We start from the raw sequence: 72,089 nt of genomic DNA on the forward strand, positions 1-72,089 counted from the left end.
GTGTTGGGTCAAGAAGTAAATTCTGAATGGATTCTCTGTCCAGTGGACAAGTGACAAAATACCTCATCTCAAATATATGACTGCCAACAGCTATCTGTTTAGAACTGGTGCCTAAGTTCAATCCACAGAACAAGGAACGGCATTTTAGCCCATGAATTATTTACTGCTCATAGCATTACAACCATAAAGCTATGGAAGCAGATAAAATCTTTAAATATGTACCAGGAGACAGCAGCAAAAAGCTTTTATCCCCAAACCACCTGGCCTTCAAAATGGCAAGAAGACATCATCACACTAAGGATAAAATAAGTTTTTATTTATAGTCTTATAGTAAAGGGGGAAGCCTTAACTTGCAAGACAATTCTTAGGCAGTATGTACAACATACTTTTTATTTCCATGGAATGGAATTAAACATGGACAGAGACTACATAGTACACACTAGAGATCAGCAAACGCCAGAACAGGGTAGGGTAGAGACCACCCTCCCCCCAAAAAAGAAAAGAAAAAAAAAAAAAAAAAGGCTTAACACACAAACCCTTCACAGGAACCTGTTGACCATAGCCAGAACCAGGGCCAGGTCATATATGGGAGAGAGGTCCCAAAACAGAAGGGAAAAAGAGAAACAGAAAGGGCCTGAACTAGTCTGTGGTTTTTAGTACCAGGTAAGATGCTCTTGGTATATTTATATACAAAATCAGTTGGCTCTATTTCTTAGAAACACACACAAAGGAAAATTTGATCATTACTTTATGAATCTGTCGCTTTGCAATACCGACATCATCAGAATAAGAGAGTCCACTTGGATTCAAATTTCAGTAGCAGGAAATAAATATCAAAACATCATCACTGGCCCTTAATACAAAAAAATGCACTCCTTCCCCAACCCTAACCCTCCCTTTCTCTACTCCCTCTGTCCCTGCCTCCCCCCCAAAAAAAATCAATCCCCTGGTGGCTGAAACTTCCCTACTGCAGTCTCCAAATACATACCACATGGTGTCATATGACCCTCCTGAATGCCGGCAACTTGGACAAAAAAAAAAAAAAAATTAAAAAGTTGGCTGAATTTCCCAACTCCATGTAGAGAGAACTGAGAGGAGCAGGAATGAAATACACCCAAGACACCAGACTGCATAGATATCCCCACTTACTTTCACCACCACAAACTCTCCACCAACCTAACCCTTCAGCAGGAGTGATAAATTTTTTTTTTTAGAAAAAAAATTTTTTCTTAAAAAAAAAAAAAAAAAATTTCTGGGTAATTCTGATTATTCCAAACAGGTCATCTTCTAAAAGTTGAGCAGTTCACAGATTCACAAAGTGTATCAAATGAGGGGGGGGACAAAGAAGACGTAGGGAAGAGGAAAGGGAGACCTGTGAGCAGAGAAATCACCTGGGCAATGATGCCCACAAGGTGGGAGGAGCTGGCTGGGGAGGTCAGGGGCAGCATGTGCTCGAGGTGTGTCCGTCTGTCCTCCACAGAAAAAGCTGCCAAGTTGGGATATTTTGGTTTAAAAATTCATGGTAAGGGAAGAAGGTTGCTGAAGGGAAAAGGCAGAAGATGAAAGCTGCAGTCCAAGAGCTTCTACTTTTTTAAAAAAGAAAAGAAAATAAAGAGTCTTTAAAACAGCTTGAAGGGGTCTAACGATGAACTGGGAGAGGAGACGATGGAGGAGACAGACAGTTCTTATTGCTGGCCTGCTCTGTTTAGCTGGCCTCCATCCGGAGTTTCTTTCTGCTTTGGGGCTCTTCAGGCTCTGACTCGGAGCTGGAATCAGAGCCCCCATCGAAGGCAGAGATGGTGCTGCCCTTGGCATTGGTATAGAGGCTGCTGTCTGAAGAAGAATAGTTGGTCTGCAGTTGGGCACTTGACCTCGCTTTCTCCAGTGCACGGACTGAAAGACAAGACAAGGACTGTGTTAAGGCACTCTGCACAGGCTAACCACAAGTGATGGCTCAGATTCAAGGTCCTTTGTGGTCTTCCTAAGGGTCTGCTAATCCCCGGTTCTATGGGTGGTTCAGAAGCAGTATTCCCTTCCAGAAGATGTCCCTCCCCTCCCAAACAATTCTAGAGAGAAGGCTTGCAATGTTATCAGCCCTGTCACAGAAGCACACTGCAAAGACAGGAGTATGGAGCTCCTTGTGGAAACCAGCAATGGAAAGACAAAAGCAGCTGGGATCTCCACTAATGGCAGTCTTGCCAGGGATGAGAAAGATTGTATCAGTTCTGATTATATCATCCACAACAGCAGCAAAGGATGACATGAGAGCCAAAATTTTTTTGGCTAAGCTCCCTACCAGAAAAGACTCTTGTTATGAAAATCTGAGCCCTCAGAAGCATCTCACCACACATGGTGCCTGAGCCCTTTGACAGACCCCTCACATGCAGGCTGTCCAGCTTGGTGCCTCCCCACCAATACCTCCCACTTCCCAGGCCCCAGCTCAGCTTGTCTGAGTCTGGAATGCTAAGAACCCATTTTTTTTGATGTTGCATTTTTCTAACCCAAGTGGTTACTTGCATTTCCTTTTACTTGCATCTTCCATGAGGGAGGAAGAGAAGTGAATTCCCCAGGAACAAAGAACTTGATCAGCTCTCGCTTTCCCCTGTGGTTATAGGAAAAGGCGGTTGTGAGCATTTGACAACAGCAGGGACCTGGCCCATTTGCTGCCCTGATTGGACAATTATTTACACTGGAGTGGGCTCACTTGTTAACGAACACTTGTGAGGCTTTGGTACTTACAACATATATTTAAATCCAAGGACCTCAAAGTTGTTAACAGACAGCTGGTGCCTCTGACTGCTGACAGGGCAAATAAGGCACAGATTTGGGAAACGATTGGCTCCAGTTCAGAAAAGACAAAAACTTCTAATCCAGGGTTGAATTCCCTAGTCACCCTTGCCTCCTCACAGTCTTATAGATTTGGATAGGTAACACAAGTTCCTTTCTCAGGCTCTATATCCCAAATATATAGTTCTTTAGATCCAGGTCTGAGGCTTATTAAGTTTTCCACAACTGGTTTTGATCCCGGCGCAGATGAGATGGCCCTCAGCTAGCCATGGCAAAGGAGGGCCAGCTGCCCCAGTGCCTGAGATGCTCACCTTGCTGCTCCAGTAGAGCATTCTGCCGCTTGAGGTCATCAATATCCTGCTGGTGTGTGTGGTTTTTCCTTCTCATATACTGGATGTACTCTGTGGCTTTATCTAAGATTTGGGCCCGGGATGCCTGTTGCAATAGTGAGAAAAGTACAGGGGACAAAATAAAGACCTAGTCCATGGTAGTGATCAAACAGAATGTTTTTATGTAGCAGAAGCAGTGGATGCAGAGTCACGGAGAGGCTAAGAGTGAAGTTAAATAAAATGAATACAACAATCTGTAGTTCACTTAAGGGTGTCTCTATGTAATGGAGAAGCAATTCCCAAGGTCAGTTATATCCAGGGCACTTAATGAATAATCATTTAGGATATTTGCTGTTGGAGCCTGGTCACTCTATAATAAAACTGTGGCTCTCCCATAAAAAGGAAGCCAGACCCAGTCTAGAGCTATTTGGGCTGAGAAACCACATAAAATTGTCCTAATAAATTCTCAGGGCTCAGTCAAATTTTTCAAAGAAAAATATAATTATTTGTATCCAAAATATATAAAATAAGCAATGTTCTTTTTCTTTTGCATTTTAGTTTTTAATCAACATCATACCTAACCTCCCAGCTCCTCCCCACCCCCCCCAAAAAAAATCAATTCTGTGAAAACATGAAATACCTGAAGAGATGGTGACGATAATGGTGTGGGTAATGTAAGAAATTACAGGACCAAGGTTTTTGGGTGATCTGAACACTGTCTTGCCAGAAGAATTAATTACTAGGCTAATGAAAATGATGTTAGGTATAGTGCTCCTGGTGTCCAACCTGGCTGGGAGGTTTCTTTTAGCAAAAATGCTAAATGCTTTTTGGCAAACATGCAGGAATTCTTCAAAGCTATCTTCTCCCAGGTTGTTTCACAGAATCTAATTTTAAACTGGTAGCACAGCACAGAGGCAAAGAGAATCACTGCCCAATGGAGTGCTTACTTTTAACAGTGGGAAACAGGAATACTTCTTAGGACAATGAAGTCCTCTGAAAATCTAGAAGCATAACTCTAGTTATTAAACATGTCTCGGGTTTTCAAAAATTTTCTTATGAAATGTTGACAGGGTCAGTTTATATAAGTCTTCAGGCTGGGTAACAAAACGAAGTACATGATATGGTGGCTTATAAGGTCCTGCAGTTAGATCTGGCTTTCCTGCTCTATACCTCCAAAGCCATTCATTACTGAGTATCAAAAATTTAGAGTGTAATTTAAAGTGCACTTTAAGGAATATAAAAAATATTAAAATCTTGTTCATTACTTCCTTGAACTTTAAAATTTATTTGGGAGAACCATGTATTTGTGCAAATAAAATAGTCTTCCTAAATTCCATTCCTGTATCACAAACTATCTCCAAATGGAGGTCCCATAGGCATCTCAAAAACTCAACATTTTCAAAGCAGAATGGATTGTTCCCTCCTACCCCAACCCTTCTCTTTCCCCTAATTTCTCTCTTTCTTGCTGTGGGCACTCTTATCACCCAAATTTTCAAACTCCAAACTGACTTACCTCCTTCCCTCTCCCACCTCAAATCTATTCTGCTGCTAAGTCTACTTCCACAACATTTTTCTGATTTTACCCTCTCGTCCCCATGATCATGATCCCTTACCCCCAGGCTTCATTCACTCTTGCTTAGATTAAAGCAGTAAGTCTTCTTGCCTTAATTTCATCTAAATCTATTTTCTTCAAAGCAGCTAAACTGACATTATTAAAGCAGAGATTTGACCATGTCACCATTTCCTTCCTTAATTAAAAAGCTTTAGTAGCTCCTCTTGTCACTCGGATTAAACAAAATCTTTTCTTTGGCATTTAAAACTCTTTATATTCTGGCTTCAGCCCATCTTTCAAGTTTATTATGTATTACTCTGCTTGTATTTTTTATCTACTTTTCTGTATACATCTTGTTTCCTTTGAATAGAATTTAATAGAATGTGCCTGGAAATTCATAGACATTTTAAATAAATGCTTGCTGAGTGAATGAATCATCATACAATATAAGAATAATGATCACATAACTAATGTACTCCAAGTATCATGCTAAAATTATACAGATGTTCCACTACCATAATGAATGCCCAGCAGACTTTAAATGAAGGAGGAATCCCTTATATATGGTGAAATCCTTTAGATGTTCCTCTTTTTTGCTAACATTGTGCTGGTTGCATCAAGCCCTGCAGAGTCTCCAAAATGAGATACATAATCAAGTAATCAGTTATCTAATTTTTTTACCTTCTGTAACTGCCTCTTATCTCTTGTTGGGTTAAGAAAAAAATTTCCAATACATAATAATTCAAAAAAGTTTTTGACCTATCCACATAAGAAAAATCAAGTGGATAAAGAATGTTTAATGTCCAGATTATCACAGTTAGATAAAGCCCAAAGAGCTGATATATTATAGTTATGCTTGACAGCAACATTCATGGACTAAAACTAAACAGAAGAGTTGGTTGTATTGAGAAAAGACACAAGTTTCTCCCTGAAGAGCAGTTTTCTTCTCATGATGTACAATGTCAATTCATGAAATGCTACTATTGAGAAAACTAGACAGGAAACTGAAAAAGTCCCGAGTCAGGAGCCAAGAAAATCCAAATTTTCCAATATGGTTCCAAACACCTTCAGCTGTGTGATCCTGTGTGACAGGCTCTGTAAGCCTGTTTCCTCCTTTATAAAACGGAGATGATGATAATAAGAGCACCTAAGTTTTTTGGGAGGATCAAAAGCGGTAATATTTGCAAAACACTTCATACAGTTCCTGCCACAAAGTAGTGGCTTAATTCCTTTTCTCATTTCCAAAGGATCATGGTAAACTTGGATAGGCTACAATATACTACCAACCAAGAACTGCATAAAATAAAGTACATAAAGGATGCCATGAGAAAAAAAAATGTATGACTGTAAAGGAAGGTGGGCTATCAAAACATCTTTGGACCTTAAGTCTCCTCACCCATAAAATGAGAGGAATAGAAATTGGGAGGTTTCTTTTTTCTATAAATATATGATCCCATGATCTACTAATACTTACTTAACATTAAAAGAACTAGAGGAAAGCCTCCAGGACACGAAGTAGACAGATATATTGTGAAAAATTTATGGAAAGACAGGAATAAGAGTCACACACAGGATGAAAAGAAATGGCCCAACTATTATTATCTACAATAGTGGCAGAAGTACTCATAACAATGAGATAATCAGTCCATTGATGGCAGAAACAAACTACAGAAATTCAGATTACTTCTTATTGAGTTAATGAGAGAAGGCTTCACTGTAGGTGACAGGAATTGGATCAATAAAGGCACTCAGGATACAACAACAGATAACTGGGAAGTGAGACAAAGAGATAATTCAGGATCCAGCAAAGGAAATCTCGGAAACTGCCAGTAACTGACCAATCTGGCTAGAGCAGAGAGAAGGTTCATAGTGGGAGGGGAAATAGGGTGAAATAAAAAAGATTTGCTTTGGTCCTGTGCGTATAGCTTTTCAGATGCGGCTTTCCAATGTTAAAAGATTTTAAATTAATAAATAATAAAATGAATCAGGGCAGCCAAATGGATACAGGACTGGATTTGAAGTCAGCAGAGCTCATCTATCCAAATTCAAGTCAGATCTCAGATAGCTAGTGACCCTGGGCAATTTATTTAACCCTACTGTCAAATGAGCTCTCAAGTCTGAGAAGAAAATGGCAAACTACTCCAGGATCTATCCAAATAGAGTCATGAAGAATCAGATATGACTGAAAAGACTCGACAGCAACAAAAAAAATTAAACTAGGTGAATACAGAATTACACAGAAACGGAGAGGAAAGGACCTCAGAACTCATCCATTCTCTACTAAACTTTAGATATAGTGCTTACCACTTCCTGAAGCAGATCATTCCACTTCTGGAAAGCTCTGATTTGTAAATTTTTTTTCCTTAATATTAAGTTGAAATTTGCCTCTCTAGCTTGTATTCACTAACCCTATTTCTATATTTGAGGTCTAGTCTAGTCCTTTTTGCACATGACATCCACTGAGATATTGGAAGATAGTTATCTTTTTGAATCCTTGTCTCCAAGGCCTCATGCAAAATCTTTGTATAGTAGAGATTAACCTCCTTATTATCTCTAATGTGCTTTGCTTGATATGCTTCTCTATCTTGTTAATGTTCTTTCTAAAATGTGGTGCCCCAAACTATACAAACTTCAGATATATTCTTACCAAGTAGTTGGTCTGGCCATCAGTACTTGTCTGTAGCCCAAGTTCTAAATAGAAACCCGACTGCATGTTAACCTGGCTTACTCTTTCTTCACAGACAGCATGTATTACGAATCTGCATAATCTTGGGACAGTATTAAGTCAGAAATTTAGGTTGTGAATTAATGCAACTTCTATTATTTTGTCAATGGTCCAGACTTGTCTTCCCTGAGTCATGCAGCCCCTTATCCACATGCCCCATGAGCTCTTATAGTTATCTAGATAATGGCCATCTGTGTGATGTGATGGACCTCTGGGCCTTGGAAATTCAGATAAAATTCTGCAACACTCCAAAACAAAGCCAAGTCCACTAGAACAGACTCAATAAATTTATAAGCAGCTAGGTGGCACAGCAGTTGGAGTACAGGTCTTGAAACTCATCTCCCTGGGTTCAAGTCTGCCTCAGACACTTATTAGATGTGTGACCCCTGGGCAAGTCACTGAACCCTGTTTGCCTTCATTTTCTCATCTGTCATATGAGCTGGAGAAAGAAATGACAACATTCTACTATCTCTGTTTTGTGACTCTCAAATGGGTTACAAAGAGTTAGACACAAGTTAAACAAACAACAAAACTTTCCCTACCCTTCAGTCAATTATAATGTTATCCCAAAGCATAGAAATAGGAGTGGAAATAACAGGTAATACTTTCTGTCTTCATTAATCATTGCCCCAGAACTTCTGGAAAGTGAGGGAAACTATTTTGGCCAAGATAACAGCTTGAATGGAGCCCCTAAATACCTACAGATACCTAAAAAAACTTAAAAATAGCAACAGATGAATCCTACAATAATTCACTTTTTCTACCCCGGACTGTACAGTCAGTTGGAAGTCCATAAACAATTTAAAAAGCCTGCTAGAAAGGACAGAGGCAGTAAATAAGATGTAAGCTTCCAAGCACGGCCAGAGACAGCAAAGACTTTCATTTCCAAGGTAGCAAGAGCGGAAATTTCCTACAGGAATGTCCCAAGATGGTGAGGACATATTGGATCCTTGGAAGTATGAACAGCCGTACTCAGAACAGGACATCCCAAGTTCTAGAGTTGTTTATCCTGAGTGTCTTGCAGTACCTGAGGGCCCTGAAGATCCAGCACTTCATTTTTTTTTAAATTACTTTTTAAAAATTTGCTTTATGAATTATGTTGGGAGAGAAAAATCAGAACCAAAGGGAAAAATTATGGAAGAGAAAAAAAAAAAAAGAAGTGAACATAGCATTTACATTTGGCCTTCTTATTTCTTTTTCTGGAAGTAGGTGGTTTCTATCTAAAATTTATTGGGATTGTCTTGGATCACTGAACCACTGAGAACCCAAGTCTTTCAGAGTTGATTATCATATGTTCTTGCTGTTATTGTGTACAATGTATTTTCAGTTCTGCTTGTTTCACTCAGCCTCAGTTTGTGGAAATTGTTCCTGGCCTTTCTAAAACCAGATTTTTCATCATTTTTTTATACAATAGCAATAATCCGTTACCCTTCATATACCACAACTTATTCAGCCACTCCTCAATTGATGGGCATCTACTCATTCTCAATTCTTTGCCACCACAAAAAGCTGTTACACACATTTTCTGTGCGTGTGGATCTTTTCCCCTCCTTTATGATTTCCTTAGTGGCAATGTTGGGCCAAAGGGTATATGCACAGCTTTATAGCTCTTTGGGTTATAAAAGATTAAGATCCAGCACTTTAAACCTCAAAGATCCAGGAAGGTCCAAAACCTACCATAGTATGGACACACCCTGGGAATTCAAGGTCAGCAGAGGAACCCATATGACTCAGGTCAAGTTCAAGCACAACTGACTCACTCGACTAAAAGTATAGTAGGCACTGGAGCCAGGCCCTATTACAAAAGCCCAGTTCAGAAATTAAGGCTAAAGATCAATCAACAGAAGATACCAGTCACTATAAAGAATTACAGATCCAGAGGCGGACAGAATTATTATCTATCAGTGTCACATAAGATGGGGATAAGCCATGTTTCTTTTTCTTCTTTCTTCCTGCTATAAAAATTTCCCCCAAAAAAAGATGACCTACTGACCAGATGTGCTTCCATAAGGAGGTGAGGAAGGTTGGTTATGTCTTTCAAAACTGAGGGTTAGTACCATTGTGTCCTTTTTACATATCCTAGCTGTGTGAAGATAAAGTAGAACTCCTTTTTTTTAATTGTTAAATGACTTACAAGCACTTCATTTAATCCCCAAATGGAACTTGAACTAAGAGAATTCTGACATTAAGAGTTCCTCTAACAAAGAGACATCCCAAAATCCAATCTAGAAGAACTACATAACAGCAAACAGAAGCAAAGGGGAAAAATGGACTTTTCATAAGAATTCTATAAATACTAAGAAGATATGACAAGAGGTTTAAAAAATGAAATAAAAATTTGAAAGAATGAATTCTAAGAAAAATAAATAGATTATAACAGAAAGTAGAAAATTTCAACCCAGTAATGCTTCTTTGAAAATTAGAGTAGACCAAACAAAAATAATAATTCTGTAAGACAAGAAATATTTGAACAAAATCTAAAAAGTGAAAAAAAAAAGATTCAGGAAAAGCCTAATCCTGGGTAGTGAAGGTCAGCCCAGTAAGGTGTGGAAACAGGAAAAGGTTTGAAAGAATGAATTTTAAGGAAAATAAATACCTTAGAAGAGGAAGACATAAACCTTATCCAAGTAACCGATTTCCTGAAGACCATACTAGATGAAGCATAAATTGACATGGGAACACCAAGAAATATCAGAACAAAATCAAAGAAGTGAAAAAAATGGTAATGAATTTTAGCTATTTAAAATTTTTAAAATGATCTAGAAAGTGGGTCAAAATACCATTGAAGAATTGGAGGACTGAAAAAGAAGGAACTGCCCAGAAATGATGTGTGCAAGGATTGATAAAGCTGGAAACACTACCTGCATTTTTATTTCTGATTGTGTATGCCATTAACAGAAATTTTTTTTTTTAAAACTGTTAATGAAACCAAGTAAGCTTCTCATTTATAAAATACCTTATGCATGGTTTATGATTAAATATGTTAAATACAGTTTGCAAATTCATTGTTTGCAAATGGGACTGCTGCCATCTGAACTATTGGTGCAAAGACCTGTGTTTGTATGAAGAAAATGGATACCATGAAGTTTTGGAAAGATGCTTATGTTTATCTGGACAATGCGTATCAAGATGTTCTTCGAAAAATTACTATTTTCTCAGATTTAGTGGGTTTGGTTTTAACAAAAGGAAAAAAAGACTAATTTTAAGACAAGCATTTTTCCACTGGGACCAAGTACTCTAATCTGTTTTGCTACTCAACTCAAGTGATGGTAATTAGTCAGATTATTAAGAAAAAAGCATATATTTGTCATAAACAAGTAAACTTATGAAGTACTTGTGTTGCTGTGGACAGTCTCAAAGTACTGACATTAAATCTGATGATGTACATGGATACATATTGAAGCATACTTTTATTATTTTATTAAGGGTTTTTTTTTTTGGGGGGGAGGGGTCAATCTATGTTTTCTTTCACAACGTGACTATTATGGAAACTTTTTTATGACTACAATGTATTGCTTGCCTTCTCCATGAGGGGGTGTGAGAAAGGAGTGACAGAATTTGGAATCCAAAGTTTTAACCACAACAAAGTTTTTACATATAACTGGAGAAAAATAAAATATCAAACCACTTCACACTTCTCAGATTGGCCAAGATGGGATGTGGGAAAACTGGAATACTAATATATTGTTGGTAGAGTTGTGAACTGATCCAATTAATTTGGAAGTATGACCAAAGAGCTATCAAACTGTATTGATCCAGCAGTACTATTGCGTGTGTATCTCAAAGAAATCAAAAAGAAGGGAAAAAGACTTTTTAGCAGCCTTTTTTGTAGTAGCAAGGAACTAGAAATTGATGGATGTCCATTAGTAGAGAATGGCTAAATAAATTATGGTATATGAATGTAATGGAATATTGTTCTACATGACTTGATATGAAGTGAGCAGAATCAAGATAACATTGTACACAGCAACAAGATGATTGTATGATAATCAACTGTGAAGAACTTGGCTCTTTTTGGCAATGAGGTGATTCAGGTCAATTCCAATAGATTTGTGAGGAAAATTTTCAAGCCATCTCATTCGCATGAAATTGAATGTGGATCAAAGCATACCATTTTCACCTTTTGGGGGGGATGATAGTGGTGTATGTTTGCTCTTTCTCCTTTTTTTTTTCTTCACCTTTGATCTGATTTTTCTTGTGCAGCATGATGAATGTGGAAATATATTTAGAAGAACTGCAAATACTTAGCCTATAGTGGATTGCTTGTTGTCTAGGTGAAGGAGAAGGGGGAAGGAGGGAGAAAAGTTTACAACACAAGATTTTGCAAAAATTAATATTGAAAACCATCTTTGCATGTATTTAGAAAAATAAAAAGCTATTATTTTTAAAAATGTCAAAAAATTTAATTTACAAAACACATTGCACCTAAAATATAGGAGTTGAAATTGAAATTTTGAAAATTCACATTAAAACACTTAGATTTGATATAGATATTTTCAACAGTCTAAAATGTCAGAACATGTAAAATGCAAACTATATGTCTGATACATTACTTTTCTTTAATACAAGAAAATAGCTTTTAGTAGCCTACACTTTTTTTGCATGTGTTTGCTGAGGCAATTGAGATTAAATGACTTGTCCAGGGTTACACAGCCAGCACGTTAAGCATCTGAAGCAAGATTTGAGCTCAGATCCTCCTGACTTCAGGGATGGTGCTCTACTATACCAATCCAGCTGCCCCCACTTACACCTTTTTACTATCAGAAGTGAAATGAATTTATGTGTAGGGAAAAAAAGAATTATTGGATTTCTTGAAAAACCATTAATAATTTAAAAAAAAACTGGACATATAACTTCAAAAAAATTAAAACTGCCTAGATTTATTAGAACCAGAGGGCAAAGTAAAAATATAAGGAATACACCAATCATCTCTAAAAACAAATCCCCAAAGTAAAAAGTCCTATGAATGTCACGGTCAAATTTCAGAAATTCCAAGACAAAGGAAAAAACAAATTTCAACCTGTCAGAGAGTTAAAATCTCATAATATCTTCTGCCTCCTAATACAAATTGGAGAAGATATGGGAATATAATATACCAAAGACAAAAGATTAAGACTTACAACCAAATATAACATACCTTGCAAAATTGAGCATAATCTTACATGGGGAAAAAAAAGCTTTAATGTAACACCATGAATTGTAAATTTTTCTGGTAAAAAGTCAAACAGGAACTTTAAATTTCCCAAGTATAAGAGTCAAGAAAAACCTATAAAAGGCAATTTTATCTGAGTAACTTGGAAAAGGCTATCTGATATGTCAGGTACCCCAAGGTATTGAGGGGGCTAAGACACAAGACATGGGGGTTAGATGACTTGTTCTGAAGGTTTTCAGAGAGGGAAAAAAAAAGGCCAAGTAAAAGGAATACATGGGTATTAAAAAAGAGAAAAAAGGATGTGGAACTTAATGTTTCTCATAATCAGATGTGTGATGAGAGTGTGATGGAAGCATGGAAGAATGGTGAAGGGAGTGGGCATCATCAAGGCTTTTCTTGTATCTGAACTAAAGAAAGTATGGTCAAACATATACTCTTGTGACCTTGGTATTAAAGCATCAAAAAAGGAACAGGCAGTAGGTGAGAAGATAACAGGAAGGAAACAGTTACAAGCAAAACAAACAAAAAAGGGGAAGGAAAAGGAACTGGAAATTGAAGAGAATGACTTACAAACTGACACAAAAATGATTGGAATAACAATGTACAAAAATAACAAAAGAAATAAATTTTAAAAAAATCTTGGGAAGACTTGAATGAATTAAAATTAAGAATAAAATGAAAACAATTTATAGATTGTAAAGAAAACCATTTGTAAGAACTCTCATCTACTCCATCTCCAGAATAGCCATGATAAAGAATGTTACTAATTTGACCATAGAGATTGATAGATGAACACAGTGTGCAAAAAAAAAAAAAGTTATAACAACATATATATTTATCTGTAAAAACAAACATTTTTAGCCAATATGGAAAAGGTTGTATAAAAAAGAACAGGAGGAAGTTTAGAAGGAAACATAGCTAAACAGATCATCTTTGATAAAGTTCTGAATTTTAACAATAACGTGTTGAATCTATTATGTATTTTAAAAAAGTAGGCAGCATGAAATAGACATTAAAAGTTTCATATGCAATTCTCTTTTTATGTTTTTATATATAGAAAACTATTTACTTTGGTATTCAGAATTAAAAAAAAAAAAAATCCTGGTGAATCCTTATCAACTTATAGAAATGCTTTTGTTAATATAGCCCAGAAGTTCTAAACTTTTTGAGTCATGAATCTCTTTTGGCAGTCTAGTGAAGCTTTAGAGACTGATATATAATACTATTAACTCATTTTGAACTTATAAGTCACTAAAAATTCCAAATCCCTTTCCCATGAATTTCCACCTAGGCACCTTTGCAGTTGATTCTCTGAAGTCAAACACAGTACTTTATAATAAATGAATTAACTTTTTGATTACCTTCATTTAAAAAAAAAAAAATCCATGCTGCAGCACTATGATGAAATGTAAAGAACACTCAATTCAGGGGACCTGAATGCTAATCTTGAGGTCTGCTTCTACCTAGTTATTTAACAATGAGCAAATTACTTACCTTCTCCGAACCTTAGCAGTACCTACATGATAAAGGCTGAGCTTAATTTCTTTGGTCTCCTGTTCTAAAATTATGTGATTCCTATTATCTGTATTGGTAGTTTCCAAAGTGGAGGGCTATAGATGTGTGGGTGATCGGGTGATCAATTAACTAGATGTTTTTCTTCAGACATTTACTCTCATTTCTTAATGTTCTCCCAGACTATATGCTGTCTCCACTGTCTCCTCAAACCTACCCCTTTTTTGTTAGGGGCACTATTTTCTTTCCCATCACCCAGGTTGTCTACAATTTCTTACCTTCCTTCACTCCACATAATAATTTGCTAACTCTTGTCCTTTCTATAACCACAACATCTTACATTTGTCTCCTTTCCTCTGCTTACAAACACCATCTTAATTCAGGCATTTATTACCTTTCAATGCAACAACTGTGGTAGTCTCCTAATTATGTTTCTCCTCCCTCTTCCCCCTCTTTCTCCACACAGCTATTAAAGTTATTTTTTATCAACGTGTAAGTCTGATCTTATTCAGTGGCTTCCTAATAACTTTAGGATCAAATATAATTTCATCTCTATCTCATTCTTTTCAAATTCCTATTTTTGTGTTAAGTTTTACAATGTACATCATTACTTACTATAATAGTACCTGTAATAATTAATAAATTAGAAAATAAGGACAGGGAGTGGAGATGATCAAAAAAGTTACCTGCAACATAAATGCATATTATCTATCTTTACATAGCATATGTAAAAGTTCATAGGAACATAAATTTTGGAACTAGAAGAGACTTCAGAAAACCATCCAGTCTGACCCCCCCTTCAGTTTACAGGTAAAGCAATCAAGATCCAGAGAGGTTAAGTACCCAATAAGGATTTAAACCCATGAATTTTAACTGTACCTCATTGCCTCCCCTTTCTGATTAATTACCTGGAAAGCAAGACCAAACTCTATTTAGTCTTTTACAGGGTACACCACAATGTTATGTAGCTGTCAGTTGTAGACACATCGATGATGAACATTTTTCAAAGTGGCATTCTTTGTTGTAACTCAGTGTTTTCTTACAGTGGAACAAAATCAGTAAAATCCGAGACCCCAAATGGAAAGCACAATCTTCCTTAGAAACAAAAGGATTTTAAGCAAATTTTGTTGTTTGGTCATTTTCCAGTCTTGTCTATCTCTTTATATTGGAGTTCTCTTAGCAAAGACACCAGAGTGATTTGCCATTTCCTGCTCCAAATCATTTTACAAATAAGGAAATTGAGACAAATGGGTCTAAAGTAACTTGCCAGGGTCACACATATGCTAAGGATCTGAGACCAGATAAAAATTCAGCAAGAATTTCCTGATTCCAGGCTATGTGCTATATCCACTGTACTACCTGGCTGCCCCTTTTAGAAAAGAACTGAATAAAAAGGAAGGAAGAATAAAGAGAGTGTCAAGTTACTTTAGTTTTCTTTTCAGGTGTGAATCTATACTTTAGTTCAATTCTTTATAAACAAAAGAATAATTCTGGACTCAGGCTTAGGCCCAAGTTTAAAAAAGCCCATAAAATTATTAGCATGACAATCATTTTTACTGAAACTAGAAGTATATATCATGGTACATATCAGCATCTCCTAATGTATCAGAAATATATAAGTAAGAAATGTCTGCATTAATTAATCCTGTCTACTCCACCCCTCCTTGAGAACATCTAAAGAAGGTTCAAATTCAACAGAGGATAGGGGGAAAAAAGTCCTGCTATGATTCATTTAACTAAATAAGAAAGCAAAACTTCCCCAACATTTGCACAAGTATTATGGTCAAAATGGAGAAGGCAAAAGGAGGAACCTAGCAAGTCTCAGATTCATCTAAAGCTCAATCAGTTTGTTAGAACTATTAATAAAAATCCAGTTCAAAAAAGATTAAAAGCTATGCTGAATAAGAATGTGAATATCAGCTCCTAAATTCTTAGTCTACTTATCAAACACCAGTATACTTACATCCAAGACTTGTCTTATCTTTATCATGGTCTCCTCAATTTCTACTCCTGATTATTTCAGTCAACCTCCTTCATTATGATTTCATTTGCAACTCTGGACACTTTGGAATCTATGGCCAGACACAATCAAAGTACTCTACAACACTTTAAAACTCTTCAAATTCATTTCTACTCCCTGTCAGAAAATCTCATCACCTACTTTCATTTGTGGAGTAATAATTGCTGTAGAAAGTGATAAGTGAAAAACTTCCACTGATTAGGGATATACCCTAATCACCCCTTTTCTATTTTCAAGTCCAACCCTTCCAACTCTACTCCTTTAGAGAAGACTCACAATTCAACTTCACTGTCCTTGTCTCCTGTTCTCCAAGTCAAAACTGTTTTTACCTATATATTCTTCTTTTTGTTCCTTGTCTCAGACAACAGCTGATTCTCCTACATGGAAACATTAAACCCTCTGCTATGGCCCTATGATCTCATTCCCTCCAAAATTCATAACTTCAATTCCAAATATACCCAAATCTCAAACCTTTATCCTTTTATCATTCCTTCTCTTGATTCTCTTACATTTTGAAATTTCCTTTTAAAAACATATTGGCCACATTTTCTCCCAACCAATTCACTCTTTGATTTGTAATAACTTTGAATATCATCATACTGCTGAAACAGTTCTCTCCAAAGTTCCCAATGTCTAAATCATATTATATCTATTGGACTTTTTTTCAGTCATTTTCCTTGATCTTTTAGCAGCATGACACTGATGACCATCCTTGTCTTCCTTGGCTTCAGAGACACAATTCTCTTGGGTTTTCTTTCTGTCTCTTTAATGATTTGTCTGCTAGAACCTCATCTTCTTCCCCACTCTGTAGAGTAGATGTTTCCCAAGGCTGTTAGTTCCCCTTTGTCCAGCTAAATTATCAAGGCTTCATCCCTCACCTAGACACAAAAGTGTATTTGTATTTCTAGTTATAACTTCTCTCTTTAAATACTTCAAGAAAATCTTCCCCTATCCCACTTTGATCATGTCCGGTGACAACTGAAATTTAACATATCCATAATTAGGGTCATTATTTTCTTACAAAACATGAAACTAATAAGTTCATTATGTTTCATGTTTAAAATCTTGCTATTATCTTCAATCCTTCCTTCTCCATCTTCTCATTACCAATTATTAATTGCTATTTATTCCACCTTCATTGTATTTCTTGCATCCTTACTGTTCCTTCTATTTTTTTTAAGCCATCACCCTAATAAAGGCCTTCCTTATAAGAGGCCTAGAACAATGGCATTATGAGAGGCCTAGAACAATGGCATCAAGTTCAAATAGAAACAGGCAGCATACTGATTTAGAAAACAACAAATTAAGATTTGTAATATATTTTTATTTATTTTATTAGCTATTTCCCCCCATTACATTCACAATTGGGAGTAGTTCTCACCTCTGGTTTAGATTATTTGAAAAATCTAGCAAGTAGTTTTCTAGAATTTAAGAGGCAGAGCCAAGATGGCAGAAAGTAAACAGAACATTGCCTAGCTTCTCTCACAAGCAACACTACATCAAGCCTCTAAATAGATTTTGGAGTGACAGAATCCACTAATATTTGAGTGTAATAATTTTCCAGCTTCAGATATATTTGGACTACAGGAAATGTTTGTCTCAATTGGGCAGGGAGAACACAGCCCAGCACAGGTATAGTGAAGCCCAATGCAGTGAGGCCTGGCAGTGAATCTAGCTGGAGATTTTTAGCCAAAACACAGCAGCACTAGTTATTCTGTCCTAGTTGAGAGGGCAAGATAGGCAAACCAACTGTGCAGACCTCCCATGCAATCACAAAAGGCAAATGATGAGCCCTGAACTCCAACTTAAGAAGCAGGACTTGGCTAGTATGTTCACTGCAGTGGGAAAGCCTGCAGCATTGGCCCCAGCAGAGTCAGTGAGAAGCTACTTGGCCTTGTGGAGGAAGCTCAGGATAATCTCCCCTGTATCCTAAGAGTAGACGTCAATCTTTAAAAATGAGCAAAAAAAAAAAAAAAAAAAAAAAAAAAAAAAAAAAAATCTGACCATAAAGAGCTACCATGGAGACAAGGAGGACCAGAACAAAACCCAAAAGAGGGCAGCAAATTAAAAATGTCTGCAGATGTAGCCTTAAAGGGGATATGAATTGGTCTCCAGTTCAAAAGGTTCTCTAGAAAGAGTGCAAAAAGGATCTAAAGAGAAAGATAAAAAAGAGGGGAAAAGAAATGAGAGTACTTGAAAGTTATTAAAAGTCTGGACAGAACTAGGAAAAGGAAGCACACAAACTGAAGAAAGAAAACAACTCCTTAAATAATAAATTTGAAGAAATGGAAAAATATATATACTGAAGAAGAAAACTTCTTTAAAAACAGAATTGGCAAAATGGGGGGAAAAAAACTCCACTAAACAAAATAACTCCTTTAAAAGTATAATTGGCCAAATGCAAAAGGTAAAAAAGCTAACTGAAGAAAATAATTCACTAAAAATTACAATTGGACAAATGAAAGTAAATCACTCAATGAGAAATCAAGAATCAGTCAAATAACATTTTTAAAAAAGAAAAAAAAAAGAAAATGTAAAATACCTCATTAGAAAAACTGGCCTAGAAAATAGATCCAGGAGAGAGAATCTAAGAATTACCTAACTACTTGAAAGCCATGATTTTAAAAAAGGCCCTAGACATTATCTTTCATGAAATCATCAAGGAAAACTGCCTTGGAAAGAAAGTCATTCCATGAAAAAAGATTTTCTATCATTTCTGATGAAAAGGCCAGAAATGAACAGAAAATTTGACCTGCAAATACGAGACTCAAGAGAAACATAAAAAGGTAAATAGAAGGGGGAAAAAAAAGTTTTTAAAGATTAAAATGTTTACATATCTATATGGGAAGAACATACTTGTGTAAATCTTGAGAACTGTATCTTTGTCAGGGCAGTTAGAGAGGGTATACTTTGAGAGCATAGTTATAAATTGACTTTGATGTAATGATGTTAAAAAAAATAGGCATGGAAAAGGAATTGTACTAAGAAAAGAAGAAAGGAGAAGTAAAACGGGTTTGCATGAAGAGGCACAAAAGCCCTATTATTCTTGAGAGAAAGGGAGGGGGACACATTGTTTGAATTTTAAACTCATCAGATTTGGCTCAAAGAGGAAATAAAACATGTAGTTAGTTTGATGTAGAAATTTGTCTCACCCTATAGGATAGTAGAAGAGGAAAGGGGAAAGGAAATGGGGAGGCTAACAGAAGGAAATACAGAAGTAAAAGGGGAAATGGATAAGGAAGGGAGGGCACTGAAAAAAAGGAAGGACAAATTGAAGGAGGTGGTGGTCATAAGCAATACAATGGTGAGAAGGGAAAGAGTTAAAGGAAAGAAAAAAGCATAACTTGGGAAAAATAAGATGGCGGGAAATACAGACTTGGTCATCTAAACTGTGAATGTGATGAACTCTCCCATAAAACAGAAGCAGATTGCTAGCAGACTGGATTACAATATTGCCCATAAGAAACATATCTGAAACAGAGAGCTATATACAGAGGAAAGCTAAAAGCCTGGAGCAGAATTGATTAAGCTTCAGGTAAAGTAAACAAAAAAAAGCAGGGATAGTGATTCTGATCTCAGATCAAGAAAAATCAAAAATAGAACTGAAAGAGATAAAGAAGGAAACTACATCTTGCTAAAGCATACCATAGATAATGAAGATATTTCAACACTAAACTTTTATGCACCAAAAAGTATAGCATCCATCCAAATTCTTAGAGAAGTTAAGTGAGTTGCAAGAAGAAATAGACAGCAAAGCTATACTAGTGGGGAATCTCAACCTCTCTCAGAACTATATAAATCTAACTACAAAGTAAATAAAAAAGTTAAGGTAGTTAATAGAATTTGAGAAAAATTAGGTATCATAGGCCTTTGGAGAAAATTGGTGATAGAAAAGAAGACACATTTTTCTCAGTGGTACATAGCACCCACACAAAAACTGACCTTGTATTGGGGCATAAAAATCTCACAATCAAATGCAGAAAGGCAGAGTAAATGCATCATTTTCAGATCATCATGCAACAAAAATTATGTTTAATGAAGGACTATGGAAAAATAGAGCAAAAAGTAATTGGAAACTAAATAATCTAACCCTAAAGAATGAATTTGTCTAACAACAAATCATAGTGTAATTGGCTGAGACTTAAGTTGGGACTGAGATCCCAAGCACGTGAGGCTAAATAGTAATTGGACCATACTCTATTAATATATATATTTGGAGAAAGAATTGCCCCCCTCCACCCCCCCTCCTTGTGCAAGTCCTGATGTGTTGTATAGGAAATGACGATTTTGGTGGGTGGAGGCAGGGGAGTGGAGAAGGAAGCGAAGAGAGAGACTGCTAGCTGGTGTCTTGACACAGCTGCTCGCATTGCTATCGTGACCCCCCTTCACCTGCAGTCCCCCTTCACCTCTGCTGGCTGGCTTCCTGTTGCAGCCGCCCATATTGCTATTGCAATCCCTCTTCACCTCAAAAAGAATAAAGATTGAAGATTTTTTCCTTAACCTGAATTCCTGACTCCAGCTCATTTTAAATACGCAGTCATCACACAATAATATCATCGAAGACGATGAAAATAATGACACAACATATCAAAACTTATGGGAAGCAGCCAAAGCAGTTTTTAGGGGAAATTTTATATCATTAGATGTTTACATGAATAAAATAAATAAAGAAAAGATAGATGTATAGGGCATGCAACTAAAAAAGCTAGAAAAAGAATAAATTAAAATCCCTCAATTAAATACCAAATTATAAATTCTGAAAATCAAATCAAAGGAGAGATTAGTAAGATTGAAAGTAAGAAAACTACTGAATTAATAAACAAAACTAAGAGTTGGCTTTATTTAAAAAAAAAAAAAAAGATAAACTCACATCCATTTCTATTAAGACATAGGGAATAAGTGGAGTTTTCCTTAAATGATAAATAACATCAATCCAAAACCATCAGCAAGCATTATAAATGTAATGGAGATAAAGTAGAAGCTTTCCCAATAAAATCAGAGGTGAAATTATCACCACTACTATTCAATATTGTACTAGAAATGTTAGTTTTAGCAATAAGAGAAGAAAAAGAAATGGAAGGAATTAGAATAGGTAATAAGGAAACAAAATTGTCACTCTTTATAGATGATATGATGGTATACTTAGAGAATCAAGTAAAAAACTACTAGAAACAACTTTAGCAAAGTTGCACTATTAAAATAAACCCACATAAATCATCAGCATTTCTATATGTTACCAACAAAGTCCAGCAGCAAGATATAAAGTAGAGATATTTAAAATAAACAGTAGATAAAATAAAATATTTGGGAATCTACCTGCCAAGACAAAATTGGAAACTATATGAAAACAATTACAAAAAACTTTTCACACAAATAAAGTTAGATCTAAACAATTAGAAGTGTATCAAGTGCTCATGGATAGGCTGAACTATAATAAAAATTACAATTCTACCTAAATTAATCTACCTATTCAGTGCCATGCCAATCAAACTGCCAAGAAATTACTTTATAGTTAGGGGGAAAAAAATAACAAAATCCATCTGGATTTTAGTCATCAGTAATCACTACTGATTAGAGAAATGCAAATCAAGATAACTTTGAGGTATTATTACACATCTCTCATGGCTATGATGACATGAAAAGATAATGACAAATGTTGGAGGGTATGTGGGAAAACTAGAACACTAATGCACTGGTTGGTGGAGTTATGAATTGATCCGATCTTTGGAAAGCAATTTGGAACTATGTCCAAAGGGCTATCAAATTGTGCATCCTTTGATCCAGTAGTATGTCTAATGGATCCGTACGTATCCTAAAGAGATCATAAAAAAGGGAAAAGTACCCACATGTTAAAAAATGTTTGTAGTAGCCTTCTTTGTAGTGACAAAGAACTGGAAATTGAGTGGATGCCCATCAGTTGGGGAATGGCTGAACACATTATGGTATGTACATATAAAGGAATATTGTTCTATAAGAAATGAGGAGCAGGCTGATGTCAGAAAAGCCTGCAAAAACCTGTATAAACTGATGCTGAGTGAAGTGAGCAGACTCAAGAGAACATTGCACACTGCAAGGAGATTATATGATGACCTACTGTGATGGACTTGGCTCTTTTGGGCAGTGAGGTGATTCAGGGCAATTTTAAGACTTGGGATAGAAAGAGCCATCTGCATCCAAAGAGAACTATGGAGATTGAATATGGATTAAAACATAGTATTTTCACTTTTTTTCCTGTTGTTTTTTGCTTCCTTTTTTCCCCTTCAGGTTTTTTTGTTTTGTTTTGTTTTGACTTTTTGATATGATTTTTCTTGTGCAGGATAACAGATATAGAAGTATGTTTGGAAAGAAAAAAAAGCAGGCTAAGCCTTCCACAATCAAGAAAAACTAACCTCTTATCCTTTTTTCTCATGTTTTGTCTTTCACAAATCCTATTTTGATCTTCTTAAGTTTGTAATCAATTTCTCTTCCCCACATTTTTTGGCAGCTTTTAAAAAAGTGTGTATTATAGCAAAGTATATCACCCCCTCCACCCCCCATGAATTCCCCTCTCCTGCCTCTGATTCTATGACAATAGATATTTCACCTCATCTACAATGCATTATCCTTTGCACAGTGATCTGTACAAATGACAGATTATTAACATTTCTTGAAATGAACTGTCTTCTCCGAGAAGACAACTGAACTATGATTCAAGTCAAAAAGAGTATTGACCTATTTAATAGTACCATAACTTGAACTAATATTGTGGGGCAATTGATAAATTATTACTCAAAGTAACAAGACTTTAAAACATATATGAAGGGGGCTACTCAATCAATGGCAGTTTTTAAATTTTCCCATAGAAATTTAACTACAAAGAAAACTATGATTCTATTATAATATAATATAGTTGATCCAAGGAAATGGTGTCATAATAGGAGAGTAATATGCAACAAGATCACTCAACTCAATTTTCTTTACCCATAAAACCCACAAAACAAACTAGAGGCCTCTGAGATCTCTAATACCTTAAAATCAATGATACTAATGAACTTTTTAACCATGATTCTGTAGCTACAAAGTTTTTATTTTTAATTTGGTTTTCCAAAGTTTTTCAGCAAACTAATTGTCTTGGCATTCATATTATTCATTGTAAATTTTTAAATGTAAACCCTTAATTGAAAGAAATATGGACTTATAAATAACTACCACCAGTTAGTGACATCTCTCACTTAACATCTGAAAATTGATAGTTTGGTTTCTGAGTCTTCTAAATTTGATTAGTATAAACCAACCGTAGAGACAGCTGGTGGCTCAGCAGATTACAGTATTAGGTGTAGAGTCAAGAAACCTGAGTTCAAATCCAGTTTTGTGACCCTAGGCCAAGTCACTTAATCTCTATTTGTCTTTATTTTCTCCACTGTAAAGCATAAGCTACTTTTAGCATCTACCTCACAGAGTTGTCATGAGCATCAAATGAGATGATATCTGTAAAAGCAGTTATCACAGTGCTTAGTACATTGTAGGTGTTATATAAGTACTTATTCCCTTCTTGATCATTTCTATGTAGACTAAATTTCCAACCTGAAGAGTTAAGGATCAGATATTCAACCTTAAGTAACCACCTCCAGATATATATAGATATATATATAGATATATATAGATATATATATATATATATATATATATATACATACACACACATATATATACACATATATATATGTACACACACACACACACACACACACACACACATCTGGGAGGGTACTGAACTTCATAGCTTGGACTAGAGGATATGTGACTATGCTTTCAGATTCTATTTTGTAAAAAATCTTTTAGTCAAATTGGCTTAATCAATAATATAACAGGTGTGACAGAGGAGGCATAGCTCATATGAAAAGATCTGGAATTCTTAGTGAATTTCAAATGAAAAACCAACTAAAAGTAAATTATGGCAACTATAAAATCTAATGTGATCTTTACAGTATATTAAAAGAAGGTTAATGTCCAAGATAACGGAAGTTAATAGTTCTGGTATATTCTGACTTGATCAGACTAACTGCCTATCAAAGGATAGGAATTCTCTTATATAAAGAGAAAGCTTTAGTATTCCCAAATCATCTTCTGTTAGCTAAATAATCATCTTGTAGCCAAAAAAGGCACAAGTATCTGTAGGAGGACAGAAATGGTACCCAGCCTTTCACTCAAAGGGCTCAACCCTTTTCCAAAGGCCCTATCGAAATGGTTTGTATATCACATAAACTCTAGGATTTGACATACTATAGATACGGCAGAGATGAAAACTAAACCAATTTAGCACAAGGATAAGGTAGAATAAATGCTACACTTGGGATTGGAAAGACTTAGCTGTGTAACCATGGTCAAATAAACCTTTAAGTCTCAGTTTCCTCATATGTAAAAATGAGATGATAACATTCATAGTACCCACTTCACTTGGAAGTTATGAAGCTCAAATTAGAAATGTTCAAAGTGCTTTGTAAACCTTAAAAAAAACCTAGAAAAATCAATGTTATTCTAAATCAATCAGTACCTATCGTAGGGTACAGCTAAAGGATTCAGTAAGAATTATTGTGCTCTTATTCTCTGAGTTGAAGCCTAGAGTTCAGGGTCATGTGCCTCTGGAACCCAGAGGAAAGGACCCAGTAAATAACTTGGACCTTATTTCAATCGTGTGGATGATCTGATCTATAGTAGTACTTGTTCCCTGGTTTAATCTTTATAAAGACCTGCCACTTTATTGAAGGTATCACATACATTTTTTTTAAAAAAGCAGGTGGCACTCAGGTAAGCATGTGGCATATAAAAGGTGACAGTCTGATCCAGAAAAATCTTGAAATCTAACTGGAGATACAGGATAGATATGTACTTAAGAACAAAAATACATGTTAAACAACTAAATGCTCAATAGATTTCATCATTTGAGAGGATAAGAAGGCCAGAAAGAATTCATATAAAGCTGAATCTTAAACTTTATAAAACCAGAGGGAATGTTTATGTGTGTACATACAGGCATGGATAATACTACATCACATATACAATGAGATGAACTGTTTGGCCAGAACAACAAGGTTTACATAGAAAAAGGAGAAAGAAGAAATATAAAAATAAGATGTCCAACTATGGAAGGCCTTGAATACCAATCTGATTTTCATGTAATGGTTAGCAAATGGCAATGGTTAGTAAATAAAAGTTTTTGAGCAGTGGGCTATCCATGCCATGATCAAACAGTACTTTGGGTTTATATTTATGTCACAAAATAAGAATGGATAAATATGGACAGAATTTAGTCTGGAAACTATGAGATCTAGGCTAATAGCAACAGAAATTAAAAGAAAAGAGCAGAATCAAAGAACATTACAAAAGGACTGAGAAATGATTGAATTGTAGTTGGATAGGGGGATGGATGGCAGAAAGAAGTCAAAGATGATTTTAAGATCTAGAGTTGAATGACCATGAGAATGATTATCTAGGGAGTCCTCAAGATGAAGCTAATTTTAAGACTAAATTCAGTTTAAAATATTGCAATGTTTAAAGTGATGCAGTTGAAGATATCAGAAAGTAATTTCAAGATTCTGTCCTGAAGCTAAGGAGATGGGTCAGAGCTAGAGACATAGGTACAAACAGCACTTTTCATATTTGTTATAGTATTTAAAATCCTTTCTGGTCCCAATCAACCTTTCCATGCTGATTATATGTTATTATACCGATTATACTATTATTCCACTTTATATGCTTTAACCAAACTGCATTCTAGAATTCTAGAATCTTTAGTTTCTTTAAGAATCTTGTCACTCCTCTCCAAAGAAAAACCTTTCCTGACATCCTCTTAAAATTACCTGGTATGTATGTGTGTGTGTATAGTATACTCCTAAAAGAACAAGTTCTTTGAAGGGTGGAATTATTTTGATTTTGTCTTTCTTCAGTCCCATCATTTACCACATACTTATTAGGTATCTAACAAATGTGTGTTGAACCTAATTGAATTTCATCTCCATAAAAACCCTGACAGATAAACAGTGCAAATATTATCCTTAAGTTAGACTTTGACCTGGTCACTACAAGTCACATGAAAGGGCAATAAGAATTTTAGTGAGTTGAAATGGGCCGGGCCTTTGGTTTTTTATTAATCCAGAACACAATCTCTTTAGTGTCTCATTGAGATACAAGGAAACAATGTAGTTGGATGAAATGTACCAAGTCCATGGTAATCCTTTCCACTTGGTAGTACTAAACTACTTCTGGAAATGTAGCTAAGTATCACTGGGTTTTTGATTAATCTTGCTTGTCTGAAGCTGAAAGTTTGGTTTGATTAATATTCCTTTCCTTCCCCTTTAAGGAAATCAGGCTTTAATAGAATATAAAAATAAACACAAAACTCTTTATACCACTCATCTGGCATATATACTACCATAACTGTTATTTATCTTTTTACACATCCACATAAAATATACATGTATGATACACATACTCATACCCCTCTCAGATTATAAACCCCCTAAAGAATGCAGCTGTATGATACCAAAAAACTTTCTAAATGATCCCAGACTTATAAACCTAATGACTCATGTCTTAAATCTTTTTGTCCCCAAAGTCCATTACAAACTCCTTCTCCCAATAATATATACTCAAAGGTTTGTTGATGACTATTTAAAATTTTTATTTTTTTTTGTTCTTTAAAAATTTAATTGACCTTTTTTTTATAACACTCTTCCTCCACTAAAGCCTTTCCTTGTAACAAAAAATAATAATAGACTATATTTGACACATTTCACATCTATAATCCCTAATTCACTACCAAAAGGAAGTTTCCACCATCTGTTCCTCTGGATCAAGTCTAAATAATAAGTACAATATTATACACAGCCTCAAGAATGTTTGCTGGGGGAAGCTTGCAGAACTAAAATTTTGACTTTTCTTATCTCAATCTCATAAGAAAGTTGGAATTTGCTTTGACTGGACAAAGCCTCATATTGCAATATGACTCTGGAGCCAGGAGTAGTGTTACCTGTCTGTCATACCTGACTTTAGGGAAGGCTGATGCTGGTGGATCCTTTGATTTGGGGAGTTATGAGCTTCAATAGAGTTAGCTCTATTGATCCAGTGTTTGTCCTATGTCTACTGCTGTTATAGTGATTCCTTAGGAGTGGAGGACCAGGCTGCTTTAAGAGGGAAAAACCAGCCTCATTTATAAAAAAACAAACAAAAAACAGAACAAGGTAAAGCTTCCATATTGGTCAGCATTGGTATTGGGTCCATGAATGATTGCTGTACTTCAAGCCCAAACAAGACAAGAAGGCCTAGTCTCTGCTCCTCTCCCCCTCATGGAATAATTAACACAGCAGTATGATGAGAATGAGTTTGGGCACGGATAACTGAAGCCTTTATTTGTATGAATGGGATTGCTGAATGTAGCTCTTTAGCTCCATTACTGACCACAATAGCAAAAAGTAGTCCCTTTAAGTCCAGGTACTAGGGACTAACTTAAGGTATAGCAGAAATTTGCTTCCACTTAAAAGACATATATGACCACTCAGATTCTCACCAAATAAAAGTAGGATGTATTTTTAATGCTTTCGCCTAATTGCCAATGAACACTAGCATTTTTTGAGGCAAATAATTATTTCTTTGGTCAGCAACATATCAGAGTAAAATTCCTTAAAGACTAGTTAATATTGAGGGCCAAAATTCATCTGAGATTTGTTTTTATTACTATTTGTACTGGATATCTTTCTCGGGTGTCTTACCTTCAAATTTACAAGAAGCGCAATACACATAAACAACAGTGAATAGGACTAAAGAATAAACTTCAGATGAAGACTTTCCAAACTAGCTATCAATAGGAATTAATCTTCTAGCAGCCATATAAACTTCCCAGAATAAAACAACTGCATATTCATCTTTATTAATGCAGCTATATGGGACCAGAAAGTTTTTTGAATGACCCCAGAATGTACAAACATAACGACTAACTACCATACTAAGTAACTACTAACTATAGATAGTCAAGAGTATTTTATCAGTAGCACAAAAATGCTACACAGCCTAGAAAGTATAGAATAATCTTTATTTAAGTGAAGATGTCAAGCATATAAAATATAACCATTCAAGTAGTAATTTCCTCAACAGACATAAGGATCACTTCATTTTTCTTAGGCAAATAGCGGATCATTTTCAATGAGAACAGACACTCTTAAACAGCCCTTGCCCAATTCAATGTTAATATCCATGTTACTAGAAAGAAGTTTAGAGAAAAATTAAGTCCTAATACTTAATAGTGCTATAATCAGGTAAATGTTCAACACTGGTAAATAGTTAATAATTGTCTCTATGGTAACTGTATCAATGACATACTTTTAAAGTTTTATCTGCATTACTAACATTTTTCCATCCATTACTTTAAAATCTACTAAAAATCAACAAAACAATAAAACAAGCCCTGATTTGTACAATTTGCTGGTTTCTTGAGATATAAATACAAATAATGAAAATTCAGTTAGTTAGAGCTGGGCTCTAGCACACTTCTGTGATGCTCAAATAACAAATATATATGTAAGTTACTATTAGTACAATCTTAATTTCATATCAAAGAACCACCTGTAGCTGCCAATACACTGAATGAAATAATTTAGCAGTGATTACCTAACCTAGAAGGAAACTGTCCCAAACTGTCTTCTAATACTAAGAGATGGTGAATCACAAAGCAATTTAAGTGTGAATTATTAAAATTAATTTGTATCATTAAATCAACTGAACTAGGAATATTCAAAGTTAGGAAAAATATCGGAGCTATGCTGATAGAAGTCTAAATGAAAAAGACCTTTGGCTACTGATTTGTCACAATCTAAATTACCACAAGCCAGATCAAGAACAAATTACTTTCCTTTGGTTTAAATATGTTTTTTTTTTTTAATTGCATCAGTAGTTAAAGAGTTTGGAAGCTGGATAAATCTATTTGGATCACTGGATTCACTGCACGTAAGGAATAATACCAGAAGAGAAAAGGAGTAATGAAGTACATAACTCTGAATTTACAATTTTTTTTTTAACCAAGTAAGACTAAAGAGTTCAGAGTTGCTAGTTTCAACTTTCTTTAATCACTTTTGCTGGGAAAATGCTGTAGTTAGATTTCAGAATTAAAGAGGTACCCAATAACTTCAGAACTAGGATTTATGGACTAGGTATAATTAATGGCAAATGATTTCAGTCTTCCAGCCCACAAACTATAAGTTATAGAATCAGATTCTTTATATATAATTTTATATAATAGAGCCATTATCCCAGATCAGTTTGGGAATTATAATCAACATAAAAATGTTTTCCCAGTTTTTCTTCATATATACAAGGAAGGTTGCATTTCTATAAGTTGATAAGGATTCACCAGGATTTTTTGTTTTCTTAAATGCTGAATACCAATGTAAATAATTTTCTACATATAAAACATAAAAAGAGAATTGTATATGAAACATTTAATGTCTATTTCATGCTGCCTACTTTTTAAAAATACATAATAGATTCAACATGTTACTGGTGTGTGTGTGTGTGTGTAAAATGCAGGAGGACTGAAGATCAAAATCAAAATCAGGATTTTTTTTTTATGTGTAAAAAATATGAGACAAAAAAAACCTGTAAATCTTACTTTGTGGTTCCCTATAAGGTTAGTAGAATTGTTTCTTTTTTTATATACCAACTAATGCCATAAACATTATAAGAATCCTCAAAAGCTCACTTATATAGTACTTTAAAATTTACAAAGTTGAAATTTAAAGTTTACAGATATACAATAGAAAGATGCTCAGTGACTCAGATAACCCTTTGTACACATGCACTTTGACTGAGAGGGTGACTCTGTGACCAGCTGTTCAGATTCTTTGGTCTGTGACTATGCTGCACCTAGAAATGCTGTTGTTCCAAGATAAATACCTTTGCTTTAGAGTCATTAAATGAAGTTTACAATAGGTAAATCTAACTCAGAAAATTCTGATTCCACATGATAGCAGGTATTCACATGGCCTATTTATTTATTCTTCTGATAAAGGTCAGCCCTAACCTATGATTTAGTGCTATGGAAGACTGACCACACCTTAGGGCATACTTCCAGCATTTTGACTCATTGAAGTGCCAGTGCGAGTGTTTAAAAAAAAAAAAAAAAAAAAAGTCACAACAATTTCAAATACATCCTAGCCATTCAAATACAAGCTAGACCTTAGCTAAGTGCAAAACATCACCAGACTTCTATACCTAAAGAAAGCTATTCAAATTATTCCTATAAGCAAAGATTTTCATAAATGCTTAGCTTAGGACTTTTGGTCCACAAAGATACTTTCTATGGTCACTCACTCTATTGAACAGTTCAAAATGAGCCATTTAACTACTTATGTTCTATTTTAAGGATCAAACTATCTGTGAAAACAGATGTTTCACCCTCAGAATTCCAAGAACTGACCCTTGCCCACAATCTCTTGCTTCGTTTTCAAATATGGAAACAGCTGGTGATTGCCTCTCCAGGGAAACACTAATTTTTGGAAGGCCAATCCAATTTATGAGGATACATGTTTATGGTTCTCTCCACAAAACTTAGCAGACTGTTCATACTCTCTAGAAACTGTGTCTAGAAAAAAAAGTTACTAGAACTTGGTTCACAGAGGGTTCTGAAAGTTTTCATCTCTAGTCATTATTTACTATTTTCTCTGGACAAAGAATGTTTATCAACCAATAGCACAACTGAGTTTTGCTGTTTTGGGCCCATAAGTGTGAAAGGAGAGTAAGCGCTTGTGTTCATTAATATGTGCAAGTATGTATGTATAAATATACTCAAAGCAAGACAGAGGCTCATTTTATGTAATATTTTTATAATTTTTCTCATTTTGTTTTTACTATCCATAATTACTGGCATTTAATAAATAATGAAGAATCACCCAACGGAGTAGTTCATAAATAGGACCATTATTTCTTATATAGTTTGCTAGTGGCAAATGGGAAAAAGTAGATTAGGGAGTTTATGTGATTTTTATTCTAAGTGAAGCAAGAATCAAAAAATGTTTAAGAATTATTACTTTGCTTCCCTTGGAGGGGATGGGGAAGAATGGAGGGAGAGAATTTGAAACTCAAAAATTTAAAAAACCAATGTTAAAAATTATTTTTATATATAATTAAAAAATAAAATATATTAAAAAAATTTTAAGTGATAAACAGGGCAACTGTATTATGCTTAAAAGGCACCAAAGACAATAAAATAATAAGAGTTCTTAATATATTTGCACCAAAAAAGGGAGAGGAGAAGAGGGATATTAGGTATTAGAGTACCTCTGGATGCTTTCTTTTCCCATGCAGATCAGATTCATTATCTCTGAAAGGGACTAGGGATAGTCTATTAGCTTTCTCAATAAACTCACCTTCTCTCCTTGGAGTGATGGGACAGAGTCCCGCAAACTGTGAAAGCTATCTTTGATGTGGTCCCTGCGTTTTCGCTCCAGTGCATTATGATGAGCTCGTTTGTCAGCCTGAAAGAGAAAATGAGAAAGAGTACATCAGAACCAACATTCCCAATACATAGCACCAAAGGATCCAGGTTTCATTCCAGAGGTGTATGTTGTCAATGATGTCCCTGGCAACTGGACTAGGATGCACTGAATTGAAGTGGGGAGTGGGGAGTTATCTCCAGAATTAGGCCCTGTTAAAGGCAGAAAGAAAGATGAGTAGCAGCAAGATCTGTGACAGGTACATCCAAGGCAGTTCGACACATCTGGCTCATGCACAAGTAAAAAAGTTATTCATGGAAGCAAAACGTGATTCTCTTGAAACAATTTCTTTCCCCAAACTTCCCGATGTGATAACAGCCAGTGATCAGTGACAAAATTCTAGGTAGATACATTAGTAAAGTGTAATCATCTCCACTAAGGGAAGCTTCCCTTAATATATATGCCCAAGGAAGGAATAAATTACACATACTGTGCTAGTTTCTCAAAGAAGTCCAAACAGTGATTCTGTATTCTCAACATGATAATATCCCCATTTGCAACCCTTGCAGCTTGTACAAAAGAGAACTCTGAAAGAACTCCATATGCATAAATCTGTGACTAGTTGGGAATAATACAAAACAAAAAGACAAAGATTCCAACTCTATTTAGGCTTTCTGATTCTTAACATCCATGCAAAACATTTCTCTTTCAATCAAGTTTGTGCCAGAGGGACACAGTTCTTAGATGGCAAAGCTTTCCACCTTCACACATTCAGAATAAATCTCCCTTAGTCACCTGTTGCAAAACACATTCACTTGGCAAGTTCCAAATATCCACAAACCAGAGTCTCTTTGTCTTTAAAACACTTTAAATCATAAACAAGAACAATCAGCTGAAGAGACATAGAGGCTGTCAATGTGCTAGGCCTCAAAAGGGAATAGCTTACTATCTCAATTCAAGTGAAAAGGGTAAATTAATCTTTATGATACAATGCAATTGCTACTATTGCTTTAAAGTAAGGATTTAAATCACATCTGGGTTATAAAGAGTTATGGGAAAGACTTTAGACTGAGAAATTACTCCTACTATACCAATGATGTCATCATTTATATAGCTCTACTTGTGGTGATCTAAAGAATAAATTTATGTGCAAAAGGAAATAGCAAGTAACAAACTTACATAGAGAGCATCAAGAGCATAGAACATAGAGAGCATTAAAGTAAGGCTAAAAACAGTAATTCAATTTGATATCGGAATGATGCACAACACTATTAAGTCCTAAAAGATATAATTTGCGGTAATCAATAAGCCCTTGTTCTACACTGTGATGTGAAAACACAATTTTAGACAGGAGATGTAACAGGACTTTAACCACAGTTGACCATTAAAGAGAAAGGGGAGACTAGCATAGACAAGGAAGGCAGCTGTTACAACTTTAGTTACATCCTGATTCCCAAATACAGTATTCTATCTATTCCTCTAACTTAACACATGGTTCCCATCATAATTATGGACAGAGAACTGCCAGAAAACACAACTTTTCTTTTTCCAAGGCATATGACTGAGCAGTTTCTAAAAAAATCATTTATCTTGTTCACCAAGTAATGAATGCACTATTCTGAACCAAAGCCATCCCATAAAACTGAGGAAAACCATTAGATACAATCTTGTTGCCAAACAAATTTAAGTCAATGAATTTTCATCTATTATTACACCACCTGAATATAGTTTCGTCTGTAACTCAGGGGTTCTCAAACTATGGCCCATGGGCCAGTTGCAGCAGCTGAGGACGTTTATCCCCCTCACCCATGGCTATGAAGTTTCTTTATTTAAAGGCCCACAAAACAAAGTTTTTGTTTTTACTATAGTCTGGCCCTTCAACAGTCTGAGGGACAGTGAAATTGCCCCCTATTTAAAAAGTTTGAGGACCCCTGCCGTAACTACTTTCTAATTGTATAAATTAGTGGGATGAAATAATATGTAGCATACAAATTTAAGAATCCACTTCTGCTCTCTCCTTCTACTGCTGCTTATCTTTTTTCTAGGACAAAGCTTGGAAGAACACACTAACATCTCATATCTAAAGTGGCCAATATACTAATCATGCAAAATGTTCTCTCCAATGTCCTCTATTCCACTGACATTATCTGCAATACATCTTTAAATCTCCAATAGGGACCCATCCAACAGCCCAAGATTTGCTGCTTTTTAAACTCTTAACTTCTGGTCTTCTTTCTATCTCAATGCTATTCAATTCAGAGGGCTGTACATAAAAGCAACATCATGAAACTATAATTATAATCCATCCTGATCCTCCTTCTCCCTTGCAAAAAAATCCCCCCCCCTTTTTTTTTTGGGGGGGGGGGGGGAGAAGCCTTTCAAATATGTTAGAAATCAAGATGGACCTGGTTTCATTAGGTCCTAAATTAGTAAGGTGGAGCAAAGCACAATTTAAGACCAAAATCATCCCCACAATGCACTACTCCCTTCCCATTCACTGAGCCCTGAAAAGACTGAAACGGACAACAAGCCTTTTGGTTGGAGAACTGTAAGTGAACTTGGCTTTCAACCATCAGCAGAAATCTTGGCTTGTCATTTGGGGAGGAAGCCAAGTTTGAGAAGTTGGCTCAACAATGCAGGCAGCACAGTTTGCTGCCTGGTAGAAAGCCTGGGCTGGAGACTGTTGTTCTCAAAGCAGTGGATGGAATTACAAGAACGGTTCCAGGTCCAATTTAACTAGCAGAAGAGAGGAAACAAAAAACAATCCCTGCTGCCATGTCTATCCCTAAGTTGCCACACCTATCAATGGCCAATCTGTGAAGCTCTTAGGGATGAATAAGGCAAGGAAAATGCACTTCACTAACCCTACCTACAATGTTCATCTAGCTTACGCTGGTAACACCCACAACTAACTACATACTTTAAGTTACAACCAAGGCAAATCTGTGCTTGAGCTCTCATCTATATTTCTAGGGACTTTGGAGCATATACAAACCCTTTAGGCTAAGCTGACAACTATGCTTGGGCACAGATACATTCAATATCAAATCAGGGCATTCTGACAACACTATCCACCATTCATCAGAATAGCCAATTGCCAGGACACTACTTTTCATCAATAACTTGTTAAGTGTCTTCATATACTGGCATTTACTTTACTAAGTAGTAAATCTTACTTTGGTTAGTGAGTACTGCCAGCATGTAGTATATAGGTTCTTCCCACAGGCACATACGAAATATGTAAAGGCATATGCTGTGTACAAAGGAAGTTAAAATAAAATGAGCCTGCTCTGTTCTGCATTGGAAAGATCTTTTATAATAAGGGTAAAGTGGCAATGAAGGTACCTTTCCAAAATCAGTCACACAAATATCTAGAGACAGGAAAATTCCTAGAGTGGCCAGTAAGCCAGGGAAAAACTTACCAACATGCACCATAGAGATAGCAGCTGCAGATCCTGCCTTTTCTCAAGTAAACTGGATTCATGGTGCCTGCCAAAGTAGCATTCCTTCAGGCCATCCCAGGCTTACAAAAATACTATGGGATACTGAAGAGTGGCCCACAGATGCTCAACAGGAACTCAGGCACAAAAGAGCTTCCAGCTTTGACTTCTCTGCCAAGGTCTTTATTCTTCTATTCAGTTCTCCTTCCACTGAACTTCCCACAGATGCAGTCAGAATAAAAATCTTCTACAATTTGTTCATCCATCCCTGACACTAACAAGTACATATTAAGTTGTTAAATGTTGAAAAGGAAATGCCACCTTTTTTAGCCAAACTGCTTAACTTAAAGGAAAGTTCATATAGTCTGATGGATTCTGCTTAAAAATGGAGGAAACCTATTTAAACTATTTCCCTCTAATTTTCTGAATATAGACTGTATCCTCATTCAATTCTGTTAGTCAGCATCCTTTTTCATGAAAACATCAAGTAGGTGGAAGATAGTATCAAGAAATATCTCATCAGACTGGCTCCAAATACCCAAGGAATTCTGTGAGCAGAATTCTTTCAAAACCAATGCAGATATATCTATATCTATACATCACATCCAAAAACAGGGAAATTGATAATTAATTTGCCTGCACTAATTTTTTCAGGATAGCAATCTACCACAACTCATTGATTTTTAAGAAATTCTGAGTTTCAAATCTTGGTAGTTTTATTACCATAATCATTAAAATAGTTTTGACTTTTTTTTTTAATCTACCTCTCTGATTTTATCCATATACTTACTACACCATTGACATGTGTCACATAGTTAAGTCTGTGTTAGAAACTAGTCTTCCTAACTCTCAAACAGCTTTTTTCCTTCATGTTTATTGTTTCTTTCAGGAAAACCTTTATTTATGGCCTGGATCTGAGACTTCACTGGGGCAGAGAATTACTCTTGAGGCAATTTCCTCCAACTATGCATTAGCTATAACTGTTCTGCAACTTACAGCATTAGAGACTCTAGGAAGAGAGGTTAAGTGACTTGCAGAGGGTCACATAGGTAGCATGTGAATAACAGGTGGGCCAAACCACCCCATCCTGACTCCAAGGATAGTTCTCTAACCTATATCACCCTGTGCCTGATATTAATAATGAATACATCAGGGCTCAAAACTCAAGAAATCTACAAGAAATCATTACATAGGGAAGATACAACTGATAAAGCATTCAAAAATTGAACATTATTCTGAAGCCACTTAAAAGATTCAGTCTGATCAACAGAAGATTCCAACCACCAATGGTGGTGGCCAGCAATGACAAAAATTTACCAAAGACGATGGAACAACAACAACAAAAATTTAATTCAAGTTCCCCACAAGTATATTTGATGAAACAACTTTTAAACTGAGTCAGAATATCAAGGTTAGAACACACAACTGCCTGAAGCTAACTACTCGTTGACCAAATTTCCAGCTTTTTTTGGAAGATTAATCCTTGGAATTGAGGAATATGACTAACAAAATATGGCATCACATTATACTTCATTTACTAGAGGAAACTATTTTGACCCTAGTGAACTTCTGACAAGAACCCTGGATTCCTATCCAAACTGATCAATTAGTCCAACACTGCAGCCATCTTACAGAAAATCACTTTTAAACGGGATCCTAACAGCAAGGTATAGCTAGTTGTTAATAGTAATAAAGCTTTATCCAGGAACTAAAGATGTTGGAATTTCAGCATCGTGGCTAACTACTTTAAAAAAAGTATAATATCTGTGCCATAAAATTGGTTCTTGCTACAAAAAGTGTACTTTGCTATTCAAGTTCAAATCACACAGGATCTGTTCTCCTTCCTTTCTGAATACATTACAATTCTGAGAAGCAAATTATCTTGGAGAAGCTAACACTTCACATCAGAAATGGAATTGCACAAACCTGTTTTAAAACTTCTAGAAGATAATGCTGCAGTTGCAGTATGCTGAGCTAGCATGAAGAACAATTTCTTAGAAATAGTCTCAGGTCTCACATACTTGTATTCAAAGCTTAAACCCCTTCCTGTGAAATGCCACCAAAACAGAAAGCATAAAAACATTATGTGCAAAGGAATTTATCTTTTTAAAGTTCACACAATAAATTCTTCCATTACTTTTTAAAGAGTTCAAAGAATTAAAGTAAAAAGACAATCGCATTAGTTGGGATTCTTGCAACATAGTAATTTTTGTCATATTTTTTCTCCTACCAATTAAAGTCTTTATGTTTTGCATGGTTCCCATAGAGTATTAAATTCAGTTTCATTTTCTTTATTTAGCTTTATTTCCTACTTTATGTCAGTCTCTTATGTCTCATGGCACAGGATTTTTACACCTGTAAAACAAAACATTTTCTAAGTAATTTTTAAACCTATTACAATATTGATCCAAATTATTCAATATTTTTTCCTATTTACTTCAGCTTGATTTTTCCTTCAAAAGTCAAGGCTTAACAATGGCTCTTCCATAACTAGAATTTTTTTTTCATTTAGGAAAAAAAAATGTCCAGGCCTTGGCTTTTGGAGTACAAATTTGATCATTCATTCTACAAAGAGGAATTTTTATTCTTCTACTAGATCCTGATAGTTATTTGGGATACTGAAAAATATGCTTGTAACACATCTGCTTTTTTTTCATGCTGTTGATTACCTTGTGCAAGATGTTTGAAAGTCTCTGCAAGCCAAATTAAAAAGAAAATCTCCTGCCCCTGAAAAAAATCAAAGGGATAAACTATCTAGACACCTTAACACTTAATCATAAACTTTTAGACAAAGTCCTGAGTTTAAATATTAATGTGCAGAAAAATACATTTTAATCATTTTGTGGCCATTTAAAATCAATGCATCAACCATTTTAAAACCAAAAACAAATTTGAAGAAGCTAATTATCTCTCAACAACAATAACAAAAAAAACCCAACTGGTTTCTTGCTGAAAGTCCATGACTAATTGTTCCCCCCAAAAGTCCAGAAAAGTAGCTCTTCAAGGACTTTCTCCTTTCCTACCTTCATTTGGGGCCACTTTCAGATCACATTAAAGGAATTCAGGAGAAAAGTGAATTAAGAAAAAAAATTTTTGTTTGTTTAAAAAAAAGTAGTGTTAAAGTGAATATACTATTAAGGAGATTTAAAACAAAAAATCCAAAATAAGGACTCTCAAAAGTTAAATGAAATTTTGGCAAAATCTACCCATTAAAATGATTTAAAAAAAAAAAAAAAAGACAACTAGAAGCTATTTTCGGGTCTAATAAAGGGATTACATCCTAGGATTTCTCTTAACATTATTTAAATTCTTCTGAAGTCTCTAGTCTCTGAATCACAGCTTGCTCTGTTATCAAGTCTAATTCAGCAAGGTTTTCTCTGTTTAAATTATTATTCTTTACTACTTCCAAATGCAAACTATATAGAACTTTGTTGTGCTTCATCTTCCTCTTTCCCACTCTTAATCTCCCTTTGTTTTGTGCCTCCAACAAAATCTCTTCCTCCCATCCCCATTCAAATTCACTAAACACTTCCAGGTTCCCCACAATTTTAGATCCGTGTCTACATCCACTGAAACAAGAATTGAGTACATTAATACAGAAAACCAAAGAAATGATCTAACACATTTCTTGTCTTCCCCTCTTGACAAAACTACCTACTCCCATTCCTCTCTTCCACATCAACTCCAAAGCTTTTTCTCTTTAGTTTCAAAACCTACTTCAACCCATGGGCCTAAAGCACAATCTGCTACTTTTCCTGTATGTGCAACTTGTGGCTTTAATTTCTGCATTACATTCTTATGTAATACTGCTAGGCTCTTTAAGGAATACAGTACTCATATTGCTCTTTTCATTTCTATGATCACATGTGCCTCCAGAGTAACAATGGTTTAAAAGCTATGTCTCCAAATATTCTCAGCTGCTTTGCCTTCAAATATTGACAACGACTGAATTCAGAACTTCCTCCTTTCCTGAATCCAAATAGTAGTTATATAGATCCCTTGGATTTGATTCCTCGAGAATCAGATCCTTTCCTAAGGACAAAGCTCCTCCCACTCACCTAGACTCAATGGAATCTAACACCTGAGAATCTAGAATGATTAAGTTTGCAACCCTTCTCCCCACATCTAGAATCCCAGACGTAGGCCCCCACCTCACCTCCAGCATTTCACAGTGCAGTTTACCATCATAACATTGAAAGTAACAGAACTCTCTCTGACCCCGAAAAGGATTAGAACTGAACGGAAATGAAAATGAAATGGAGAGAAGGAGACGTACCGCAGATTGAAACCTCGGTTGCTCTTCCTGGAATAAGAGAGAGAAAAATAGAAAATATAGAAGTTATTTTTACGCTTCACATTCAAAAATAAGAAAGAAAATGCCGGCGGTGAAGGAAGCAGGGGATGGGGAGTAAGCCCGACCCTCCTCCCTTCCCCCCAGCCGGGATCCCCGTGCTGAGCTGGGGGGCGTGTGTGTCTTGTGCACCGCCCCTTCTTCCGGGATCCAGCCCAGCCAGAGGGGACGCGCTGGGGGGGAAGGGGTCCTGAATGCTCCTGTTCGTCAGCCCATGCCAAGGGCATTCTGGGCACCCTAACCCCCCAGACAGAGAAAGGAAGCGGGATCTTGGACGGGGGGGAGGTGGTTTGGGGAAGGGTCCTGAACACAACCCCCTTTCGCTAGATATGGACAATGGACTACGGAGTGTACCCCCATCCCGGCACCGAGGGGTCAGGGAAGGGAGTAGACTGCCCCCAGTGACGCTGCCCTCCCCCGCGGGGGTGTGGTGAGGAGAGAGTTGGGAGGGGAGAGAGGAAGGGTTCCCCATGGCCATTTCTCCCTATTCGGACTCCAGAGGCCGCAGTGGCCGGGCGAGTGAGGGAAGTGCCCGGACCGAAGCAGCGACGGCGGACCCGTCTAGGGAGAGGAAGGGCGAGGAGGAAGCGGCCCGGCCTCCGCACGCCTCCCCCGCCCCCCCCACCCCGTCCAGTTCCGTCTCTGGCCTCTGGCTCCGACCCCCAAACAGACACGCACGGGAAGGAAGAAACCCCGGGACTCACGTCGCTCTCCACCTCGATGTCATCGTTATCGCTCATTTCCTACGGCCCAGGGAGCGGCCACTGCAGCGGCGGCTGGGAAAGGGGGAGGGGTAGAGGGGAGGGGGAAGTCAGGGACAACAACAAGCCGGGCCGCACACGCTCGCTTGCTCGCTCCCTCACTCACTCCCTCACTCACTCCCTCACTCACACATACACTCACACACACATACACACATACACACACACACTCACTCACTCACTCACACACACACACAACAAGGCTAGAACCACCTCCTCACTGCAGCACCGGATCAACGGCGGCACGCACGCCCGGCCCCCCGCCCACGTGACCGGACTCCGCCGCGCAAGGGCCGCTGAGACTTGGAGTCCACTCTCCTTCAATCGCCCAAGGATTGAAGATCCAGGAAGAACTACAAATCCCGTTAGGCACAATCAACACTTAGAGCCGCTCCGGCTTGTTGACGAGAACAAGAGCGCCTGCGTGTCCTGCGAAGAAGGGAGGGAGCCAGGAGAGCGTGGAGCCTTCTGGGAGTTGTAGTACTCGGCGTGGTGGGGGGTGTGGAGCGAGTTGTCAGGAGGTTTTTCTCCCTGGGCAGCCGAAGAGGCTGCTGGGTAGGGAGAGGACACGTGGAGGCTGCTGAAGCTCCGGGAGTGGAGTGGGGTGTCTAGGCACGCACTCTTTACTGGGCAATAAGCCTGCGGGAAAGGGTGGGGAAGTCTCTCACGCGTACGGCGCGGCGCAAGAGCGTCCTAATTATCTTACGTCGATGTGGTTTTATAATTTTCCTTCTCCACTGACTCGCCAACCACGGTTTTCCGCGGGTAGATGTAATCTACTTTGGGGCTGCAGGGAGGAACTCTACGTAAAGGAAAACCTTGTCCAGTGGGAGACTCAGCGTTTTGTCACTGGTGTTTTAAATATGGGCAAAAGCTTTAGGCATCCTAGGTGTGAACTGCAGACCGGAAGTGTGACTCTTCCTATCAGTCTCAGAATTTTTTTTTTTTTCTGGGGGTTTCAGGCTGTGAGCATCTTTACACTTTCTAGTGTGTCAAAGGAAGTCCAAAAATTTATCGATCGCCTATGTATCAGTGTTTAAAAAAACATTGCAAGGAAGTTACCATCTTTAAAATTTTTAGGTTATTTAAAGTGACAAGTGGCAAATGAAGTTGAGAAGTGGAAGCTGAAAATAAAATTTCCTATTTTTGGAAAGACCCTGGTGCCAACTTATTGTACAAGACCTTTCTTGAATTTATTTGTTACTAGACTGCCTCCTTATCCCATTCCCCAACCCATTATTTTGTATATGCTTCATATTTTCCACCTGTTAAATATTCCCGGTAGTATGTAAATTTCTTGAGTTCAAGAAAGACTTTCCTTAAGGGATCAGAATTGGAACCCTAAATAGGACAAATAATCTGGAATAGGCTTAAATAATAATTAAATAATTGGCTAAGTGAATATATTTTTCTTATGAAATTATTTGTAAAATGAGAATTAACTTATGGACCATGGTGGGGAAAGAGTGCAGGGTATGCATTCAGATGATGTGGATTTGAAAATGACTTTGAATCTGTATGATTCCTTAAATGAAAAATGGAGGAAATGGACTAGGTAACATCTAGCTCTAAATATATATTACCATGATCTATGGTTTCCAAAGGACTCACTTGACCCCAGTCTATGATTCCAAATTCAGTACCTTTGCCACTATAACATGATGTGTTTGCCACAATTCAACAAATGTTTTATTAAATCTCTTGTGTGTAGAGTTGCTTTTCAGTCATGTATAATTCTGTGATGCCATTTGGAGTTTTCTTGCAGAGCTACTGAAGTGGTTTGTCATTTCTTACTCCAGCTCATTTTATAGGTGATGAATTGAGGTAAATAGGGTTGAGTGACTTGCCCAGAGTTAAGTCACACAACTAGGAAGTGAGTTAATGAAGTTGAGGCCTGGTGCCTCTATCCCCTGTGTCACCTATCTGCCCTGATTAAATATTACCATGTACAAAAGCTAAACTGTCCTGACCTTGAAGCTCACATAGTTCTACTAAACTTTCTTCCACATGAAGCTATTTTAATAATAATAACTAACATTTTCACTTTTATGAGGAAACATACTGGGAAAGTTTGTGTCTTAACCAGAATCATATAGTCATACACTAGGCCACTTAGCCTCCCAAATACATAAACTACTTTTAAATACATGATTAATCTACTACCAGTACCCTCTCCCAAATGGTGATTGTTTTCTCCATGTTATAGTTGACTTCTCCCCAGTTTTTGTGTGTATCTAAGCCTTTCTCCAAATCTTTCAACACCTTTAAATTTTAGTATTTGGTCTCACCACTAAATAGAAATCTAGAGGAGCAAAAATAACTCTGAAGCATAAGAACACAAAATTATTTGAGGAATGGCAATCTAATTAGTCAGAACTAGATATATTTTTAGTTTTTCTTTTAAAATATTAGTAGTAGAACTTTCCCCAGCAAATCTTTTGAAATAGGTGGGAAGAGTGAATGGGAATATCATTTTAGACTAACCTGGCTTTATCATAAGGTATAATGTGAACTTCCAACAAAACCCTACTCTGGTCTTTCATTCTGGTGGGAAGTGATACTGAATTCTCAAAGTTATGCCAATCGAGTATAAGATCCAGTCTTATCAATTTGGAAAAGTTTCAGCTACATGATTGGTGAAAGACACAATATACTTATTTTATAAAGACTAGATTAGTTTGGACCTTTGGAGAAGTCATCAAATGGTTGACTTAATATTGATTTTCTTGGCCACAGGAATCCATTAAGCCACTTAACTCATAAAGGAATATTGATCTTCACTAGTAAGAAGAATACTGTCATGACTGAAATCACAAATCCCTGAAATTTTGAAGTAAGTAAACAGTGAATGATAACTGTTATCAATCAAATTTACAAATAATATGTAAATAACACTTTAAGATTTGAAGAATGCTTCCACATCATTTTATTTGATTCTCAGTCACAACACCCCTTTGAAATACATTGTGCAAATAATTTTCTCCAGTTTACAGAAGAGGGAACTAAAACTTAGGTTAAATGACTTAGTGTTTCACAGATAAGAAGTATCAGAAGCAGAATTTTAGACTACAACTTTTTTTACTTCAAATCTTGTTCTCTGCTATACCATACTGCCATTCCAAAGCATAGCAGGCTTCCAAACTGAATATACATTTTGCTGTATACTTATGCTTTGTTATATTTATTTTTGGACCAACAAACCATTAATCATCAGAACAATATCTGTACTTTTATAATTATGTCTGCCTTTTGAACTAGGTGGTTCTTTTCTAACGTGTAAGTGATAAATCACTGATGCCATAGTTTAGTCCTTGACAAAAGGTTACCTATTTCTTTTAAGCCTGTTATGTTTCAAAGGCCTTATGGACAAGTTATTCTCTTCTAGAAGACCAATATGGGAATATTATATATTTCCTGAGGTGCTTAGTTTCCTCCCAGTTAGAGCTTTTTTATCTGATTTATGGTTCACCTGGTTGATGTGGAATTAACATTCAGATGGTAAATGAGAAATATCCTCTGGAAACCCAAGAGATTGTTTTCTTACCACAGTGATATTGTGGCATGATTCTTGATAGTGGTGCAGATTTTTATTAATACTTTTTAGTGAAAATTGGTTTTTGGCATTCATGTCTGAGAATTTTTACGTCAGTATGAAGCACAAGAGAATAGCTTCAAGTCCTTGTTTGTTCTTAACCTGATTTGAAGTAATTAAAATTATTTATTTGGCTCTTAAGTTAAAAATCATTTGTTTTGTGACAAATAACACTTAACTTTGAAAGATTATTGTGAGGATCAAATGAGATAACATTTGTAAAACTTATCCTAGTGCCAGGCACATATAAGTACTATGTAAATGTTAACTGTTATTATTATTAATAATAGCAGTAAGTAGTAATAGTAGTAGTAAAAATGTTCTGCACAATGCCAGCTACATAGTAGGAACTATTTAAATGCTTATTCCCTTTTCTTTCTCATTACATTCATTATATTATAACTTGTTAGCCATTTCCTAACTTATGGGCATCCTCTTAGTTTCTAGTTATTTGCTATAGAAAGAAGTATTACTATAGATATTTTTGTACATCTTTGATCTTTTAGGAGAATGAGCCTAATTGTATAATCACTGGGTCAAAAGATGTGCACAATTTAGGGACTTTTGAGTATAGTTCCAAATTGTCTTTTAGAGTAGCTGACCAATCTCACATCACTTTTAACAATTGTCACTTGCCCTTTTTGTCATCTTTGCCAATCTTCTAAGTATAAATCAGACATCAGAATTATTTTAGTTTGCATTTCTCTTAGAGATTTGTAGCATTTTTTCATATGATTGATGATAATTTGAATTTCTTCCCTTGAAAACTGCCTGATCATAACCAATGACTATTAATTAGGCAATGGTTCTTTTTTTCATGTATTAGATCAGTTCTTTGAAGTTCAACCTTTTATTACAGAAATATTGAAAAGATATTTTTTCCTACTCAACTGTTTCTCTTCTAATTTTAACTGCGTTGCTTTTGTTTATGAAAAATCTGTTCAATTTCATGTCATTTGAACTGACCATTTTATGCTCTGTAATATTCCTTGTTTGATCAAGGATTCTTCTCCTGACAATAGTTAAGAAAAGTATTTCCTTTCTTGTTTCTCTATTTTGTTTATGATATGCTTTTTCATATCTTGAATCATGTATCCATTTGAAGTTTTTTGTAATAAGAGATGTGAGAATATTGGTCTAAACTAAATATCTTAAGAGATACATTCTAGTTTTTCCAGTAGTTTTTATTAAATAGTGAATACTTTCCTCTATAGTTCTAGTTTTTGGATTTTTCAAATGGTATGTTAGTTTCTGAATTATATGTATGTATTCTGTTCCATTAACTGATTTTTCTATTTTTTTCCAACCAGTATCAAATAATTGTGGTGTTCACTGCTTTGTATTATGATTTAAGATCTAGTAATTGGAAGTCTATTACTTCTTTACATTCCCCCCTCCCCCTTGTTTCCTTTCTTTTTATTCTTTTAGGTGAATTTTATTATTTTTTCTGGTTCTATCAAAGCAATATTTTAGTAGTTTTGTGTATATAACAATGAATAAGTAAGTTAATTTAGGTAGTATTTTCATTTCTATTGGCATGCTTATCCATGATAAAGTAATGTCTTTCCAATCATGTAGGTCTACTTTTGTTATTAGCTTTCCTTCTTCCCTCCCTCCTTCCTTCTCTCCTTTCTTTCCTGCCTCCCTTTCTCTTTTTGCTCCCTCCTTCCCTTTCTCTCTCCCTCCCTTCTTTCTCTCCTTTCCTTGTTCAAATCTCACCTCAGATACTTACTAGCTGTGTGACCTTGGACAAGTCACTTAATCCTGTTTGCCTCAGTTTCCTCATCTCTAAAATGAGTTGGAGAAGGAAATGGGAAATCACTCTAGTATCTCTGCCAAGAAAACCCCAAATAGGGTCACAAAGAGTTGGATACAACTGAAAATAACTGAACAATAACAAATCTCCATTCTACCTACAAACTAAACCCCACTCTTGTCCCTCCCTATTCCTTTCTCTTTTTCTGTAGTTTTATATTATTTCTACACTAAATTATGTATATACATATATGTGTATATGTTCAATCTGCTTTTGTTCAGATGAAAGTAAGATTTTCTTTTCCTTTTTTCTATGTTTGTATAATTTCCCACACTAAGTTTATATGAGATGATAGTAAATTCTGTCTTTTTCCCCCAGGATATTTCTTATTTTCTTTTCCTATTTATTTTAAGATTATCTAAAAAAGAATAAAATTATCCATATGCTTTCTGTTTGCCTTTTAAAACTCTATGATTCTTAAAGACAGGAACACATTTCTTCATCTCCATATAAAATATATTCAATTTAACATGATAGTAACAGAACTGTTTAACTTACTTTTGCTCTTTTAAAAATATATTTTTAAAAATTTCCTTTCTGTTTTTTGCATCACTATCAATAAGTACCAACTCCTCCCTTCATATAAATATTAAAGTCATCTATCCATTGAAACTAGTAAATATAGTTAAGCAAAACAAACATTGACTCTATAAATAAAAGTATGACTCTTTGTGTAGCTCTAAACAAGATAAAAAGTTGGAGGCATACTACTTCATCTATTTAATTAAAGTCATGATTTGTCACTATACTGATTAGAATATTAAAATCTTTAAAAGTGATTTTCCTTTACATAATTATGATTTCAAATAAGTTGTTTTCCTGTTCCTCTTTACCTTATTGTGCATCATTTTATACACTTTTTTCTATGTTTCTCTGAATTCATTGTTTTAGTTTATTTAATTTCTTATGACACACATATTTTAAAAATTTGTATTATTATGAGCAACCATCAAAAGATATGACTATTTTAATCTACAAATATAAGAAAAATTATATTTTAAATTGAATCTATATTATACAGCTTTAAAAATGTATATATTAAATTTAATACAACAGTATCAAGACACTGTTGATCTTTATTCCCTTTTGAAGTTCCTTAGATTCTCTTTTACAAACTTTTAAATGTTTCATTGCTTGTTTTTTTTTTTTTCACATCACCCTCATTACTCAAACTTTCCCCTCTTAAGCAAATAATTTCAATACATTGCCCATGCCTCAAAATGAGTATCTCATTTTGTTCCACTAGTCCATTCCTTCTTTACTGAGAGATGAGACACTATCAACCTTTTGGAGTCATTAGTTATTTCATCGATCAGAGTTCTTAATCCACTCACAGCAGTTTTCATTTACATTCTAAAACAAATTCAAAAAAACAAAACAGTCCCTGCCCTGAAGGAGCTCATATTCTATTGGGTGGGAAGGGATGGGGGGAGGGGGGGGGAAGGGGGAGATTAAATGTATGTAGAAAATTAAATATGAAATATTTGAGTAGTTTCATAGAGTATTAATATTATGTTAATTATTACTTATACTAATTACTGGAGACATCAAGATAGGTGTTTCTCTAGGAAAAAGCACTTGACCCAAAGTCAATGTTACTTGAAGGAAGATAGGAATCCACCAAGAAATACAGGAAAAGAAATGATCTATTCGTGTAGGAAGAGAAAAGGATAACCTGTAGAACCTGCATATTTCATTGCTGTAATGTTAAAAGATTTGGAGGAATGATCCTGACACACTGAGTGAACTCTCTGAAGAAGCCATGGATGGAAGTCTCGCGGGGTGTGTGGATGGATTGTGATCTGCTTAATTGAAAGATGGACTGACAACAAAATCTTCATGCTCAAGTAAATTAAGTTAATCTTCATTATTACTATTTCTTAGAAATATCTTTTGCATTCTCATTTCTAATACTCTGGTTCAAGCTATTATCTTACGCCTCATCAACCACTGTTTTCATTTATCTCTTTGCTGTGAATTTTTCTTCCTCCACTTATCCTGCATCATTCCACCAGACTTTCATCACTTTCATCATTGGTATAATCATTCCTCTGAATATCAGTAGGATAAAGTTTATATTCCCTAGCCTGGGATTCAGGGCTCTCTAAATTTGGTACCAACTCCTCTTTCCACTCTATTTTCTATTCTTCTTAAAGCATTCCATTCAAGCCAAACTAATTAATTCCTACAAGGAGCCAATGTGCTTTTTTCCTTTCTGGATAATTGTATATTTCTCTTCTTCATATAGTCAGTTTCAGTCTATCCTTCAAACTTCATATCAAATACCTCTTATTCCATGAAGAAAGATGTCTGCCAAATCTCTTTCTTCTCTCTCTTTCTTCAATCTCTCTCTCTCTCTCTCTCTCTCTCTCTCTCTCTCTCTCTCTCTCTCTCTCTCTCTCTCTCTTTCTCTTTCTCTCTCTCTAGCATTCATTTGAATGTCAATTTGTACTTAATGGATTTAAGGATATTTGGGCCAAGCTTCTCAGGGCTCTTTTTCACCTTTGGTGTCCACCTGTCATCTAATTCTCACCTGTGGCTCCAAGAAGCTGTAGCATGCACAGCAGCCACACCCTGGTAAAACCATCTCAGTAGATGAGCTAAGCCAGCTTGAGAGTAACTGACAGGATTTAAACCTACCCCAGACATGTGAAAATTTGCCCTTGTGGAATGAGTGGATGTGAACAGTGGTTCCCCTGGTCAATGATTCATGAAGGTGGCAGAAGCAGGCTTTGTGGAGCGCTGAGAGCTTTGTCAGACAGCAAAGATCCCAAGGTCACCATTGCATCCTGAGCCATCACTAGTTGCCTTGACTTTTGTCTTGCCACTAGACTTCAATGACTCTACAGGAAAAAGTGAGGCCTACAACTTTGTGCATCTGTGCCTAACTTAAATCCAATTTAGGTACAAGTCCAAAGACATCACCTATACCGTTTTACCATTTTTACCCACCTCAAAGCCTGTAACAACAGGCAAGTGATGAAGGAACAGGTGAGGAGACAATGAGAGCTGTAGTCACAACCCTACACAAAGGCAGCCTCAGACCATAAGGTTATCTTCTCACTAGATTGAAGCAGTGGTGGGATTCAGCAGCCCTATTGGTGTCTGAGCAGCCTTTTTTTTTTTTTTTTTTTTAAAGGACCACACACACATCTCCTGTTGAGCTAGAAAATGTGCCCTAAAAATTGTCTACTTGAACCAGGAAAACATTATACACCATGACAGCAAGATTATGTGATAATAAACTGTGATAGACTTGTTTCTACTCAGCAATTAGTGATTCAAGACAATTCCAAAAGACTTGGGATGGAAAATGGCATTCACATCTAGAAAGGGAACTATGGAGACTGAATGTGGATTAAGGCATAGTATTTTCATGTTTTTTGTTTTTTTGCCTTTTCTTTTTTGTGATTTTTTTTCCCCTTTCAGTTTGAATTTTCTTGTACAACATGATAAATATGGAAATGTGTTTAAAAGAATTGTACATGTGTAACATATATTGGATTGCTTATTATCTTGGGGAGGGAGAAGTCAGGAAGTGAGGGTGAAAAATTTGGAACACAAAATCTTACAAAAATGAATTAATGGAAGCTACTTTTATGTGTAATTGGAAAAAATAAAATACTATTTAAGAAAAGAAAATTGTCTGCTCCAAGTTTGGCCTTCTTACTGTGACAGATGAAGATTCTACATTGCAAAACAAACAAAAGAAATGTTCAAAAATTTTTAATAAGATAATTCCACTCACCATTGGTACAGGGAATATGTACACACTCGGACAGCATGAAATCCAGTAGATCTGAAAGAAGAAACATCTCTTGTTTCAAGAGAACTTCAAACAATAGCCCTGAGTGAAACAAGTCTGGCAAATAAAGAACAGTTTACCAAAGTTGGAGCTGGATACACATTTTTCTGGAGTGGAGAGGAGACCTTGAATTTTGCAGTCAAAACTAATCTAGTGAGAAAGTTTATGTGCCTTCAAAAAAGAATGAAAGACTGCCTCTTGACAATGTGGTTGTCACTTGCAGGAAAGTACCACACCATCATCAGTGGATACGTTCCCACCATGACAAATTCAGATGAGATCAAAAAGAAAAATTTTATGAAGATCTGAGGACCCTCATCATCAGTAGGTCAAAAGAGGACAAGCTTGTAATTATAGGTGACTTTAGGCACCTGTGACTATAGGCACAGACTATCAAGACATGTTGGGGAGTCCTTGACAGGAATGGAGTTGAAATGAAAACAACAATAGCAGTGGTCACTTACTACTACAGACTTGTATGTCTTTCTTATCACCAACATTGTCTTCTGTTTACCTAAATGCAATAAAACTTCATGGTTGCACTCTTACAGCAAATTTTGGCATTTAATAGTCTATGTCATTATAAGAAGAGGCAAAAAGGGTATAGTATGATGAAGATGTGTAGTACAGAGTGCTGGACTGATCATAGACTTATACTCCCCGAATTAAACATTCACGTTCAGTAAAAATGATAGCCCCAAGACAAGACTATCAGAAAACTTAACAGATTCGAGTGCTTCTCTGAGCTGAACAATTCCTTGCTAACTTGGACAGAAAACTGAGCCAACAGATGGTTGGCAATAGTAGAGCAGAAAAGGAGTAGACAACTTTTAGAGATTTGGTGTGCAGCACTACATTTACTCATTTAGGCCAGAACATTTGCAAATGTCAAGATTGATTTGACAAAAATAATGGGGAAATTCAGAAACTCTAAATGAAAAATAAGAACTCAACAGGATTTACCAGCAGGATAGTTTATCTCTAAAAAGATAGCATTTAATTCCATACAAAGTAAAATGTAAGTGAAGATGCAGGATTCTTAGCTCAGTAAGGTGGTGAATAAAATTCAGTCTTACACTGTTACTAACAATCCACAGCACTTTTATGATGGCTATTTATGTTCAGAAAACCTATGGTGCATCTCAACTAGTCAGCACTGATGCAGCCCTTATTGCTTAGTGATGAGGGCATGATCCTAGAAAGATGAGCTGAGCACTTTTAAAGTGTTCTCAACAGATTGTTGTCAATCAACACTAAAGACATTGACCATTTATGTCTAATTAAACTTCCACTTAAAGAAGAGCTTTTGAATGTCATTAGGAGGTTCTTATGTGGCTAAGTATCTGGTGCTCATTCCATTTCAGCAGAGCAGGAAGGAGACGGAACTGGGAATGGAACTTTTCAAATCTTCTGGTTTACATGGCAAGAGGAGGTTATTTCCCAGAGTTCAAAGATGCCTCCATCTCTATAAAGGAAAAGGAAATGGCTTGTCCTGTGACAATCACATCTGAGTCAGTGCAGACAAGATCCTTGCCAGAATCCTTATTAGATTGGTTCTTAACCTGGATGATAATCATCTATCTGAGAACTAGTGTGGCTTTAGAAAAGGCCAAAGAATAGTTGATACAGTGTTTGCTGCCTGAAAACTCCAGGAGAAATGTCAGGAACTGAACATAGATCTGTACACAATGTACATTGGTCTGACTAAGGTCTTTGATGCTTTCAGTAGGGCTTTGTGAAAGGATTAATGGAAGATCATGGCAAAATTGGGTTGCCCAAATAAGTTTATCAGCATTATACCTCAATTTCATGATGGCATGCTTTCACAGGTTTTGAATAATGGATGATGCTCTCATGCTTTGCCATCGGTGGAGTGAAACAGGGTTGTGAACTTGCTTTTATGCTTTATAGCATGATGTTTTTAGTGATATTGTACCATTAGCTACTGTACTGATGGTAAATTGAAAAGACAACTAGCGAAGATTAAATTGGAGGGAGTGGTAGTGCATGACTTTTTGTTTACAGATTATTATGCACACAGTGCAGCCTCTGGGGCAGCAAAGTATGGATTAATTCTCTACTGCTTGTGCTAATATTGACCTACAAGACCAAGAAAATACATGTTCTCCACCATCCATATGTGAAACCATCAGTTACAGCAAATGGAGAAATTTTGAATGCTGTAAATAAATTCACTTACCACAGTATATTTTTCAGGGATGTATACATAGATGATGAGAATGATGAACATATTGCCGGAGCTAGCTCAGGGTTTGGGAGACTCTGAAGAAAGTAGGGGAGAAAAGAAACTGAAGGTCTACAGAGTTGTTGTGCTGTCTTCATTGTTGTCGGTGAAACCTGGACAATTTAACAGCATCATACCAAGGAATTGAATAGCTTCCATCTGAATTGTCTTAGGAAGATTCTGAAGATAACCTGGTAAGAGAAGATACTGGACACTGAAGTCCTTTTTTAAGCTGAACTACCAAGTGTTCAAAATCTAGTGCAAAGAATGCAACTCAGGGCGCCTCTAGGTGGCGCAGTGAATAGAGTACCAGCCCTGAAGTCAGGAGGACCTGAGTTCAAATTTGATCTCAGATACTTAACACTTCCTAGCTGTGTGACCCTGGGCAAGTCACTTAACCCCAATTGCCTCAGCAAAACAAATAAATAAATAAATAAAATAGAGTGCAACTCTGATGGACTGGCCATGTTCTTCAAATATATTTGCTTAAAAGAGCATTTTATGGAAAACTCACATAAGTTAAGTGCTCACATGATCTTTGTGAAGAACTTTGGAATCAATTGGGAGACATGGGAGACATCAGCACAGGACTGCCCAGCATTGCATGCCCATATCAAAGTAGATGTGGCACAAGCAAAATGGCAGTATCTCAAAAGAAACATGAGACATGCAAATTTAGAGACATCTCCACTCCAGTGTTTGTGCCGGACTTGTGATAGAACTTTATGAGATTTTATTGGTCTGATCAGCCACAGTTAGACATACTGCACCTTGACCTGAATATAATGTCATTTTGGCCATCTTCAAACACCAAGGACAACAATCAATCAAATAACTTCATTTAACTACTTGAGGCACTGGGACAGCTCTTGGGTTGGTTACTATCATTATTATCATTAAATTCTTACATTTCTATTTTTTTCTTGAGTTTGAGTTTTGTTTTCCTTTGATAACAGGGGCTATAATTTGTATTTGTATTCCTATCATTTGTATTTTCCATACAGCCCACATCACAATGCCTTGCATAAAGTTCATCCTCAAAAATGGTTTTTTGATTGATTTTGTAATGAAGTCAAGAAAATTACAACTTGCAGACAAATCACAGATCTTTATTGAGGATTTATGCACTTAAATAGGGCAATAGTTTAAAAGATTTTGACATTTTTCCAAATATAAATTTAACTCCAAAAGACAACCAGAAGTCTTGATGGCTAAAAGAGGGAGATGAGTACTAGATATCTAAATCCCAGTTTCAGTTCTTGTTTTAATATTTAAACATGTGCATATTTTATGCTTATACTGAAAGTTTTTTTATAGAATTCTTTTTTATATTGGAAGCAGAATGCTATGGGAAACTTGGCAGTTAAAGAAATTGCTCTAGGAAAAAAGTGACCAAATATTGCACACATACCACCTTCCTTTTCATGGACAAGATTTAAGAATGATGAAAGGAAAGGATCATGGATCTAGGAAACAGCTATCTCTTTTTTTGGGGGGGGTTGTTTTTATTTTTATTGTGACTTCAGGAAACTATTAGCTTATACTTCTAAAGAGAAAATGAGAAGCAAAATTAATTGTAAGGATTAAAATCTGATGGCATCTCATCAAATTACAATGTAAAAAGTATTGGATAGGAACTCAGGGAAATGGAATTCTCATCCTAACTGTGACACTAGCTCTCAGAGCTTAAATCATTACAATTTGCCCCCGTTTTCTCTATTTCTTTATCAACAAAAATGGTAATAGCAATATTTTACTTGTTTCACATAAGGATAAGTGAAGTTGAAATAAAATTCTGTGTATAAGAATATTAAAAAAAATAAAGTCCTATACAAATTTGAGGTAATGATGTTATTGTATTAACATTTATAGCTGTATTTTTTAGTGTGCCTGGTACAAGATTTGGTTGGCCATGTATAGAGCATAGCAAATATTAAGTTCAGAGGGCTTTGGGAGTGTGGGTGAAATGGGATGGATGGATTTAGAAAGGAAAACATAATGAAAAACCTAGTTAAATTCTTTCAATTTCCAGAATTTTCAGATCTAGGCAGTTGATTGACTAAATTGTCCCAACAGAATCAGCTGAGAATTGTGCAAGACCTGTAGAACAGTGGTGTCAAATTAATGGGAAAATTCCTGTGGGATAACAATTCCTGTTGACTCAGAAAACCACACATTAACATTATGTGCTAGTGTAGATTTATTTTGTTAAATATTTCTCGATTACATTTTAATTGGGCTTAGCTGATTGGGGATTGTTGCATGGTGCATTGCTGATGAAGTATCACATTTGATCCTTTTGTTTTAAGATATTAGACTGCAGTTCCTTCTTCTTCTTGCTGGACGTGGAAAATAACTAAAGAACATATGGAAGGTATTGCAGGCTTTCAGCCAAATAGCAGTGAGTCTGCCTATTCCTTTATTCTTCATTACTTCACATAAAAATGTTGTGATTGTGGTAGTGATATCTGAGCCACTTAACTCTGACTGTGACTTCCTTAAAACACAATGAAAGGGGACTTCCTGTTAAGGTGATCCTGTTAAGAAAAGTCCAAGATCATGATTCCCAGATTCCCTGATGAATATCCCAACAAAGGTTTGAAAGGGCACCAGATAAATCAACGATCAATGGTACCAAATGAATACAGGAATAAGCATCTCCATCAATTATTGACTACTCAAGAAGACAGAAGGCTCCAGGCAATCTGAGCAGGAATAAACCAGAAGAGCCTGAAACCAGCCAAATCTTTGGTAAATGAAGTCTAAAACCAGAAGCATAGCTAGAGGTACAGTGGGAGAAAGAGCCAGTTCCAATAGATTATTACACATGGAATTGGCCAGACAATGTACCCATGAATTGGAGTCCTCCAAGAGGATGAAGTTATTGCTGCTATTAGATCCACAGTGGAAGACAGTCAGCTTCTGATGGATTTCATGCCTGGGAAGTCCATATTAAGGTAATGTACAGTGGCTGGCACAATTCCTGATTTCCAGCCAGAGTCTGTCAGGGCTAAAACAGAATGAATCCAATGCCTCACAGATATTGTACAAGGAGATGGGGTCACCAGAAGACATGAATTAAGGCAAAGTCTAGGAAAGGTTGAAAAATTAGGAAAAAATATAAAATATTTACCATTAAAAATAACTGACCCAGAAAATAAGTTCGGGAGAGATCACTTAAAATCATTAGACTCCATTAAAATCACAATTAAAAACTGGATGACATATTTTAGAAAAGCACTCTTATTAATTCTATTAACTATTAACACTAGAGGCCACAGAATTCGCCTGTCACTTCCTGAAAAAATTTCAAGTTAAAAATATCCAGGAATGGAGCAGCTAGGTGATATAATAGAGAACTGGCCCCACTCTGGAGTCAGGAGGACCTGAGTTCAAATCCAGTGATCCCAGGCATAGCTCAAAAAAAAGAAAAAGAAAAACATCCAAGAATGTCATAGCCAAAATTCATAGTTTTTTAGTTCAAAGAAGAAATACTGTAACCAATTAGAAAAATTTCAAGTACTAAGGAATTACTATCAAGAACTCACAAGATTTTGTTGCAACTAATTTCACAGAAAGGAAATACTGGAAGATGATAATCTAAATGGCAAAAAAAAGAGGCCTTACAACTGAGAATATTATTCTGCAAAACAGCATAATTCAATAGGGAAAAAAAAGAAACTTTAATAAAATAGAAGACATCAAAGCATTCCTGATGAAAAAGGCAAAAATAGCTCTGTGAAATGCAAATGTAGGAGATAAGGGAAGTCTAGAAAGGTAAATGGTAATAAATAATAATTAGCATTGATGTAGCACCTACTATGTGGTAGGCACTTTACAAATACTATCTCATTTGATCCTCACAATAGTGCTAGATGGCAGGTTGAAAGAGCTAAATAATGATGAAATGCTTAAACTTAAACAACTGTATTTGTACAGCTGTTTAAGTATATATTAAATATGATTTATAAGTGACATGGGATAAAAAAGAAGAGAGCAGGAGAAGGCCGTACTGGTGTCACATTATGTGTCCAAGCCTGTTGGACAGAGTGTGTAGGCCCTGGGAAGAGAGAGGAGAAAGGGCGGGACAAGAGACGCGTAGAAGGGAGACAAGACAGGTTTTCTGATCAAGTCTCGTTTATTGTGGGCAAAAATACAAGTATTTATGGTGGTTTGTAAGGGAGTGGGGGTCTAGCAAACTCAGGACAGAGGGGACCCTAGACAAAGGATTTATTTCCTGCTGAAAGAGGAGTTGATTAGGGGTCTTTGATGATGTAGGAAGCTCCAGGAGGCGTCTAGATGTCTGTTTGTTCAAGGTTAGAGTAGTTTTAGGAATGTGGCTTTATCATCTGTAGATTAGTGCTGGCTCCCCACAATTATGGAGAAGGATACTTAGAATCCAGGATTGCTGAGGCTATTCAGTCTTTCAGTCTTTAAGGCTATTAGGCTAGAAATATTGGCTAACTCTCAAACATTTCTAGTCCAGGACTATGGTGTTTGTCAGTTCAGAGGGAAAGCTACTTTCCTCATTGTTCTTAGGGTGGAAAAGAAGCCTTAGTTTACATTTGCCAGGTTAGCTTCTTCCTACCAAGATTATCACATATCACAAATATCAAATGAACTCATTAAGTGAAGCAACAAATGAAAATTGGGGAAGTTCTATATATTAGGATATCAAAAAATATACAAAGTAAATGAGCTTTTCATCTGGGTCAAAGAAATGATCTCAGCTTAAATAAGGAGTGAATGATCTCACCTGGGGAGATCTTTTCTCAACAATCTAGAGTTAGAAGTTTTAGTAGATAGAGAACATGATGAGGCTATTGCTGCTAGGGTTGAGTCCACCATTCAAAAATTTCTCCCTTGGCTGCCTTTTTGTAGTTTATTATTTCTCTGCTTTTCTTTGGAGTCTCTTTCCCTGAAGTCTCTGTAACAGACTGAAGGAAGTACCTTTTTCTTGTACTCAGGGCTCAGCATTTTCTTAGCCAATGAGGAATCCAGTTATTCCTCCACAAAACTACTCCCCAGCCTTTGGCAGAAACAGGATTAAGAGTTCTGAGAAAGAAGGTACAGAAATCCTTCCAGAATTCTTGTTTTCTTTAGATCCAAGAGAACATTGTCCAACAACGAGATTATGTGATGATCTACTCTGATGGACTTGGCTCTTTTCAACAACGATGTGATTCAAGGCAATTCCGATAGACTTGTGATGGAAAGGGCCACCACATTCAGAGAAAAAACTATGGAGATTGTGAATTAAAGCATAGTATTTTCACCTTTTCTTAGTAGTGGTAGTGTTTACTTGTTGTTGTTGTTTTTTTTCCCTTGTGTTTTTTTCCCCCTTTTAATCTGATTTTTTTCTTGTATAGCATGACGAATATGGAAATATGTCTGTAGTGGGGGGGGGGGAGTAAAGGGGATGAAGAGAGGGAGAAAAATTTGGAACACTAGCTTTTGCAAAGATGAATATTGAAAAATTTTTACATGTATTTGGAAAAATAACAAGCTATTATTACAAAAAAGAAATTGTATCTGTATTTAGTACAATGCCATGCTTAGCACATATAAAATGCTGTCTCATATAAAATGCTAAATAAAATTTAGTCATTAAAAAAAAAGAAATTCTGTCTTCAAATGTCACAGAATAAAGAGAGACACAAACTATTTGATTGGTTTTAAGTGGAGGAGAAAGGAAGGAAGGAAGAAATACATTAAGAAGAAATGAGGGCAAATAGGAAGAAACTTAATATTTCTTACTGGGGTGGGTTAAAAGAATAGGGAGGAAGGGGTGGGAGAGAGCCTGGAATGTAAAGAGCTCCAGTCTTATCTGAACCAGAAGGATAGTAGTGCAACACAAAAACATGCATGCATAAAAATAGGCAGGAACAGGAAGTGGGGGTTTAAAAAGTAAGATAGATTCAAGAGAGTGTCATGCTCTGGGTCTGTCTTAGCCAGTTCCCTGGTAGCTTGTCTGAAATGGAAATGAATGAAACATTTGAAACCCATTTGATCATTAACAAATTAAGATTTACTTAGCCATAGCAAGGCAAAGAATTTCAGATCAGAGAAGGGAAGTTTATTTTTAAAAAAAAGCATTAAGTTGAGCATAGTTTTCCAATGTGGCTCATGCTACTGGTCTATGCTTACAAGCCAAAAGCAAGAGCTTCAGACCCTTGGGTCCTGGCTGTTTTATATTCAAGTGACCAGGAAACTATATCAATGGCTTGAGCCTTAGTCCTCTGAGCCAATTAAATCTTGAGGATGGTTTCAACACCTTTTAAGGAAAAAACTAGCTTAACTTGGAGAAAGGAGGTGGGAGAAGTAGGGGACTTTGTGTATTTACTATTGCCAAAGAGGGAATAGTCAGAGACAAAACAAAATTTAACTTTGAAGGGTAAATCATAAAAGGAGGGTTACAAGGAAAAAAAGAAGTGTAAGAACTAGTAATTGGGGTAATTTCATTTTTAAAAATGACAATATACTAACAGTTTTGAGGATATAACTGAAACAATTGGGAAAATTAATATCTAATATCTAAAACTGAGGAAGAGCAGATCAATAAAATAATCATCTAATGAAAACAAAACTAGAAATGCAACAAATCCCAAACCCCAAACTAAACACCAAAGAGAAACTGTGAAAGAAAGAAATAAAATAGAAACAATATGGTTGAATTGATATATAGAACTAGGTGGGAGGTTTATATATATATATACCATGTGTATATATATATACACCATGTTTCCCTGATAATAAGACCTATCCTGAAAATAAGCCCTCCCCTTACTGTGTAAGATTCCTCTAAAATAAGCCCTCCCCCGAAAATAAGCCCTATTGAGATGGCTACTGTAGTGAAGGTGATCCCTTGTGCTACACGCTACATTACGGTACCCTCTGTATGCACCGTCCCCCCTCCGCTCCCCCCCCCCCTTCGGGTGAAATGCACGCCTTGCTCCGAGCTGCATCCAATCAGAGCTGCAGAAGTGAGCGTGTCATCCTCTTCTTCCCCAGTGATTTGCTTGCTGGCGCCATTGAGAGCAGTGCTGCGGAGGAGAGCTGAGGCAGGACAACATAAAAACCCGGTGTGTAAGCAGGAGTGAGGGGGCATGATGGAGGATAAAAGGGGCATGATGGAGGATAAAAGAAGAACTCAGGGGGCATGATGGAGGATAAAAGAAGAACTCAGGAGGCATCATGGAGGATAGAAGGAGCACTCAGGGAGCATGATGGGGTTAAAACATTATTGAGGGGCATGATGGAGTGAAAAGAAGGACTGATGGTCATAATTTTATTATTCTGTCTGTTTTGACCCCCAGACATGAGTACAAAAAGGAAGAGCTATACTGTTGAGTACAAGAAAGCAATTGTAGAGGAGTCACATGGCAAGAATCTTGCAGTTTTCTGTAAAGAAAAACTTTTGGATCTTCAAATGGTCAGAAAATGGAGAGCAGATTATAATAACCTCAATCAACAGGTGGATGAGGGAAAAGGGAAAAAGCCCAGGTCTGGATCAGGTCGGCAACCCTTATATCCTGACTTGGAGATCCTCATTGGTGAATGGATTGCTGACAGGAGAGCAAAGGCCTTGGTTGTGCGCAGGGCTGATATTCAAGCATTTGCCCTTTCAATGGCACCAGAGTTTGAAATGGTCTCAGAAGGATTCAAAGCATCACAACACTGGTTGGACGGTTTCCTTCAACGGTATGAACTGTCCCTAAGAAGATCAACAACACTGTTTAAACTGGAAGATGCTGAAGTTATTAAACGTGCACTTGCATTCAAGTCCTTTATTGATAGGATCGACATTTCCAAGTACCAAACCTGCAATATGATTGCTATGGATAAAACTGTAGTGTTTATGGGACAAGGATCTCAAACAACAATTCATCACAGGGGTGCAAAGTCAATCTACATTCCCACCACTGGCTATGAAAGTGCACGGGTCACCTGTGTTTTGGCAATTTGGATGGAAAGAAAGCCACACCTCTAATCATCAGTAAGGGCAGGAAAGATAAGATTGAACGCGTATCAGGCATTTACGTTCTTGAAACCGAAAAAGCCTGGTGTACACAAGCCTATAAGAAAGTGGGTTGATTTAATGCTGCCACTTGTTATGCGAGGTAACCAAAGAGGTCTGATAATCTGGGATTCAGCCAGCACTCACCGGGCTAAAGAAATGAAGAACTTCCTTGCAGAGAGAAGAATAGATCAAGTAATGATTCCTGCAGGAATGACTGCCTATCTCCACACCCTTGATATTGCAATAAACAAGCCATTCAAGGACCATTTGCGCATGGAAGTCAATGACTACATTGAAAATAGAATGGAAAGAAATCAGCATGGAAACTTTGTGAAGCCCTGTCTGCAAGAAGTCGTGACTTGGGTGAAGAAGTCATGGCATAAAATTACTGACAGCTGTGTCGCCAAGGCACTACGAGCAGGTTACCTGGACAAGACATGTTCATTTAAAGAGAGCTATATTGCTGGACATGACAGATTGGGTCCACTTCTTCTGAAGGAAATAGAGGCTCAAGACATCCAGGATGGAATTCAGGGTATGGACACTTATGACGATGTTGTTGAAGAAGATGACATGATCATTATTGAATAAAGGTACTTTTTTTTGTTCACATTTACCTGTTTATTAAAATTGCTGTCAATGTTCATTAAAATAAGCCCTCCCCTGAAAATAAGCCCTCTGGTGTTTTTCTGTCCAAAAAAAAAATAATAAGACAGTGTCTTATTATCGGGGAAACACGGTATATACTAATAGAAGCCAGCTAATTTGATAAAAATTTAAAAGAATAAAACTGGTCAAAATTAAAATAGAGAATTCACAACAGATCAGGGAAAAAAGTATATACCAACATAAATAAATATGCCAATAAAACTGATAAATAAGTGAATACTGAAGCGGGTTGTGGTCCCTTTAAGATCCTTTCAGATTGATTTGTGATTCAGATTACTCCCAGCCCCTCCTGGCTGATGTATTATCAGTACAGGAAGCTTGCACCTTTGATTCACAAATCCTGGTCAAAGACACCCCTTTGAATTCCAACAGGAGATCCGGCCTTGTCCCAGCCCCTACTGAGTCTGAGCCAACTTGGGACTCCATTCACGGGCCCTCTTTAGCTAAATTTCTCATTATAAAAAGAGCCAACTGAAATCCTCTCTTTGCAGAGGTTCCAAACATGCCAGCACCATGCTTGGCACCCCAAGGAGCTTTTACCCACTGGAATACTGTTTCCAGTGCCCTCTTCTCTTTACCCTCATCTATTTCCTTAACCAGACTTTAACCTTATTTTCAATCCCCATAATAAACCTCTTTTATCAATCTAGGTTTTCGGGTCTATAAATTCCTTTACAGAGAGCCTCTGTGCCGTCAGAAGGGAGCTCCCCAAAACTCCCTCCCCTTGTACTGCCTTTAGCTCCCTGACTACCAGAAACCCTAATTTCATTTGGGTTCTCCAAATTTAAACCTCATCAAATACTTGTAAAAATATGAGGTACCCAGATTGATGGAAGAAATGGAGAATTTAAATAACTCAATCTCAGAAAACAAAATTGAATAATACATATACAAATAAACTCCAAAATTATAAAACCTCTGTTCCAGAAAGATCTACAAGCGAATTTCATAAATATCAAGTATTCAAATGACAACTAGCCCCAACATCACATAAGTTTCTTGAAAAAATAAAGTAAAATTTATCCTGACAAAATGTTATGATGCAAATATGATTCTAATAATTAGACCAAATCATTAAGGCATGTCTATGCAAAAATACTGGATATATTATTAGCAATGAAGTTATGGCAAGATAATAAACTATTTATTATTGTCAAGTTAGCTATATACCAAAAATGCAGATTTGAGTCAACATTAGGAAAACTATACACAGAACAGACTATATAATCAATACAATAAAAATTATATATTAATTGGTATAAAAATAAAACTTATGATAATATAATTTGTTGAAAACATGAAAAAGCATAGGAATAAATGGATCTCACCTTAATAAAATACATCTTACCTATCTATAAAATCAATGAACAGAGATTTTCTGCTTAAGACAGGGGTCCTCAAACTTTGGCCGCGGGCCAGATGCGGCAGCTGAGGACAATTATTCCCCTCACCCAGGGCTATTTCTTTATTTAAAAGCCCACAAAACAAAGTTTTTGTTTTTACTATAGTCTGGCCCTCCAACATTCTGAGGGTCAGTGAACTAGCTCCCTATTTAAAAAGTTTGAGGACCCCTGCTAAGATATCAGCATGTTAGAACCTAGAGAACTTAAGAATTCCCACAAAAAAAACTCTGCAAAGCTCTAAAAAGCATAAGATTAAATGGACCTTTTCTTAATGTGTGAGAAACAATATCTATCAAAAATCAAGAACTAACATTATTTGTATTGGAGAAATAACAAGACTGTTCCATTAAGATCAAAGGTAAAAACAAGGAGGTCCATTTTCACCATTTTCACCAAATCACCAACCATTTCACCAGAGTTGGAAAATCTACTTTTTCAGTTAGATAGGAAAAATAAATTAAAGCAGTAAGAATCAGAAAAGAAGCAGCAAAAGTAGAGATTTTATTTAGAGAACCCTAAAATTACACCTAAAAGTGAATTAAATAATTTGTAACTAATAAAATAGCAGTATTTAAAATAAAGTCATACAAAATTCTCTGTCTTTATGTGCTAATAAAACACAGAAGGAAAAGATAGAAAAAAAGGAAATTCCATTCAAGATAACTAAATCTAAATAATTTCTAGAAGTCCAATTATCACTATGGTGTTCAGTAAGCTCAAATACATCAATTATTAGGTCAAGGACTTTCTATTTGGCGGAATTGTTTTTAAAAAAAAAACAAACCAAAAACTGGTATTATTAGAAATTAGATTTAGACTAACATCTCATGCTGTTTATGACAATAAGCTACAACTGGATCTAAGACATATATATATATATATATATATATATATATATATATATATATATATATATATATATATATATATATATATAGTTATAATATAAACAAATTAGTGAAGGGAAAGAGATACTATTTAAAACTGAATGGAATAGACTTCTTTACCAAATAAGGGTTAGAGATGATCACAAAAGGTATTATGGACAATGTTTATTAGCTAAAATGGAAAAGATTTTGCTGAACTCAAAATTAACGAATTTATGATTATAAGGGAAACAGTTAACAGGGAGAAATATTAGTGGCAAATTTCTCTGATAAAGTTTTCAGTAATATTAAGAATTTATTCAGTACTTGCTATGTACTAAGAATTATGCTGTACATTAAAAATATAAATGTAAAGAATAAAACAATCCCTACTCTCAAAGATCTTACATTCTAGGAGAGACAAGTATGTATATATGCATATATACATATACATACATATATACATATATACATATGTGCATATACCATATCTATACATATATATATAATAAATACAAAGATTATATATATATATAAACACAAGGTAATTAAATATGAGATTGTTAAGGAAGAAAGGCACTTGCTTTTGGGGAAAGGGAAAGACTTCAAGTAGAAAGTAATGCTTGCTCTATATCTTATGAGAAAAGGATTCCATGAGACAGATGAGAAAGGAATGCATTCAGGGAAGGAAGGACAGCCAATGCAAAGTCACAGAAATGGGAAATGGAGTGCTCTATGTACTGCAGAGTGCAAGAAGGGGAAGAGATATTATAAAGCTGGAAAGGCAGATTAGGTACAGGTTATAAAGGGCTTTCAAAGCTTTAAAAGAAGCTTTCATTTTATCTTAGAGGCAACAGGAGCCACTAGAGTTTATTGAATAGGAGAGTAACAAGGTTAGATCTAATGCAGGGGTCCTCAAACTAAAACCCCCGGGCCAGATGCAGCAGCTGAGGACGTTTATCCCCCTCACCCAGGGCTATGAAGTTTCTTTATTTAAAGGCCCACAAAACAAAGTTTTTGTTTTTACTATAGTCTGGCCCTCCAACAGTCTGAGGGACAGTGAACTGGCCCCCTATTTAAAAAGTTTGAGGACCCCTGGTACTAATGTGTGGAGAATGTATTAGAGTGAAGAAGCATGAGTCAGGGAAGTCAATTAGGAAGTCAGCAATAATTTAGGGGAGAGAGGATGAGGGTTTTGATTAAGGTAGTGACTGTATACATAGGATATGAGAGATGTGGAAGTAGAAACAGCAGAATTGGCATATGTACAGTTGAGGGAGAGTAGGGAGTTGAGAGCACTAAAGTTAAGAACCTGGAAGACTACAAGAATGGTGATGCCCTTGATGAAATAGAGAAATTTGGAAAAGCTATAGATTTGTAGTAAAAGAGATTCTGTTTTGAATATTTTGAGTTTGAAATGGATAATAGCTTGAAATGTCCAATAGGCAACTATTGATGAAGGACTGAAATTCAGGAGAGGGACTAGAACTGGTTCTCTCTTTTAATCTGTCTTCTCTTCTTGCCCTACCCTTTCTTTCTGTTTATTTTTGTTCTAATTAGGTTATTTTTTCAATTATGATTGATCCTTTACCACCCCATTTGGGGTTTTCTTGGTAGAGTTGCCATTTTCTTCTCTGGTTCATTATATGATAATATAATGATAAGGAAACTGAGGTAAAGAGGATAAAGTGACTTGCCCAGCAAATAGACAACTAGTAAGTATTTATAGCTAGATTTTAACTCAGGAAGATGTCTTCCTGACTCCAAGCCTGACACACTATCTACTGTGCCATGTAGCTGACCCTCTCTTTATATACATAAACACATATACATATTATCTATCTATCTATCTATGTGCTTCTCTATTGATCTATATGATATGCTGATGTCTATGATCAGCATAATGATAATGAGCTGAGGGACCATAGTTTTTGTAGCTCCAGACATTGCATAATCTTTAATTAAGCCCAATTTAAAAGTCCATAACTCTTACACCTGTGATCTTAAGGTCACATTTTGTCAGTTTAGAATAAATAAAAGCTTTTTCTTTGTCCTCCTTTGAACCACCAAACTATTTACATACAAAAGAGATACTGTACCAATTTATTTTTAAGATGACACAGGCTCTTATACTTGTGTCACAGTTTATTTTCCATTTATTTTTCAAATTGTTTATAAGCTACCTGAAAAGTGTTTCTTCATGCACAGGTTCTGCCAATTTTTATTATATTCTTTTTAAAAATTATATTCTTTTCTTATTTCTTTTAGGCATCAAATTTCATTTTTGAAAGAAATACCTTATTTCCTTTACCAATTGATTTAACTATTTTTCTTTATTAAAAAGTACTTCTTATGCCTATGTCAGCATCATTCTCTTCCATATGAAATGCCAGTTCAACATACAACACTTTTTATATAACAGAAATTCAGTTTCATATATGGTCCTCTTATTTTATATATTATACATTAAAATGTTCATTTTTCATTATATTTGTCAAAGTCATCATTGAAAAGGAAATTTAAATAAAAAACAGGAAAAAATGATTGTTGAGAGTCAGCGATAGACTGAAAGAACTATTCCTTCTCCCTGACAGTAGAGAAGCTTTCTTATCACAGCATTCCTAGGGGATATTGGGTAGGGTATTAAGTAATCTTCAACATAATGGAAGACCAGTTTTAGTGAATGTATACTTGTTGGGGGGCAACTGAGACGTGATGTCTGGAAGGGAGCACTGGGAAATAATGTTCTATGGATAATAAGCTCAACAGAGAGCACAAACTTGACTAACAGATTTGGAAAAGTTCTTAAAAAAGCTAAAGGTTTGCATCTCCTTTTCTATGGTCATATGTGTGATCACTATGCATCTTTACTTTTCTCATTGATCTCCAAATGTATGGGGAAGAGTCCTGCTATTATTTTTTTATTTTTATTTTTTATTTTTATTTTTTATTTAATGATTACTTTATATTGACAACATTATCCCTTGCACTCGTTTCTTTTCCGATTTTTTTCCCCTCCCTCCCTCCACCCCCTCCCCTAGATGGCAAGCAGTCCTTTATATGTTGGATATGTTGCAGTATATCCTAGATACAATATATGTTTGCAGAACCAAACAGTTCTCTTGTTGCATAGGGAGAATTGGATTCAGAAGGTATAAATAACCCGGCCTGCTATTATTTTTAATCAATTTTTATTTATTTACTAAATGTTTTAAACTATGTCAGTTCTTTAATTGATTAGTAAAGATAGGGAGATTTAGATAGAATGACCTCTTTGCAGTTCTATATTCCTAAATAAAGATCATCTTATAGAAAATCACAACCAAAAGACAGACAGAGCTTGATTTTTATAAATAATTAGTTCTCTAAAACATTTCTAAGTAGAATTGGGAAGTCTATGAAAACATAAGATGGTTGATTAGACAAGTCCATTTCTATTAGGAATCAGAATCTTATAATGCCTTATTTGGCAAGAATAGTTTGTGCAAGTACTATAAACAACTCTTTTTAGTTCACAGGAACATACCTGCTGCCATATTCTGTGTCACCTACCCACTAGGCTTTTTAAAGACTTATGATGGTATCCTTAGCTACCTTAACCTTCACTTTAATCTTTAAGGAAGCTGAGTGGTGCAGCTGATAAAGCCCTGGGCAACTCTTTTTGTGGAAGCAAAGAACTGGAAAATGAGTAGATGCTCATCAATTGAAGAATTGTTGAATAGGTCATGATATATGAAGGTAATGGAATATTTCTTCTCTTTAAAAAATATGAACAAGGGGCACAGTAGATAGAGCACCAGCCCTGAAGTCAGAAAGACCTGAGTTCAAATCTGGTCTCAGATACTTAATACTTCCTGGCTGTGTGACCCAATTGCCTCAGCCAAACCCCCCCCCCCCAAAAAAAATAGATGAACAAAGTGATTTTAGAAAAGCCTGGAAAGATTTACTTAACCAATTTTGAGTGAAACAAGCAGAACCAGGAATACAGTGTACTCTGTAATAGCAAGAATGTGTGATGATCAACTATGAAAGATTTAGTTCTTCTCAGTGGTTCCAAAGCAATCCTGATAAACTTTGGATAGAGAATGCCATCTACATCCAGAAAAAGAACTATGGATATTGAATATAAATCAACACATGTTATGTTCACTTCTTTTTTCTGTTTTTTTCTCTCCCATGGTTTTTCCCTTTTATTCTGATTTTTCTCTTCCAACATGATTCATAAATCAATGTGTATTTAAAAAAATAAAATGAGATCCTGAGCAAATCATTTTATTATCTGTCTGCCTCACTTCATCTATAAATGAGATTAATAATAGCACCCATCTCCCAGGGTTGTTGTGAGGATAAAATAATATTTGTAAAGTACTTTGTAAGCCTTAAAGTAATATATACATACTAGTTATCATTAAAACATGATTTATGGGTTACATATCAAACCCCTTGTAATATGCACATTTGGAAATAGTCATTAACTTATGGCCATATGGGAGTAAAGAAGAGGAAAGGAGAAAGAAAGTGATATAACAGGAAACAATAGAATGAGATCTTTTTGTTCATTGTAACTAAGTGGATATAACAGAACACATGCCAGGTGCCATCTGTTTTTGGCAGGAGGGCACCATTGTGTCATGGTTGCCATCTCAAATCCAACTGCCTTTCCAACTGTCAATATGGATCCTGCTGCCAGAATTCTGAGCTACACTTGCTTAAATAAAAATCTTTAGTTAGCTGTTTTGTGTCCAGCACATTCTATTCACTCAGAGAATAGCTAAAGACACTATAATTTCCAATCCCATACCCCATTCCAACTTTATGTTGCTCTATAAGTATTTCCTTTTTTTCTTAAAAAAATAGTTTAAAATATTTAATTATTTTGAAATTCTTTTCTTTTTAAATTTTGAGTTCCAAATTCTCTCCCTCCCACCCCTTTTCAATACCCATTGAGGCGGCAAGCAATATGATGGCAATTATAATGTGAAATCATGCAAAACACATTTCCATATTAGCCATATTAAAATAAAAGCAAGAAAAAAAGGTGAGAAAATTATACTTCAATTTGCATCCAGAATTCATCACTCAGAAGCCAATAAACATTTTTTCATCTTGAGTCCTTTGGAATTGTTTTGAATCATTGAATTGATTAGAGTAGCCAAGGTCTTTCACAGTTGATCATTATTACAATATCCCTGTTACTCATCACAATGATTTGATTCTTCTTGCTTCATTTTGCTTCAATGCAAAAAGTTCTTGCCATGTTTCATCTCCCTTCCTTGTCATGTCTTATAGCATATATAAGTACTCCATTCACAATCATATACCACAACTTGTTCAACCATTCCACAATTGATGAGCATTCCGTCAATCTGTTTGTTACCACAAAAGTGGCAGCTCTTTTTGTAGCGGCAAGAAACTGAAACTGCATAGATGCCCATCAACTGGAGAATGGCTGCATATGAATATTATGGAATATTATTGTTCTATAAGAAACAACCAGCAGGATGATTTCAGAGAAGCCTGGAGAGACTGACATGAACTGATGCTAAGTGAAATGATCAGAACAAGGGGCTCAATTGTACACAATGATTATGTGATGATCAATTCTGATGGACTTGGCTCTTTTCAACAATGAGATGATTCAGGCCAGTTCCAGTGATCTTATGATAAAGAGAGCCATCTACAAATAGAGAGAGGAGTGTGGGGACTGAATGTGGATCACAACATAGTATTTTCACTCTTTTTGTTATTTTCTTGCATTTTATTTTCTTCTTTCTTTTTCCTTTTTGATCTGATTTTTCTGGTGTAGCAAGATAATTTTATAAATAATGTATGCATATGTTGGATTTAATATACAATTTTACTATGTTTAACATATAATGGATTACTGTCATCTAGGGGAAGATGTGAGGAGAAAGGGAGGGAAATTGGAATGCCAGATTTTGCAAAGGCCAATGTTGAAAAATTACCCATGTATATATTTTGAAAATAAAAAGCTTTAATAAAAAAAGTAGTTGCTATAAATAAAAGTTGTTATATAAATATGTTTCTGTACATATGAGTTCTTTCTATTTGTTCTCTTTGGGATACAGATCTAGTAATGGTATTCCCAGGTCAAAGGGTATGCAGAGTTTTATAACCCTTTGGGCTTAAGTTCCAAATTGTTCTCTGGAATGGTTGGATCAGTTCACTAATCTTACCAGTTGTTCATTATCTATGACTATTTTCTATAGCCACAGACAAGTCATAACTCAAGATCAATGAGGCATTATATATTACAGACATATTGATCCAGAGGACAAAGACCATATTTATGTTGTTTCTATCAATTTTGTATTTTGTAATTATGGTTTTCCTAATATTCCTCTAATTCATTTATAGACCAAATGCTGCTGCAACAATAAAAGAAGAATGAGAGAGAGAGAGAGACATGGCTTTGAAATAGGCATAGAAAGTGATATGTCTGGTTTGGGAACATGTACAAAGAACACAATGTCCTTTGTCCACTAGACAACTGCCTAAGGAAGTTCCCCTTGTAAGTCAGTTTGCTCCTCTATGGAGAATTTTCTCTTGGTCAAAAGAACCAGCCAACAACATTTATTGAACAGGAATGATTCACATTTTAAAAACACTTTTTTTTAGCAGCCATCTTGTGAGGTCATCAATACAATTGTTATTCACATTTTGATGTTGAGAAAGCTAAGGATTAGAGAGCTGCCTGACTACAGGCTAGGAAGCTGAGACACAGGGAGATGAGGCAATTTGACTAGAATTTCAAAGACAAGCTTTTAAGTCTGGCATCTCCCAACTCCAAATCTGTTTACTAAATGTGCATTTTTTACTAGATGTTTTAAGGAGTTATAAAGGAAACAGGAGATATCCCTAGCTCCTCCCCAACTTCCCACTCTCCAAAGTTTCTGAGGAACTTAACTATCCAGTTGTTGTTCCATCGTGTCTGACTATGTGTGTCCCAGTTTGGGGTTTTCTTGGCAAGGATATTAGAGTAGTTTGCCATTTCCTTCTTTAGCTTGTTTTATTAATGAAGAATTGAGGCAAATGGGGTTAAGTGACTTGCCTGGGGTCACACAGCTAATACTGTCTGATGCCAAATTTGAACTCAGGAGGATGGGTTCTCCTGATTCCAGGCCCAACTTTCTCTCTGCTGTAGCACCTAGCTACCCCTAATTAAAATATAGCCACCTGCAACTTCAAGCCATTATTCCCAGTTCTGACATCTGAAGTCAGGCAGAGCAAAGCTAATCTCTCCTCCCCTTCCACATGACAGCCCTTCAAATATTTGAAGGCATTTACTATATATTTCTAAAGTACTTTCCAGGTTAAAAGTCTTCAGTTACTCCAAGAATAAGGGCAATTAAATAAGTCTGACTGAGTGAATGAACTAGAGGCTCAAGGTTAATCATTTAAATTTGATACAGGTAGTTGTCTTCACTTCTATAAACAGTGGTGTGTCATATTTATATAGTTCTTGTGTGAATATTGGTGGATAGACTCCTGTAATATTCAAGCTAGCTTTCTTGGAGGGCCTTCAAACAGGCCTTGGTCTCAGCAGGATAGTCACCACGAGGATAATCAGAAATAAAGTCTAAAGTCTTTATTCTTGAGTCTAGAGTCTGAGATGGAGCTAGAGCTCACTTATTCAGTCTAAAGTCTTTATTCTGGCCCAGTTTTGAGCTTAGTGGAAAGTGCAGGAGGCAGGACAGCCACCAGGAGGTTGGTTAAAGATGGAATGTCTCATTTCCAGTCCTTCTCAGTCCTTAAATACCTTGGTAATTACATCATTACAGAATACTGATTACATGTGAACTAGAGAATCATTACATCACCATACTAAGTACTAAGTATATATATGAGCTAGAGAAACATCATCTCATCAATTCCCCTGAGTTAACACCTTGTTGTAAGTATCTTTGTTTCAAGTATACTTCTCCAGAGTTCTGGCCTTCTACATCTCCCACTTTCTTTTGTCTTAGAACACAGGTGGTCACATCTTCCCTGACTTCTCAGAAATAGAGGTGAAAATACCAAAAAAAAGGAGGTGACCATGCCCTCCCTGACTTCTCAGGAAGGGAGATGAAAACCCAAACCAGATATTGTTAGCAGGTTTCCTGCTTACTGCATGTGTCAGGAAATCCAATGATTCCTACAGGTTTTGAAGTCCTGCAGCAGTCTCAGTAACAATTTTTGGGGTTCCCTGCCATGCTTTTTTAGTGGCACTTGTAGTCAGAGATGGAACCACCAGATGTTTCTTGGGTCTTCTCCTTTTCTCTGATGGACAAGGCAAATATAGCTTGTTGACACGCATCTGTAGAGATACAAGCAAACCTTTTCCCCCCAAGCAGTTAACCTATCTGGTCCCTTCCATTCACCACTTTCTGGATCTCTCCACATCACCTAGTGATTATCTAAAGATAGCACAGCTGCTAATACTGGAACTACCCTACTGGTGGGTTATAAAACCTGTCTGCCAGAGCCAGTGAATCTTTATCAAAAATCAAAAAATTAATAGTATAAAGAGCTAAATTTAAAAGTTCTCTAGTGTTATCTGTGGTTCCCCCTTTCTTTTGTTTTTGGAGCAGCGTTTTAATGTCTCTGTTTCTCCTCTCTACTATTGCTTGCCCTTGAGGATTAAAAGGTATGCCAATAGTGTGTAAAATCTGATACTGTGCACAAAAGTGTGCAAAATGTTTAGAAATATATGCAGGTCTATCATCTGTTTTTATTGCTTGTGGCACACCCATAATTGCAAAAGTTTGTTTAACAAAAGGGATCCATAGCCTGGAGAGGAACAGATTTCACTTCTCCAGGGGGTATCTCAGTTGTCCCAGCTGTATACAACTCTATTCTCCCCAATTGTAATCCCTTTCTCCCATCAGGTCGCTTCCTGGCTGATTGATTATGTAATCCCCTTCTCCCATCATATGGCTTCCTGGCTGATTGGTCATGTCTGGGTACTGGACTTCTAGATACTCTCTGGATGTACCATTTGCTGCCATCATGCCCCAAGTGTTTTTTGTGTGGGGCGCTGGAGATGGGCCCCGTTTCCCATTTCCCTGAGTCAGTCTACATTCTGATGCCCAATGGAAGCCTCTGTTGCATTTTGGACATGGGGTATTCGGTTTTGTTCTCCCACCCTGTTTTCTCACTCTGTCTCTAGGCCAACACTGAGCTTTCAGATGTCCTACTTTACCACATTAAAAGCATTGATGAGTCTCTCTGGAAGTACCTTGCCAAAAGGGACTCTGTCTTCCTGTGTTTAGATCTTGAAAAGTCTACATCATAGCCTGGTTATAAAAGGTATTCATGCCCACTGTGGCACAGTGTCTTATGATCTCCTCTAAAGGAGCATCTTTGTGTAGTCCTAATATAATTCTTCTACAAACCTCATTTGCATTTTCTTTAGCAAGTTGTCTTATTATTTCTGTTGCTGCATTTTCACCAATAGTTCATATGGCAGCTGTCTGCAGACATCTCATGAAATCAGCAAAAGGTTCATTTAGATCTTGTGCTATTACTTCCCCTCTATCTTGTCTTCCTGGGAGGGTGCCCCATGTTTTGATAGCAGTGG

General features: G+C 36.2%; 1 protein-coding gene across 4 annotated transcripts; it reads right to left on the reverse strand.

Moving 5' to 3' along the window:
• Positions 1 to 295: 295 nt before the first annotated feature.
• MAX (MYC associated factor X) lies at positions 296 to 40,281 on the reverse strand. 4 transcript variants are annotated; one of them, XM_051977831.1, is made up of 5 exons: positions 40,034 to 40,281; positions 39,255 to 39,281; positions 31,473 to 31,580; positions 3,099 to 3,222; positions 296 to 1,893 (listed from the first exon to the last, which is right to left on the reverse strand). In XM_051977831.1, the coding sequence occupies exons 1-5, from the start codon at positions 40,067 to 40,069 to the stop codon at positions 1,706 to 1,708; spliced, it is 483 nt and encodes a 160-aa protein (XP_051833791.1). In that variant the 5' UTR covers positions 40,070 to 40,281; the 3' UTR covers positions 296 to 1,705. The 4 variants fall into 4 exon arrangements, with proteins under 4 accessions (XP_051833791.1, XP_051833792.1, XP_051833794.1 ...); XM_051977832.1 differs by lacking the exon at positions 39,255 to 39,281 and having other exon boundaries at positions 40,034 to 40,279; XM_051977834.1 differs by lacking the exons at positions 39,255 to 39,281; positions 40,034 to 40,281 and adding an exon at positions 39,135 to 39,158.
• Between the last annotated feature and the right edge of the window lie 31,808 nt (positions 40,282 to 72,089).

Source organism: Antechinus flavipes, chromosome 2 (assembly GCF_016432865.1).
Source record: "Antechinus flavipes isolate AdamAnt ecotype Samford, QLD, Australia chromosome 2, AdamAnt_v2, whole genome shotgun sequence".
NCBI classification, from domain to species: Eukaryota; Metazoa; Chordata; class Mammalia; order Dasyuromorphia; family Dasyuridae; genus Antechinus; species Antechinus flavipes.

Excerpts from the sequence above, each read along its gene's own strand:
- MAX (XM_051977831.1), bottom strand. The coding sequence starts at position 40,069 with ATGAGCGATAACGATGACATCGAGGTGGAGAGCGAC. Across the intron at positions 31,581-39,254 it reads AACCGAGGTTTCAATCTGCG|GCTGACAAACGAGCTCATCA; the intron begins GTACGTCTCCTT and ends TTTCTCTTTCAG. Across the intron at positions 1,894-3,098 it reads TGCTCTACTGGAGCAGCAAG|TCCGTGCACTGGAGAAAGCG; the intron begins GTGAGCATCTCA and ends CTTGTCTTTCAG.